Source organism: Siphateles boraxobius, unplaced genomic scaffold, assembly GCF_051911475.1.
Source record: "Siphateles boraxobius isolate OS27281-9 unplaced genomic scaffold, OSU_SipBor_1 26, whole genome shotgun sequence".
In the NCBI taxonomy this organism is placed as follows: domain Eukaryota; kingdom Metazoa; phylum Chordata; class Actinopteri; order Cypriniformes; family Leuciscidae; genus Siphateles; species Siphateles boraxobius.
Window position 1 is genome coordinate 21,937,083 of NW_027508876.1, and position 65,259 is coordinate 22,002,341.

Here is a 65,259-nt window from a genome sequence, read left to right on the forward strand (position 1 = left end):
GTGAACAATGTAAGGTGTGAGTTCTAGCTCAGTTTTCAGACACATTCGAGAAAAAAATCCATCAAGTGTCATCTTGCCACATGTCACACTATATTTGTGTATAAAGAGTCAATTAAAATTCCATATTCTTTGCCTGGAGATGTGTTAACCCAACACCATGCATGCATACGTTTCTTGACAAATGACACATTGAAACACTTTATGAAGAGAGACAGTATGTAAAACTGTGGCTGAAGTGAATGTTTCCGCTGTGGAGCTGTGATTGGTCCCCAATGGTTTTGGAGGAGAGTGACACCATTGTAGCTGACATAGCTCTGAAGAACATGATTACTAGTGGAAATGGCATCCTCTTGACCTCTTGAGGTCCTCTTTATCATTATTCCTCCAATCAAATCTCCTTCTGTCTTGGCCTATATCCCAGAGGAACCAGGGAAAGTGGTAGCAGACAACTCCCTATGCTGTGCTGTAGGTTTGAGCCTAAAAGTTATTTCCTGTGTCTTGATGGAAGCGATAAGTATGTTTTTATCTACACTCTGGCATTAAATGTGTGGCCTAGGGAAAGGGAAGTTTCCCTCAAAAAGAATTCGCTGTCACTACAGAAAAGTGTCAAACCCCAAACACAAAGGATGAGTAGATTCATAATTTGTGTGTAGTAGTGCCTGAGAGTTATGATGGCCACTTAGGTCCTGAAGGCTCCAATCCGGATAAAATCTGCCTTGTAATCCTGAAGACATTGATTTGCTTGTTCAGATGTATTTAATTAAGGTTGGAGCCAAACTCTGCAGGACAGTGGCCCTCCAGGACCAAAGTTGCCCATCTCTGGATTACATGTACAGGATTCTTTTGTACCAAAGTATTAGTTGTTTACATGACATTTCTGATAGGTTTCTGTTTACCTTTCAAAATGTAAAATTCAATAACCCTTTTAATTAAGAACGTCTGATGGATTCCACAATGAACCACTGGTTTGTTAAATCTAATGTGTAAGCAATTAGCTCTTTGTAGTTTTAAATTTTCAATACTTTACATTACATTTATTAATGTTTGCGAATGAGTTAAAACACCAACTCTATTTTTTTTTCTAGCACCACCTCAAAAAATCTGTCTGTAGTTGTTTCCTGTCAAGTTGCTCATTTACTTTGTGTGAAAAATTAGAATATGGCAGAAACAAATCGCAAATATGTGTTTCCATTCCATGTCTTCAAGAAAACTAAATTGTAATTTTCAGGAGAACTGGCCCAAAATAAAAAATGATAATGGACGATGCAGCCACTTCATTACTAAATGTAAAGAATGGTTGCAGAAACCCTCATGTGGTGTTCGGGTCAATTTGACCCGGAGAAGATTTTCTTTTTCCCGAAAATACTAGTTAATGTTATCGCTTTGGACTTAGTGGCTTTGTTCCCAAACGGTATAACTAAATCTCTTTTTTTTTGTGAAAATTTTCTTCTTTTTTTTGTGGGGGTTTTGTTACCTTGTTACACTTGTGGTGTTCCCGGTCAAAAATGACCGGCCTATAAAAAATAGCTTATAAGTCACTCATTATACGATATTTTCACCCAATCTTGGATTCAATCTTTTTGTCAACATGTTCTCTTTCAATTAGGACTGGGTTTATATTTTGATTTGCATCTGAATAATCATAGGCCTCATTTATTTGAGAGTAGGCATTTCATTTTTTGAGTAATTTTTAAAAAATGTTGAATAATTTTGGAAATATTAAATAAAATCTGAAAAAAATTGGTATTATTGATCACACTAGTCAACTTGAAATTTTCACCAGGAATTTTGTTTTGAAACTTTTGTTTTGTAAAAAATATGGCATATAGTCACACTTGTGGTGTTCCCGGTCAAAAATGACCGGCCTATAAAAAATAGCTTATAAATCACTCATTATACCATATTTTCACCCAATCTTGGATTCAATCTTTTTGTCAACATGTTCTCTTTCAATTAGGACTGGTTTTATATTTTGATTTGCATTTGAATAATCATAGGCCTCATTTATTTGAGAGTAGGCATTTCATTTTTGAGTAATTTTTTTTAAAATTTTGGAATAATTTTGGAAATATTAAATAAAAGCTGAAAAAAATTGGTATTGTTGATCACACTAGTCAACTTAAAATTTTCACCAGGAATTTTGTTTTGGAACTTTTGTTTTCTAAAAAATATGGCACATAGTCACACTTGTGGTGTTCCCGGTCAAAAATGACCGGCCTATAAAAAATAGCTTATAAATCACTCATTATACCATATTTTCACCCAATCTTGGATTCAATCTTTTTGTCAACTTGTTCTCTTTCAATTAGGTATGGTTTTATATTTCTGTTTGCATCTGATTAATCGTGGGCCTCATTTATCTGAGAGTAGGCATGGTCAAAAATGGTCACAATGGCCGACCATTGAAAGTGAATGGGAGAGACTGAAAATAACAGAACAATTTAGTTTTCAGGAGCATGTTCATTATTTTCATGTACACATATGAGCATGTGTGCTTGCAAACATCGAGCCCTTGGACCTGTGCATGTATCGATACATTTATACACACGCTACCCAGACACACACACGTTAAAACACACAAACTTTTTTGAGTATGAAACACATTCTTTTCCACAGAGAGAAATTTGATCCTACCCTAACCTGCATCTAATATACATTTATTCATCTGACATTACCACACACACACACAAACACACACTACTAGAACTAGACAATATTTACAAATATACATCATGTGATAGCACAGGCATATATAAATGCCTCACAGCACCTTGCTTGTCATTCATTTGTGGCAGCACAATGGCAAAGCAGCTCTCTGCACATGATGTTATTCATCAGATTTTTGACTCAGAAACTAGTGAGGAGGAGGAAATGCAGGATGCATCTTGCAGTGAAGATGTTTCTGAAGAGGAAGGCACCACTGAATCAGCTACGGAGCTTGAAACAACTGATGAGGAGCAGTCTTCCAGTGATGAGGGCCCAGCTGAGGTTACCGTTTCATTCTGGTCAAAAGATGGAACTTTGTCCTGGTCTTCATCCCCACCTATGAGGCAAGGCAGGTTTTCTTCTTAAAATGTCATGAAGATGAAGCCAGGGCTAACAAGATATGCCATTTCCCGAATTGATGACATACAATCATGCTTCAACTTGTTTGTGACGGAGCCAATCGAAAACATAGTCATATACTAATTTAGAGGGGAGAAGAGTCTTCAAAGACATTAGTCATGGATATGACATTTTCCAATCTATCTCAATTTTTCAGGAGGATATACTATTGTACAATTTAGTTCCCGTTCCCGTAAGTAAATTAACTCTTTGTGCGGACGAGCATTGAGCACTCCAGAGCAGTGTTAACCAGCTTCAGTGTGTATGTGGGCTTCGTGTCACCAATATGAGGGGGCTGAGTTCTTGGCCTTCTGCATGTCACGTATGAACCTCATTTGCTTTTTTTCATGGCAATGAATAAGCAAACTTCTGTATGTATCCACTCACATGTTTTCAGTTAAAAGTAATGAGTGTTTGAATGTTTCTTTATTCAGACAGCTTTATTTTCCAATTCAGTCTGTAGATTTTTATTGTAGCAGCAGACTTGTGAATAGAGCTTTTGCATCCACTGAAACACTTGACCTTTCCATTTCTTCATTTGTATGTAGTTTGTTTATGTGTAGGGTGAATACAAAGCAGAGGCGACCTGTGAAGCGGGCGTAATGTGTTGTAGGTGCATGTGTTCGATGGTAATGAGAGAGGGAGGAAGCTAATCAGGACTATATAAAACAAATCCCTCTCTGATCCTGAGCCCTCTTCACCTCACTCATGTCCACATATGATCTAATAAGACATCTTTATTATGACCTTGATCTGCACACTCCACACTGAGGAAACTCAATATACTGCAGGCTCCTAGCTGATAGCCCACTGGAGGCATGGATTTCATATCACGTTAGACGGAACAGTCCCGGCGTGATGAGAAAGTGAGAGGTTTTGGTTGAAATCAGACAGCGTGAGGTGGGAACATGTCCCTCTGTTTTTATTTGTTAGTTTCACTTCTCTTATATGTTTCTTAAGCTTGGGGTCTGTCTCAAATAGCCAAGAGGTCCGTGGAAAATTTCAGAACTGAGAACAAATATATCACTGCAAAACCATGACAAGCAGTGTGACAACAGCGTTTGCTGACTTTTTCAGCGATCTGGCTTCCAGAAGTGCCTTTGCTATTCATTTCCAAATATACGCCATTACTCCATTCTTCAGTGTAGCATGATCCTTCAAAACTCATTCTAATATCGAATCGAATGCAATGATTGAATGAACATTTTTTAGTTCTGAGACTTCAACAGAAGATATATGTAATTTTTTTCATATTTAGACCACTTCTATAATTGCTATCAGGATGTGAGGAGACGTTTTAATAAAAAAAAAAATTGCCTACTGTGTTTCATGTGTAAGTCAACATGAAACACATTCATGACCCATTTTAATTCTGTCTTGTCATGTATTTCTGAGTCAGACAGTATAATCAACAAACAAAATCTAGGGTCGACTATTAATTAGTAATGGAATGGAGAGTTTTTGTCTCTACATGGCTTGTGGTTGGAGGGGAGGGGCAAAGAATGAAAGGACTTGATGTCATCCAGAAATTTGTTTTAGAGGTGATGTTTTCAGAGGTGAGGAAAGTTGATATATATATATAAAAGATGTGCACCAATGAATTATTCACAATAAGACCAAGAACGTACAGTGTATTAAGAATGTAAATCATGTCCTTTCCATTTGTGTGTACAGAACCTTGGTCTGAAAATAGCTTGTAGAGTAAAGCTTCAATGTACTGGAAACCCTAGAGCTTTAGATCATTTATTGACTGTATCAAAGCCTTGTTCATGTGTTTGTTTGCGGAGCTTCTCTGACTTCACTGAACATTATTGCTTTCGGCTGTTGTGCAATCCTGAATAAGTCTCTGGTGTTATCATCGCTAACAGTGATGGCTTTGCTGAATTATTTTTTTGCTTGAAATGTAGTTGAAACCCTAACGTAATGAAATCCCATCTACTCCTGTTTGATTCGTTACAGGTAATCTCTTTTGCTGATTTCCATCTTCCTTTTTTCTCCCTTCTCGCGGCCGTGCTGCAAGGTGGCTTGCTTTCCTGAACAAAGCAGCTTTTTCTCCCCTGTTATTCTGAGCCTGTGCATGCAAAGGGACGTTTTAGTGTACTTTGTAACCATGTCATGATTCACTGTGGGACTATTGAAAGAGACCATCTTGAGACATAAGGCATCGTTGATGGAAATTTGTTGCGACAGTCACTATTCACACATACGATGCACTTAAAAAAGGGAGACGTGGCTTGTTGGTTTGTTGCAAATTCCCATGGGATGATTGGCATACTGGAACACAGTTTAGAAAGATGGTGTTGGCTGTATCACTGACCTCTGGCAGCTAGCCTTCTCAAGGTTGTGGACAAGCTGTACTGGCCAGGATCCACTTCGATAGAACTGAGAATTATTTAAAATGTATTTATATTAAAATTCAGGCTGATCCCACATAATGTCATTTACTTCCATGTTAGCCACTGATTTTAAAAGTCATTTTCAAAAGTCAAATAAATCAACCATTTTAAATGCTACAATTGAATCTGCAACATGAACAATGGATTTGAATATTCATTTGGAGATTACAGATTACATTTTCAGAGTTACATCATTATGTTTTTAAATATTAACTTTAAGTGAATGTTAGATGATGGCAAAAATGAGCATATACAATTAAATATCTAATTGTCAAGTCAAGTCACCTTTATTTATATAGCGCTTTTTACAATACAAATTGTTTCAAAGCAGCTTTACAGAGATAACAGGAAATTAAAGTTGTAATAGTATTGTTAAATTCAAAATTAAATGTTAAATGTCCCCAACTAAGCAAGCCAAAAGCCAATGGCGAATAAAGGTGAAAAAAGGCGACAGTGGCAAGGAGCCAAAACTCCATCAGGTGACAGAATGGAGAAAAAACCTTGGGAGAACCCAGGCTCTTTGTCTAAATATCTAAATCTGTAATATTGGACATTAACCAATATGGTAACACTATGTGAATCAGTGGTGAGACCTTATGGGTCAGTTTCAGCCTGTTTTCCCCTCTCCAAGTTCAGTCTCAGTCCATCCCGGTCTGTAGGTGGTTGGATGTTATTTTATTGTGTCTCATACTTGTATCACTCTCATTATCAGGCTTTCGATTTCTGCAAGAAAGTCTAGGACACCTATGGTGTGATGGTAAATACAATCAAAGTGAATCTATGAAGCTCATGTGGGTGACTGTGTTTGAATGAATGTATGTTCATGTGTGTGGTTAATGTGTGAGAGAAGAAGCTAAGCAAGACTATATGAAACAAATCCCACTCTATCTTGAGGCCTCTTCACCTCCCTCATGTCCACCCATATGAACTAATCAGACTTCATTATTACAACCTTGAGCGGCGCACTGCACACAGAGCAAATTCAATAAACTGCAGCCTCCCAGCTGATAGCACACTTGAGGGATGGATTTCTTTTGCAATGGTGTTTCCTTGCCATCCTAACATAATTAGAAAAAATGTTTTGGCTAGGAGATTTGTTGTTTCTTTTCAGAGATGACAGGTACGGACGAAAAATGAAAAATTATCCTGTAAATCAACGAGTACCCTACTTTTCACCCCTACCGTGTCATCGGTTAATTCAAACTCACTTTGTACAGCTGATATTTCTTTTGAGAGTTATCAAAGGCACATAGGCTGCATGCTGGCATCCGAAATCGCATACTTCCCTATAGGCGAAAAACAGTATGTGGCAAAAGAAGTATGTCCGAATTCACCGTATTCATAAAAGAGGAGGCAAACAGTTCCCGGATGACCTTCTTCTTCCAGCAAAGTTCGGCAGTGTGGATATGAAGGACACTTAACTATCCCATGAGGCCACGGGAGACGATTTGTGAATGGCAGTGAAGTGAAGTAACTGACACTGGTAGGTCACATGATAATGACAGATTACAAACTATACACACAAGCTGCTGCGAAGTAATTACTTATTCAAAACAAGTACCTACTCGAGAGTATACGATTTCGGACAGCTGAATTTTTGACAGCCATTACTCCAGGCTTCGGTGTCACATGATCCATCAAAATTCATTCTAATGCTGATTTGGTTGTGTGTGTGTGTGTGTGTGTGTGTGTGTGTGTGTGTGTGTGTGTGTGTGTGTGTGTGTGTGTGTGTGTGTGTGTGTGTGTGTGTGTGTGTGTGTGTGTGTGTGTGTGTGTGTGTGTGTGTGTGTGTGTGTGTGTGTGTGGTCCTGGTATACCCTACGTTAAGGGGACCAAATGTTCCTACAAAGATAGTAATACCAGTCTTTTTTACTTAGTGGGGAAATATTTTTAGGAAAACCACTTGTATCATACTAAACAATGTATTTTGAAAATGTAAAAATGCTGAAAGTTTTCTGTGATGGATAGGTTTAGGAGTAGGGGATAGAATATACAGATCTCTAGCTCCATTGGTGGAAGATAAAATAAAGTTTAATTAGGGAAAATATTTAGGGCTCATAAATGTCCCATTCGTTGCATAGAGAGGGGTGCTGGCTTTTTCACGGCTTTTCCTTTTTGTAGTATGAGGGAAGGATAGATTGTGGTGCATGACATTTCATAGTGCTGAACAGCAAAAGTGTAATGCCCATGACCCCTCTTATTTTTTACTTCCAACTAATGTGATTTAACTTTTAACCTAACCTGGAATTGTATTGCACAGTTTGCTCGTAAAGTTGCCATGGAACCCTTGCAGTTTATGGGGATCTTACTTTTAAAGACCATCTTCTGATGATTTATATACACACGTTGGGTTTGTATGCTTTATGAGGACTTTTCATTGAATTAATGATCTTTATACTGTACAAACTGCCATTTTATGATGGTTAGAAACCTGACTTTGCTCAAATAAGATTCAATTTTGAGCTTCAAATGGGTTCAAAGATGCATCAAATGGCATTAATTAACACAGAATAAAGAGAATGGATCTCTTTTGTGTTGCACAGTTCACTCTACTTATGTTCTTATACTTTTCTTTAAAAACATCCCTGATAGATTTGGACCTCATAAGTGGTACAAAAACACAATGGAATCCCACATCAATAGAATTGATTGCGGAGCAATTCTCTGATTCCCCTTGTGGAAAAAGATGGATAAATAGGGAGAGAAAATTGCTTTCCCTGACCTCTCACCTGTCAAAAAGAATCCATTTGAAGATGTAGATGCTTAGAAAGGAAATGATTGATCAGGCAACCAAAAAAGTTGCATTGAACACTTCAATGTGTATTTCTGAACTATGTATGTATAAGTCAAATAAGGACAGGTAATTTCTAGAGTAAAAGCCGGGTTATGTTGTATTACCCTCATTGAACGCATCTTATTTTGATCTAATTTTTAAAATATCTTTTCCCCCACAGGTGTCAGTGTTCAGCAAAGACAAAATTGGAATATTGGAAATAAAATTTCTTGCCTGTATGTTTAAAAAAATACAACATAAATTGAGTATATATATATATATATATATATATATATACATCATGTATCTTTTTTCAGGAGACAGCTGATGTAGCCTTGCTGCTTCTAAGAAAAACTTGTTACAATCTTAATAAAATAATTGATACAAGTGTTTGCACAAAGATTTTATTAATTTTATTTTATTAATATTATTGTTATTTAATAAATAATAAATCAATAAAAACTATTGTAATATTTTAAAAATAAACAACAAATGGGTAAAAAGTACAGGGAAGGTTGTTGTTTTTTTTACCTCTGACCCTTAAAGTATTTTTTATGGTACAATTTAATTGATCCATGCAGATTTTGACCAATTTAATATTTTTAACTTGAATAAAAGCAGTTAATTTATATTTTACCACATAACTACATCATCTATTAGGTCTCACATCACATTTACAATGTATAGGCTACCGCAATGGAGAAATATAGAAAGAAAGGTTAAACAACCATTTAAAATGAAATAAATAAATAAATAAATAAAAATCATAAAAATCATAAAACTGCAGGAATTTACTCATAGATCTGTATTGTGTTTTCACTATGAAATTTGTGAGCATTCAGACTTTGACCTGCCATTATCTGTTTATTAGGTAACTTAAAAAGGATGCGTCTTGTTTTAAGTCATACATATGAACCTGACTTTATTAAATGTTTTTCAGGTATCAAATAAACCTACCTCCTTATTTTCACATTTTTACTTTTTACTGTGTTTATTTCACCCTTAAAGCTATAATTAGCATTTTGCATTTTGGTGAATAAATAAGGAAATGCTTAAGGGTGAAAAATGAAAGAGGAAAGAGTGGCATATTGGCAGATGAAGATCGGTGGCTTGAGACGTAGACGTCAGCTAGGCGGGGGGTAATAAAAACTCCCATTCATACCAAGGAGGGGCAATTGACTTGACCACATCTTGAAACCTATCTGTGGCAATAATGTACTTCTGTTTTTAGTGTTTGGTGAACTCCAGTCCCACTGAAACAATGGGTTAGAAAACCCATCACCGACTTTACCAAGCACAGACTCTTGTTTCAAAACCAAATTGACTAAATCCTTTACATAAGCCATAATTAATGATGCAATGATTGAGTCCAACATGAGTCGGGGTTGCGCGTGGTGCGCTGGAGGAGGTGACGGGACCAACGCGCATTTGGATGAGAATCACTCAGAACACAGTCTGAGCCCGACGGGACACTTGGTGGTCGCGGTGTGCCTTGGATTCATCGGGACTTTCGGGTTTCTCAACAACACGCTCGTTCTCATTCTGTTCTGTCGCTACAAAGTGCTGCGCTCGCCCATGAACTATCTTTTGGTGAGCATCGCAGTCAGTGATCTGCTGGTGTGCGTCCTCGGCACTCCGTTCAGCTTCGCCGCCAGTACGCAGGGACGGTGGCTCATCGGACGTGCGGGATGCGTGTGGTATGGCTTCATAAACTCATGTCTGGGTGAGTCTGTATGTTATAGCGATGTCAATAAACGATTAAAAGGAGGCTAGGATTCGCGTGCAGTTGCCATAGTTTGGTACTTTGGAATCACGCAAGCCACATTAAAACGCTTTTTTTTATCGTGAAAGTATTATGATAACGTTTGTGTAGCTTATAGCCTAGCTACTTCATACGACCGATGTTTTAATATTCTCAATGCGTATTTTCACAACGTTGCAGAAATGTTTTAGCACATTCCCTTTGGGACACTTTGGGAACCTCGCTACGACGTCTAATTTATTACGTCGGCGTCAAAATGTTCATGTCTTTCGAAGTAAAATTCTACCAGTAACAGAACAGTGTGAGAAATAAACAGGGATATGTTTAAGTATATACTTCTTCATGCTAACTTATCGTTCTGAAATCAAGTTATGTCATGACTATAGGCTACAATTTGAATAACCTACAATAGCGTTCTAGTTGTATTTTCTTTTTAAAAGTCCTCCTTGCCTTTAGGTAACCTATTTAAATTATATCTGAAAAGCAATCATGTAATTTGTATGGTTTTAATAAAAATCTTTGACATTATTCATTCGTGAGGTAGGCCTACATACGCGTCTCGCTTCAGAAGCCTCCTGTCAGACTCTCGCTCGCGCTGCTTTTAACGGGGCTTTCTTTCGCCAGGCAGATGCCGCTACGCCAACTGTAGTTAAGTCTTTTCCATTCCAAAAGTTGCAATAACATTAATAATTGTAACTTATTTAAGTGGAATGTTTGCTGTTGCAGTAAACCCGTTGTTGGCACAGATAGATTTCCCATTAATGTTGGAAAGTTTATTGGGTAACACTTTGGAAAACTGTTCTGTCATTAATAAATATCTACAGTATAAAGACCCAAATATAGCTACAACATCCCATCAATGTTATTTGGGCTGTTTTAATTATTATTATTATTAATAAAATACATCATATTGATATCTACTCATTCTTTATGATTTTTTGTGATTCCATCCTTTATTTTAATTTTTTTTACGTGTGGTTTTTTTTCTTTACAGCACAGAATCTAAAAACGATGAATGTAACTGTAACATAGAACTAAACATCATAGCTGCTTCATCCAACATATATATGTTTACACATAATAGGAAAGCAGGATAACTGCCCATAGATGGCAATCAGTAAAAGGTGTTGATAGATTAAACTCCTCGTTTTGGTTATATGCTTTACTTTGTTTTGGTTATATGCTTTAGTTTATGGAACATATGTTGTGCACAAAAAGTGTACTATAGTACCATGTTTCTGGAAATATACTACAGACTGCAATACACTGTAGTGCTATTCCAATGAACATGATCTGATTCCATAACCTGGTGGCACGTAGTAGCCTAAATTTTTGTATAGGGATGTGAACAAGAAAAGACTCGAGTCTACACCAAAAAGAAATGCTCGAAAGTACAATAAAAAAGTTCAACCCACTAAAACAGAAAACTTGCCAAGGTTACAACCCACAGTAATAGGTTCATTGCACTTTTTAACCACTTTTTATTTATTTACTGATGAAGAAAATGAAGTTGGAACTATTAAATGAGTTGAAAACTCATTAACTCACAAAAAATGACAAATTATTGGAAACAAAGATGATGAAAACATTTTACAGTGTACTGTTGAAAAGGCCCATACGTCTCCATAATTGGAATAAACACACCAGGGCAGAGGTGTATTCTTCTTCTAATTGGGGTTTAGCAATCGACCTGAAGGTGTGGAGAACTGTTTTCAGGGAAAAGAGATGTGTGCTGTCCTGTACTTGACCCATAACACAGGCTCTGATGGGGCAGAGATGAGTGTAGTATTTCCAGTCAGTAGAATAGCTGTTTTGTGGTTAATTAACAGGTGTCACTTTTCTCATGCCAGCAGCCCTTAAGATCGAATTGGTCTGTATTATATGACAACAGATTTTTAAATCAGTGCTTATAAACTCTTGAAGTAAAACCTAGCTGGTACTTAAAGAACATTGTTGATTCATTGTAATTGTCAAAACCTAAATGAGTTGTCAGGGACCTTGGCTAAACAAAGCAGAATGAATCGGCATTGGTTCGATAAAACTGTGCTTATGGGAGAACTAAGTGTGCTTTTTATGGAGAAAAACTCTCTAATCAGTTCCACTCCTTGAAAACATGATGACAAATGCCTCTCATTGCTTTGAAAAGGCTCGTTACTCGCTTTCTTGATTAGCTTTCATCAGGAACCACCATGCATATATGATTTAAGTTGCTTCTTTACTCGTTCACAATGTCTAATGCTATAATGATGTTAATTGTAAGCAGTGGACTAGATTTCTTTCACTCTGATTATCTACCTTGAATAAATTACACTAACAATGCTATTACTTGCATTAAGCTATACTTGTAAGAAATATCAGCCTTTATTCTTTGAATCATCAATATAGCAAACTGTCAGGCTAATGAAAACATTGCTTCATCCAGATGTTACACGGTGTAGGTTTTACACACATATTAGGCAGGGAAATATGACTATTAACATTCAAAATGTTCTTGAGATATTTTTTTTCAGGCTTATAGTTTAAATATTCAAGCTAATAGTCTCTTTGAACAATTCTTGAGCTAAGGTCTTTCTAAGAGGCTTTCTTTATGATGAAGATGGCAGGATTTTGAGAGATAATTTTCATTAAATTATCTCCTAAAGAGTTTACGTATATGAGACCGGAATCATAAGCACATTGCAAGTTTTGTCTTTTTCTGCTTAACAAAGTTTGGTGAACAACAACAGCAATATACCTAAACACCACAAATTGACCACTGGCTTAAAAAACATAGTATTGTAGAGTCCTTATTTCTTTTGCTTAATTAAGCCTAATGTGACTACACAAATGAATGATAAATATGGTAGGGTTGCAACTTCTGACACTGTGTTATTTAATAGGGTGAATTGCCCTAATGTGGGACATTTTTTGCACTTCAGACTTCTGTGGCATATTGCGATGTGTAACCAAAACCAAAACATTATATCCACACCCAATACCTTTTTAAAAACCCCAGTATGTGTCCTGATCAAATCAAAAGAGAAAATTCAGATAACCCATTCATAAGAGAAATAAAAGACATATAAGTGCTCTTATTAAAAGTTGTCTGAGAAAATCTGCAGCTTCCTAATGTGGGACAGTTGTGTTCCCAATATGGGACACTGAAAAATCTATGATAAAAGACCAAACATCACATTGATACATGTAGAATAGTATAATCTTATTTTATTTTAGATTTTTAAAAAAATCTTAGTTAGTAATTTTCTTCGTTATGAATGGATGAAACATGTAAAATAACAAAATGTTTAGTTATATTATCCATTTCCAGTAAACCAGTATCACAATCCATAAACAAGACCATTATATTAGTTATAGTGATGAATTTATAAAACACCTAACAAATAAACAGAGAAACTTTGGACCAAAATAATTTGGCATAATTACAACTAAAAAATAAATGTATAATTGTTTCTGTTTCCTCTTTACAAAAATAGCTTAATTGAGAAACCCTTTCTTTAAACTTACTGATAAAATTATTACATGGATAATATCTATTTATTATTTTAAAGGGAGTTTCTTTGACTTATTTATTAGGAATTAGATATTTATATCTGACCACAGAATCTGAAAAAATGTAACGAAAATCCTGTTTCCATTTCATCAATGCCTTAGGTGAAACATTTTTTTCTTTGTCTAATATAAACATTATTAATATTTGTATTAAAATTAAAAAAAAAAAAATAAACCATGCCCCACCACACATTTTGAATCATTGAAGTACCGTCCCACATTAGGCTGATCATGCTGTCCCGGATTTGGAAACCACATTTCCTAATGTGGGACACTAGGAAATTTGATAAAAATATAAAATATATAGTTTATACACATAAAGTTACACTATTTTTTGATGGACAAACATTTCATAAGCCTATTAGGCTAAAAAGTTGCAGGATTGCTTTGTTTAAAATCTATTTAACTCCTTAACATCAAATTTGTTAAAACTCTATGTCATTAACCTTCATACGGTTTTCACACAAGGTGTTTCCTGTTTGATGATTGCTCCACCCTCAAATATGATTGGACATTTGATAGGTCATGTGATTTTGATCACATGACACCACAGCTTTGTCTAACCCATATTTTCACTCTCATTCATGTATTTATGGGGGACCTACAAACACTAGACCTTATGTGTCCCACATTTGGCAGTGTCCCACATTAGGGCAATTCACCCTACATGTAATGTAATACCATATATATATATATATATATATATATGTAATACCAATATATATAATATATGTGTTATTGTTTTCTACAAATTAAAGTCGTTTCTAGAGTTCATAAATCATGCACTGAATTGAGTACTCTGTACTAAAAGCAGTACTGATTTGTTTATTGTTTGTTGCATCAACTTGGTACCGAAGTACCGGCACATTTGACACCTTATACATTTGGCTTGATCGTGAGAATACACACTCCCTTGCGCGCTACCAAGAGACCTTGCAGTTAGTCACATCTCAAATGAGTGTGAACACCTGCTCTACACAGTTAAAATGGTAGTGACATGATAGCTGCCTTCAGTTTCAGGTGAGATATTTTAAGATCCACTGGAGTTTTTTGGTTTGCCAGCACAAATGACAGTACACTATATATATGGCAGAGGAGGAGTGCACAATGCAACAGAAGTGTCCCTTACAAGATGCACCAAAAGCTCTCTGCATGTGTTCAGTGTGGTGCACTGATAAGGATGTTTGCCTTGTTCAGATCTTAAAAGATAACCTATGTAAATTACCAATGTAAATCAGCTTACTCTAACAAAAAAAAAAAGCGTAATTATTACTTTTCCATAAGCTGAGGTAAATACTAATACTGTATATAGAAGGCACACAGTGTAATAACAAGAAATATATTTCAAATGTGAAGTGTAATCGAGAATTCTGGGACTGTCAGTGTAAGGTTTTTCAATGCTGTTTTAAGATGAGCCATTGTTTTTCATTTAACATTTAACAGTATTTTACTATAAAAAATGTCCCATTAGATCTATTACAGTTTTTCACTTGTATAGAGTAAGAGAACTTAACGTAGCTTTTTTTTTTTTTTACTATCTTTACTGTTAAAATGACAACAGATGCAAAACAGGTACACAGAAAAAAAAAAATGATTTACTTTGTGTCACATGTCAGTGCATGTTTGGACTTTCAGTTTGTGTTTTGATTAGTTCCTGTTTTCCTTTGTTCTTTTCCCGCCACTCCTTCGTTTCGATGGTTACTATCATATTGAGTTCATTTGTCCCAGCTGTGTATGATTAATTAACTCGTTTCTGTTTGCTATATTAGATTCAACCTGTCTTTCAGTCTTTGTCTGATCTCTGTTGTGTTTACCCTGCCTGTCAGCGTGTTCCAGAGTACTATTATTAAAGTTTTGAGTTTTTATCTATAATTGGCGTCTTCAGTCTGTTCCTGAGGAAACCACAGTGAGACAATTTGAAACAATTTTAGTCAAATTTCTCAAATGATTACAAAGAAACACAATTAACACATTGAATCAAATTTCGATTTAATAAGACTGACAAAGTTTTTCTTTGTAAAACAATCCAATAATCTGTTTTATTTATTTTTTTACGGTGAATTTTTGAATTTTAAATTCAAATTTTTCCTGTTAATCTAGGTAATCCAACAGCATTGAGCTTGATGTACATTTGCAGTGCATGCGATAAATCTGCAGATTTTGGCCTTTTACTTCATGTAAACAAACCCTCAAAGGAAATCATGATCTGTAAGCAACCCAGGACCGCAGCTATTACTCATTACAGAGTGTTGTGTTGTCTGTATCTCTCTTCTGTTTGTACAGGCGTCGTGTCTCTAATCTCACTGGCGGTGCTCTCTTATGAGCGCTACTGCACCATGATGGGGGCCACGCAGGCCGATTCTACCAATTACAGAAAGGTGGCCATGGGTATTGCCTTCTCCTGGATATATTCCATGGTTTGGACTCTTCCACCACTGTTTGGATGGAGCTGCTACGGTCCGGAGGGTCCCGGCACCACATGCAGTGTCAACTGGGCCGCCAGGACAGCCAACAACGTGTCTTACATTGTCTGTCTGTTTTTCTTCTGCCTTATTCTCCCATTTATCGTGATTGTCTACAGCTATGGAAGACTCCTCCAGGCTATCACACAGGTAGGTGTCAAAGCTATTACCGTTTACTACAGCTGATGAGTTATTGGTTTCAAAGAAGCTTTCTGCCTAAAGTTACAGACTATTATGTTATTTGTATAGAGACTTGGCATTAAATTAAGTATTGAATTAAGTGCTTCTTTCACACGTAACTCTTTGAGTAATGCTGCATCATTGTTTTCACTATATCTCCGCATTTAAATGGTAAATGATAGAGAAAGACAAAAAGGAAACTGCCATGAGACAAAATCTTTAAAAACAAAAGGAAGCAGCGTTAGTACAATGTTAGAAACATTGTTTCTGTAGTGTAAGTGTACACCGTTCAGAAGTTTGGGGTCAGTAGTTTTTAAATGAATACTTTTATTCGGCAAGGACACATAACATTTATCAAATGTGATGTTTACAAAATTATAAAAGGTTTCTATATTTCAAATATATGCTGTTCTTTTGACATTTCCATTTAATAAAGAATCCTAACAAATGTATCAAGGTTAAGCAGCACAAATGTTTTCAACAGTGATGATAAGAAGACATGTTTCTTGGGCAGCAAATCAGCATATTAGAATGATTTCTAAAGGATCATGTGATGGAAGACTGGAGTAATGATGCTGAAAATTCAGCTTTGCCATCACAGGAAGTCTGCTGTATCCTACAGAACTCAGCACTCAGATCCGGGCTGCAAGATAGGGAATTACAACATACAAATTGCATTCAGCATTAATTTTGAGAGCGTTTTTGCACTGTTACATGATTTAGATCATTTCTTTAGTGAATCAGTTGCTTAATGCAAACAGCATGCGCAAACAAACAATTCATGAATTTCCCACAACTACAAGCAAAAAAAGGGTAGATCAAGGCATCTGCTTACATATTTTATCATGAAGTAATACATCATATTGTATTGAAATGTGTTATACAATTGCAGGGAAAAACAAATGTTTCTCCGTGGTCTTGTGTGGAAAACATCTTTACATACTTTGGAGAGAAAATGCAGCAAATGATGTATGCAACCTTAGACTAGAGAAACAGTTACCATGACGAACTTCAACTTCAATTAGCGTAATATTCATAAATTGTTATGAGTTTTCACAATGACCTTTTTGCACCATTAATTGACAAAACCACTCACCAGGCCTCTCGACCTGTGGTTTAAATTAAAAACAGTTTGAATATTTCAGCTCGCGGCACTTTTCTGTGTTCCTCTATCAGTTCCAATTTACCAGAGGAAGCAAGATTAATTCATTCTCAACTGCTTGACGGGAAATGTTCCGCGTTGTCCGATGATCAACACCCTGGCTGTCAGCAACAATTGACAGTTATTCTCATTGTTTAGTGTGAAACTTCTTGAATGCAAATGAAACACCATATTACGTCAGGCACATAGCAAATTGTGTCCTAATTTGCATGAAGATGGGAAGAAAATAACATTTCAATTGAGAAGTAGTTTTTATTTGATTACTCCGAGTTGCCCAATTTTCTGAAGTAAACTCAAAACAAGTGCTCTCAAAGCTCCCACAATTCCTTTCCTTCCTCCCGCCCCTCACCGAGTGGGTGAGCTAACAGAGGCCACCAGCTGCTTACATCAAATGCACTGACACAACAAAACGCTTTGATTTGCAACTGAATTACTTTTCAAACGCAACAATGAAAAATCTCCATCTCTGCGTCTTAATGGAGTACAATGTATCAAATAGATGTTTCAGCACTTTTAATATACTGTGATGTTCTGAGAGAGTTTGGAATTTAAAACATTCATGTGTATGTAAATTAGCCCTGTCTAAAATGGGCCATTGATACTTTGAGAACTGGAAGCGTCACCTTTTCGTTTCACTTCATTCAACCAGCAACACAAATCGCTCAGCCTATGTCACTGCATTAACATAAGCGCTTTCATAAATGTTCTTTTGCCGTGTATAAAGTCTGCTGAATCTCATTTTGGTCTGAATGTCTTCTGTAGATTCATGGACAGTGTCATCGCAATGAACTGTAGCCTATGCGAAGCCGCAGTTATATTGTGTTGCATCACAGTACTGTATTTAGGTCAAGACTTATCACTAGACATCAGTGGTGTGATCTAACCTCAGAGGTGAAAAGACTTTGCTTCTCTGACAGATACATGCTTGTGAGAGCAGATAACTTTGAGCCTGGACTTGTGTTGATAGATGCAGGAACAAAGGGAGGTCTCTCCTTAAGCCTGAGCAGAAATCATTTCCAATTAACGAGTTACTATCTCAAAAGGGCAGAGAGGGAAACGAACCTTTAGAAATGGGTACCTCACAGGGCTTATAACCTTGCAGTCTCCTTTTATTTTGCCTGTCATGTACTTTATTCATCAAAGAATCCTAAAAGAAATCAGTCACAATTTCTACAAAAATGTTAAAGAGTTGTCAATATTGATAATAATAAGAAATGTTGCTTAAGCGGCAAATCAGCATATTAGAATGATTTCTGAAGGAGCATTAAAGATGCTGAAAATTCAGCTTTGCCATTAGAGGAACAAAATTACATTTGAAAAATATATTAAAATGGGGGAAAAAATCATTCTAAATTGTAATAGAATCAACAATAAACTCCTAATGAATGCTTATTAATAGTTAGTAAGGTAGTTGTTAAGTTTAGGAATTGGGTAGGATTAAGGATGTATAAAGCAGTAATATGTGCTTTATAAGTACTAATAATTATCCTAGTAGTATGCATGCTAATATGCAACTAGTTTATAAGTGAGAATTGGACCCTAAACTAAAGCATTTCCAAAACATCTTGCTGACCCCAATCGTTTGAATGGTATTGGTCCCTCCCACATCTGACTCTGTCTTAATATATTTTTGTCATTGCCGATATAGATGCATGTACAGATATTGGCTTTGCTCTGCATCTTATCACTAAGTTTTGTCAATTGAGAAAAAAAAAACCGTATATAACATTTTGTGGCACACTTCCTAACTAACCAGGGGCTGGTTCCATAAACTGCTTAGACTAGTCTTACAAGTTTTTTTCTTCTTCAAGACTGTTCATAGCTATTTTAAATCAGTTACATGAAAAGACTGATTAGCCATAACTAATTGTTAATTTGTCAGACGAGTTCTTAAGTGGCCTTAATCTGGCGGCTATGTTTACGGAACTGGCCCAGGGGATCCAATTGTGCCATTAGTCCCTTTTCAGCAACCCAGGGTTAAGTGCTTAAGTGCTCAAGATTTGCAGTTTTGGAGTCACCTCTACATGACATTTAACTTTATACCACCATTCAAGTTATTGAGGGTTATTTACAGTAGGTCTAAAAATAGGGTAGACCATTAGTAACGTCATTGCCAACAGTATATAACAGTTCATATGATTCATGTAGATGCTTAGAGGGCGTGCATTGCACCTCACACGAAATCATTTGCATAATGGTGTCCTGAAGATGATAAAATCATTGAGTTTGATCAAAGGCATTCTTCCTTATCTGCTGCCTTCAATTTATTTAGATGTCATTTAATGCAAGGAAATTATAGGCCAATCGTAGCATGAGATCAGATAACTATAGAGTATCGTCTCCACTGTATAAGAGTGATTGTAGCTCCACACCGATGGTATTGAACCACAGGCGCAGAGACCGAATGCTGATAAGCTCAGAGTCTTTTAGACAATTAGCACCCTGTGTATTTATTCGAGATGCGACTCTGACTGTTCGATGTGGTGGAGTCCTAGGGGGACAGGTGTCAAATATATTCACACTCCACTCTGATAAATCTCAAAGGGGGTGATAAAAAATGCCACGACATATTATTACACATAAAATCGGCTCTTCGATTAAGTTAAAAGCTCTTTTTAATTGCATGCATCACAAGCAATCAATTGGATATTGATTCAAGTACATTTATGATCAATAACGTCACAAACCACCTTTCAGGCTTTCATTACAACATGCTAGACTCTTAAAATCACCATGAAATCAAAATTGAATATTCATATTTTTCTATATGGAATGTTGCCGTATTTATTATATCCCTGCACAGTTTTTTTTAAATTCATGTGCTATCATAATCTTTTATGAGAAAAGCCCTTATAGCGACATCTCTTCTCTTTTCTATTAACCTTTTTACATGGCGCAAGGGTGGAACAGCCTGTCTTTAATTACAAACTACAAAGATCCAATCAATTCCTGAGGGACAAAATCAAGTCCGGCCCTACATTTTTACTTGTTCAAAAAGTCGTTTCACTTGGATATATGTCACAACAAGGAAGAAAAGGCTATCGTAACTTCCATGCTATGGCGACTTTATTGGCGTATATGGTTCTATGAAGAACCTGTAACATTGACGGAATCTTTCAAAACGTTATTTTATAGTAGAAAAAGGTTCTTTAGATTTTTAAATATTTTTCAAACTAAGAAAAAAATGGTTCTTTTAAGAAGTGTTCTCTAAAAGGTTCCTAAAAATTGTTTTCTATGACATTGCTGCCCCTTTTTGGAAACTTTATTTTTAAGAGTGTAGGGTGGATACTGTGACAGTCTGAATGTCACCTACAGTAAGTACACCTACAGGCTTTGTCCCTTCGTCCCCCAGAAAGTGTCATATTGTTATATAAGTTTGAATGAAGATGTGACAGTTGCGTATTCACAGTGCATAGAGCACATAGAGTAACCCTCCCAGCTCCTGTCGCTCCACTCAGCCGTTGACTAACCCATCCAAAATGTCACCCGGTAGGGGGCCGACCGCCTTCCCAAAGAACAGCCTCATTTGCTCGGACACGGCCTGTCTCTTTCTGTAAACTCACACTGCGGGTGAAAAGGAGCATGCTGGGGAAACATAGGGAGAAAAACCCAGCGGATTTGCCACGCTCATTTTCTCCATCCTTCGAGACAAAACTGTCCATTCGCACAGAGACAGGCTGGGTAGACAGAACGAGAGACAAAGAGTTCCAAACCAAGTTCAAATCTGCTGCAGGTCACGTTGCCATCACCGAAAAGTGTTGACCCTAAATGAGGTTTCAAGAATCAAATTTTGCTGATGATTCATTTTGATTTAATTCAATTGGTTTGTCATGGCATGAGGGTGAGTAAATGATGAGCTGTATATAAGTATCACCCATTTTGTATTATTTGTTTTGAAGTTGATCCTGACGACTTGCAACTTAATTAGTCTGCTATTTGCAGTCCCTGTTAATTAGGAGCTTTCAAATGACATCGGCAATGAAGTTAAAGTCTTTTGGAGAATTGGTAGATTAAGTGGCCATTTGTTGTAAAAGCTAAAGTTATTCTGTAATGAACTTCAAGGACCAATGATATTAACCAGCGGTGTCCAGTCCCGCTACTGGAAGGGAACTATCCTGCAGAGTTTAGCTCCATTCCTAATTAAACACACCTGAACAAGGTTAAAAAGAAATGTTTTATTTCTCTTAGCATTTAAACTCATTTTGTTTCAGTTAGTTGCCAAGGAAATATTTCTCATTTTCATTTACTTTAACTTGATGTACTAAAATAACTCAAACTAAATGTATAAAAACTATAATGTTCCATTTGTTTACATTAGTTAACTTAACTAACTTAAAAATACTTCTGGAAAACATTACTCTTAGTTAATGTTCATTTCGCCATTTACTAATGCATTATTAAAATCAAAAGTTGTATATTTTAATATTATTTAATGAACCTGAGCTAATATGAACTAACAATGAACTGTTGTACTTTAAACTAACGTTAACAAAATTAATACAAATTTTAACAAATGTAGTTCATTGTTTGTTAATGTTAGTTAATGCATTCACTAATTTAACATTGTAACGTTTTATTAATAAAAATAACAAAATCACCAAAATCAAAAATCTTCAAACTATTATTAAAATCTATAATTATATCTCATTGACACAAAAATAACAACTAATCAAAGTCTTCAGGAATACTGGAAACTTCCATGCAAGTTTGTTGAGAAAGGTTGAAGCTAAACTCTGCATGCAGGACAAATGTCCCCCCTCGGGGACTTAGCTTAGCTAGCCATCTCTCTCCCAGTCTTTCCTCATCTCCTGTTTCATTTCAGACAGCACAGACAGCCCTCAGGATATCAGAAAATTCACCAAATCTCTGTTGTCACATGTCTTTATTATATCCACTGCTGAAATGCTACTCTGCAGTCCTGAAAGAGAAAATTATGAGGCAATTCTGAAAATGTGCTGCACTATCATATTCTGTCTTGTACTATTTAGACTAGTGTTTGTTTGTGTTGTGGTTGGGCGGATGTTGCAGCAGTTCTAATGTGGATAGGGTCCTTCAGGAATTGGTATGTTAGAGGGGACGGGCTTCTGCAAACCTAATCCAGAAATCAGGTGATGTGCTGTGTTCTGGGTAAGTTTACTCAGAGTAAGCGGATAACCTGTGGTAACTTTCATTGTATGTATAAGTAGCCATAGCAACTTATTCTCTAAACATAACTCCGGAGCAGTTTAGTTTACTTCAGAGGTATTCAGCATATATTCTCATTTTAAACAATATTTTTCTATAAAAAATGCATATGTGATACATCTCACCTTACAAGAAATGTGGAAGCAAAATGGCTAAACGAACTTATACTGCCATATTATCGTTGCAAACAGTTACACTATTTTAGTGTAATCATTCATCAAACAAAAAATGTAATTCTTTTCACCGTAATAAAAAAACTGATTAAAGATAAAAGATTAAATAAATAAATGATTGCACAACTGCCCCGTAGGTGGCGATATGCACTAAGAATGTAAATCGGCATTAAAAAAAAGAATCATGGATCCAGATGGTGTGTGTCTCCTTAGAATTAAATATTTCTCCCAACTGGATGTTCATTTTTGCTTCTTTTATTTTACACCTATGGGTATGGCACATAGCCTTGGGACTGAGAAAACATACGGGGGGTGCAGTATTTACCTCTTATGAAAAATATGGACCATTTTAATATTTTGCACAAAGTAATAATCAAGCAATGTACGTAATCTAATTAATCAAAATTATAACTTTCAAAGTCTTCCCTTGCCACCTCTAAATAATTTACCAAATTAGAACATGTTTGAAATGCTCTTAATATGCTGATAAATAATGCTAAATGTATGAAGAAGAAAAAAACGCTGTAACGCTGTTGTGGTCGTTGAAGGCACAAGACGAAGATGAGGGTAACAACAGTCTTTATTGAAACTAACTCCGGCAGGACAGACACAACCACGTTCAACATAAACGAGAACCGAAAAGGGAATGAACAGAACAGGGAGTATAAATACACAGGAGGAAATGAGGAAACTAACTAGACACAGGTGGAGAAAGGTAAACTAATCAGGGCCTAAAGAGAACAGGTGCAGACTAGACAGAACATAATTGTGACAAACATCTAAAGGCGGGCATACACTGTGTGATTTTCGTCCGATTTTGAGCCGAATTCAGACTCGTGCGATTCTTTTTCGGGTCGGGCCAATTTTGTCGGGCAGAAATTTTGGTTGCTCCTCGTGACTTTAAAGCACAGTTGAAGTAGAGCTACGAACCGATTCCCCTAAACTCAGTGCTTTTTCCCTCACTGTGCCTGCCCGAAACCAGAAGTTTAACCATTTCATCTGCAGCAAGAAAGAAAATGAAAAGAGGGAGATCCTAATTTCTGTAGCTATCAATCTAGCAACAAATTACGGTTGCTTACCTCCAGTTCGTGTTGCAAAATGCATAAACATGTAATACCCACGTCTTCACCTGCGACGTACCGTGCCTTTTTTAATAATTTGTTAAACAATGTCAAATGTTAAATAAACTGTTTTTGAAATAAAGCTGTTTTGACTTAATTATTGCAGACTGTTCGGAAATATTAGCCTGTACACTTTTAAAGGGTTAGTTCACCCCAAAAAAATTATGTCATTAATGACTCACCCTCATGTCGTTCCAAGCCCGTAAGACCTCCGTTCATCTTTGGAACACAGTTTAACATATTTTAGATTTAGTCCGAGAGTTTTCTGTCCCTCCATTGAAAATCTATGTACGGTATACTGTCCTTGTCCAGAAAGGCCATAAAGACATCATCAAAGTAGTCCACGTGACCTCAGGTGGTTAGTTAGAATTTTTTGAAGCATCGAAAATACATTTTGTTCCAAAAATAACAAAAACGACGACTTTATTCAGCATTGTATTCTCTTCCGGTTCTGTTGTCAATCCGCGTTCACGAGGCCAGTAACGCTTCGACGTAAGACGCTGCTTACGTGTTATCTGGTAGGTCGTGTATTCGGGTTCAAATAAATATGTCTGGTTAAAAAAAAATGCAAGTCTTCCCCTGTGTCGAAATCCTTAGACATGTTTGCAAAGATTGTTTTGTTTACAGCGTGCGTCTCCCTCAGACTGTAAATGAAGCTCGGGCGCACCAGATACACGTCAGCTCGTCTTACATCAGCGAACTCATGAACGCGGATTGACAACAGAACCGGAAGAGAATACAATGCTGAATAAAGTCGTCGTTTTTGTTATTTATGGAACAAAATGTATTTTCGATGCTTCAAAAAATTCTAACTAACCCACTAACTGTGGTCACATGGACTACTTTGATGATGTCTTTATTGCCTTTCTGGACAAGGACAGTATACCGTACATAGATTTTCAATGGAGGGAGAGAAAACTCTCGGACTGAATCTAAAATATCTTAAACTGTGTTCCGAAGATGAACGGAGGTCTTACGGGCTTGGAACGACATGAGGATGAGTCATTAATTACATAATTTTCATTTTTGGGTGAACTAACCCTTTAATAATTTTAATTAGGCTAAATGTTTTCAGACAATTTTTTATGAGGAGGAGTAAGCTTCTATGTAACCTTTTATCCTCACTGAGTGTTGGTTATGCGGTGATGCGCTATGAAATGATTGCATGGCAAATTAATTATAATAGCCTATCCCTAATAGTTCTGGATGGAACCAAGCCGGGGTCCGGAACCGGACAGCGGTCAGCCTTTTGAATACCACTAATAAAACAGTATGTGATGAGTTGTATGTCCTAATACACAGTACTAAAAGTACCTTATTGACCTACTTCTTTCGACGAGGTTCTTCTTCTTCTTTTAGTTTTATGGAATGACCATGACTTATCAAGTGCACGCCGCCACCTACTGTACTGGAGTACACAGCATGAATTATGATTCAATAAAACCACTTTACAGTTTACATAATAATAATTTGACGAGGTTCGGAAGTGTGCATACGATAGATACTTTAATATTCCATGAAGCCATGGGAAAGGATTTGTCAATGACAGTGAAGCGATGTAACTGACGCTGGTTGTTCACATAATGAGAACATGGCGAATACATCCGGATTACATTCAAACTACACACATTCATACTATATAGAACATACTTTTTAAGGGGGTTCCAGTTATTCAAAATAAGAGACTCATGAGACTAATGCGATTTTTAACTCAGACCCAGTGTGGTCACCAACTCTTAGTTTCATATTCCGGGGTAACTGAACTTACTCCAGACCGGGTTTTTTGTTTTTGTTTTTTAAGTAAACAAGGTTTAGGCTAATCAACCGAGAGTTCAGGGAATATGTGACGTTGAGTTAACCTTGCATTCTGAACAATCCAATTCACTAAAATATCAAAATGATTTGACTTTTTCAGAACTACATTTAAAGGTTCACTGTAAACCCGGATAAGTAGAATCTACTTAAAAAAAATAAGGTAACTCGTTGCCTTAATTTAATTAAGTAATCATAACTTAATTGCATCAAGTTTTTCTTACTTAATCCATTTAAGTTTTGTCAACTTAATTCTCTCTGTGATCTGAGGAAGTGTACTCCCAGAGTGCATTGCGGCATTAATAAATTAATTGCTTTGTTTTACTATTTTTGGCTTTATTTACCATTACAATTGTATTTGCTATCGTTATTGGGGTTATACTGACAAGAGACAGCAAATAAAATTGTAATGATCTAATTAATTTAATTAATTTAAAAAAAACTTGTTACCATTGTTGTGGTTTGCATGCTGAATGTTGAAGTCTGTGTCTGACTCAAGCAAACTTGCAAGATATTGTCACAAATATAGAGGGGTTATATCAACCCAATTAAAAGTTTATGCCATAAGTGTTAGCAATAAAATGTTAAAAGATCATTATTTTACATGAAATATAGTTATGATATATATCATTAATAAATTCATTCAAAACATGGAAATAATTGAAGTATAAATATATATAATATTTATTACTTCACTTCCTTTGAAATCATATAACTGATTTCATGTTGCATCACTGCATCAATTGGAAGAAATTGTTACAATAAATTACAATAATATAAATTAAGTTCCCAGTGCCCAACCAAAGGGAACACTTATCACAATAATGGTGAGAAATTTTAGTAAATCAACATGAATTTATGAAGTCAACTTATGTGACATTCTCCCCAAATTGTTAGTTGTTTTGACAATAACATTCAAGATGACTGGAAAATTAGCAAATGCAACTAAGAAGAATGATGACTGCAGAAGTCAAAGAAAGAAAAAAGTCTATTAAGATTTACCCCGCCTGGGAAATTTTTTTTTTTTTTTTTTCAAAATGGTACTCAAACCAGTCAAGTAATGTTTAATAGGGTTTTCTGGGTAAAGAAGGCATAGCATGCAAACAGTACAGATTACTAAATTGTTTTAAGTAAGTTCAACTAATTATTCAACATTAAGTAAAGTTAACTAAAAAGTGTTAGTTAGAACAACTGTTCGGTTTTACAGTGTTGATACAAGTTAATATGCTGTTCTTTCTGCTTAAACATGCACGTTTACTATGACAGGGGGTTTTGGATGTAGCCACCCAATGATCAAGATTAATTTCTCAGGACTGATTACATACAAGAAGCTGTCCAATTGAAACAGTTGTACAGTTTAAATAAAAAGGATAAAATGTGACTCATTCATTTATAATGCATTTGTGCTTTTCCTATCGACTTATCTCTCTCTTGAAACTCAAGCACTGACTTTATCATTTCCATTTGATTGGGTTTTATAACAGTCTATAATTAGTGGACACTGAATTTAATCAAAATGTTATGACAAATATAGAGGGATATAATTACACTCAGAAAATTTGATTCGTGGTGGGAAAAGCGTTTGCATTGCTGAACACACACTCAACCTCGTCACCAGTTTACATGAGGACAGAGTCCGCCAAAATGAGTTCATCACATTCACGTCTGCACTCTATTCTGTTTACCAAAAGACATTGATTTATGTATGCTGTACTAGCAACGGGCTGCTTAAAAATAGAGGGAGAGCAAGAGTGATAAAGAAAGAGAGGCACAGAGCAACACACTCTCCTGGGAGCTTTTTAAGCAGCTGTACTCACAACTGGTCTGCCCACCTGTCAGACAGAAGATTTAATGATCTAGTCCACTGTATTTGTTTAGTGCGGGCGACGACGGATCGGGTTATACCCCAAATCAATCAGGAGAGGATCGCCAGGACAGGCCCTATTTTACTGAAATGGGTTGGTCTAGAATGTTTTATCTGTCCCTCTCCCTTGTCACTCTACTCCTACTCCTCATACATTTACACTGTAGTACCGTCACCCTTTTCTCTCTCGCTGACTGCCTCTTTCTTTAAGTCTGTTTTTGACTTTGCTTTGTGCTTCTCACTCACTGCTCCATCTGTCACCCCAGCCATCCATCTTTCAACTATCAACTCTCTTTCTCTACGTATTTTTTCTCACTTTTTTAGTTCCTTTTTTGTGTTGAATTGTTTTGGTGTTTTTTAGAAAAATGTCCTTTATTACTCAAGAATAATTATTTTAATTAGAACTAGTGCTTATACAGGGTCTTTCTGAGACCACATTCATCTATCTATCTATCTATCTATCTATCTATCTATCTATCTATCTATCTATCTATCTATCTATCTATCTATCTATCTATCTATCTATCTATCTGTCTATCTGTCTATCTGTCTGTCTATCTGTCTGTCTGTTTATCTATCTATCACACATCTATCTATCTGTCTGTCTGTCTGTCCATCCATCCATCCATCCTTTATTCTTTTTATTGGTGTGAAATGTAGAGCTCGGGGATGCACCAGAACATATGAGTGAGTGATGCTAATGTCATAAATGTCAGAGTTTTATTGACAAATAAAAATGTCCTATTATAGGCTTTAATGGTTAAGAGGCCCAGAGGGAATCTGGGGATTATTTTCTGCGTTGATTTATGGGGAAATCTGCCGAAGGGATTTAAGCATGGGAAAATGTGTTAATCGGAGCTGAGAGTATTGGAAGCTGAAAACACAATTAAATTAGCCCAAATATTTAATCACTGAGCATGAAAGCGTTGGGGGATGTTTAGAACTAGGTGAATAAAGGGTGTTCCAGTTCTGTGGAGATCTTCTGTGGGTGCAGATCGTGTGGGCCCGCTGATTACAACTGTTCTATCGCCAGATTATTGTTCTTTTTATTTAATGTTTACATACAGTTGAGTCATCAAACAGATGTGTCTGTTTTCATAATTGATATATGTTACTGAAAGTTTCAGTTACTGAAATTTCCCTATAATAGCATGCTCAGAGAAATGATTTAATGATAAGAAACTGTCCTCTGTAACTGGTTTTATGAACTTCATGGAAGCATTCAGACTTATTTTAAGATTATCTTGGTTGATTGGTAAAGGCTGGAATTGACACATTCACCAGCTGGAGTGTCAAGGATCTCCACCAGAGGGCACTCCTTCTGTCTCCTGTATCTCATCATGAACTCCATGCCCCATAATCCATTGCGCCGACTCATTAGGATTTGATTTCTCCAACCTGTGGTTCATTAGCTTGTTTGTATTGCCTATTTAAGCTCTGTTCTCCTTTGCTTTCATTGTGTAGTCTTGTTAGTGTTACCACTGCATTTCTGAGTGCCTGTATTATTTTTCCCTGTTCCGGTATTTCATATTCTTTGCTTGTTTCCTTGGATTCTGCCTAGTTTGGGTTGCTGTGTGTAACCATTTGCCCGATTTTGACTACTTTTATGGATTGTCCTAAATAAATGCTGCACTTGGATCACTCATAAAGCCAAGGAGCAGTGAGTCCGTAACAGAAAAAAAAAAACCTTTTAAGGAGTATCACCATGTTGCTTAAGCCTTTAGAATTAAACCCCCCAGATCAGCAAAATATCAGGTTCACTGGAGAACTGAAAGATTTACCCATGTTCCCCAGACTGCTGACAGACATTTATTTTTCTAAGAGAGACTCTTGTTTTATCAGTATCAGAGAAGAACAGAGTGAGATCTCCGGAAACAAAGTTTATTTTGTCGATCTCAGCTGTGATCACAGCTTTCAGAATCTTCTTAGCAACATAATGTTTGACGTCCACCTACCCACATACCCGAGGGATCCTCCCTGACCAAACATACTCTGACAGACGCAGGAAATGCCACATGCATCTCCTTCACAGCTCTCCATCCTGCTGGGTTTGCCATCTTCTGACTGCAGGGCTCACACGCACCCCGAGGGGAGAGCCTCATTACCACAACACCACCACAACATCGGGGTTAGGTGTGTCACACACGCCTGGATTTACATGCACTCGCCCGCTCTAATGATGCAACTGTGTGGATGGTTGCAGTTTGTCTCTCCAGGCACATTTTAGAAGTTTGACAGCTCTGAATGTCATCAGATTTTTGTGTTTTTTAGTTTTTAATCTATTCAATCTCAATTTTTTGTCGTTGAGAGCTAAAAATATGTATATATTTATGCTAATAAGGGTTTGAACATTGATTGAGCCTTTGCTTTCCGCGTGATTATCGTAATGTTCCCAAAGCACATTTTCTGTCCTAGTTAGACTAATTTTCCCTATTTCACAGTTTATTTGTTTAATCCATTTAGCATTTCGGCACTTTTAAATAACTGCTTATAATTGCTATTCTCCAGCAATAATGTTTCATCAGGAGTTGTGCTGTAGGACTAATTACTGGAATTCATCTAAGGAGCAAGGACACACACCTACACAGACACACAACAAACTCGCTGTCTTCTATTGTGATTCACATCTGATGTTGTCCGTCTTAAGCCTGCTTTGCTTGGCATCCTGTGTTTAAAGGGATAGTTCACCAAAAAATGAAAATTACCCCATGATTTATACACCCTCAAGCCATCCTAGGTGCATATGACATTCTTCTTTCAGACGAATACAATCAGAGTAATATAAAAAAATGTCCTGGCTCTTCCAAGCTTTAAAATGGCAGTGAATGGGCGGTTTCTGTTTTGAAGTCCATAAACGTGCATCCATCCATAATAAAAGTAATCCACACGGCTCTGTGTGTTAATAAAGGTTTTCTGAAGCAAAGCAATGCGTTCGTGTTTTAATATAACTCCAATTGTATTCGTCTGAAAGAAGATCATTTACATGGCTTGATGGTGAATAAATCATGGGCTAATTTTCATTTTTGGGTGAACTATCCCTTTAATGTGACCATGAAATTTCCACCTGCCAATCAAACTTCAATTGGGTTGAAGTTATTGATGACATGCGGGGTACGAACTGCCCTTTTTTTGTCCACCCACCTTAGCAATGCATCTCAAACAGCCATCACGTCTTCACTAGTTCTTAATTGGTAGAGCGGCCGCAGATGTGCCGCTGGCTGTGTCCTCCGGTGATGTTCTGCACCATAACTTCACACCCCCGTAGGCCTTCACACCTCGCTGTGTTATTCACAGTCTGAACCCCTGTGTGGTGCCCTTCTGTGCATATAGGACTTTTTAATGTAACCACAAAAAAAAAAAAACTGTGGCCCAACTCCATGGGGAGCCTATTAGCAACTTGACATTGATCTGACATTCCGCTTAGTAATAATTTGTCAAGTTGCGGCTTCTGCTCAAGTTGGACGGTGGAGTCGAGTGTGCCTAGGAGGACCGCCTGTGAAGAAAAGGCTGCACTCGTTCCACTCCATTGCTCTTAATTAGCTCTTAGTCAAAGCCCAATTATGTTACTCGGGGCACTGGCCATTACATTACATTCAGGAGTACAGGCCAATCAGGAAGAAATGTGTTCATGTTGTAATGTAAAGTATTGCATATAATTCAAAGTGCTGTATGACTCTGATCAGTAAGTTATGTGTGAGGAAATGTGGCTTAATGTAGAGGTGAATTCTTTTATGTTATCAGGGCTATCAATAAATGCTTTCTCTCTTTTTCCAGACAGATTTATTAATTGTACTTGTATAGTCAGGAAGAATGTGAGTTTTTGAGTATTTTTCCAGTAAAAGAAAATTCTTGTAAACATCCTAAATCAAAAGCGCAATTGTGTAAGGTATTAAGACTTGTTTTTCAGAGAACATAAAGCACGGTTTAAAGCATAAATCTAAAATATATATATATATATATATATATATATATATATATATATATAGAGAGAGAGAGAGAGAGAGAGAGAGAGAGAGAGAGAGAGAGAGAGAGAGAGAGAGAGAGAGAGAGAGAGAGAGAGTCATATTTAACCTTAAAACAAGAAAACAACATAGCTTGGTCATTTCACATGTGGAACCACACTGTAAATATGTTATATCATGTATAGAAAAAATACCCTGCTTTCATTTAAAATAATATATGTTGATTTAAATATGCAATAAATCTGTATTTAGGAAAAACCTAAGATTTGGGTTGCACGATTTGCTATTGTAACCAGTTCTGAGTTGCATTTGTTGTTTGAAGATCCTATGACCAAAGTTGATCACATAAATTATTCTTAATAAAGTATCTTATATTTAAGAAAACTGCATTTATTTAATAAAAAATACAGTAAAAACAGTAATATTGTGAAATATTACTATAATCTAAAATAACTGTTTTATATTATAATATATTTTAAAATCTATTTTATTCCTCTGATGGCAAAGTTGAATTTTCAGTAGCTATTACTCCAGTCACATGATCCTTCAGAAATCATAATAATATGGTGATTTTAAGAAAAATTACTATCACTGATGAAAACAGTTGTGCTGCTTAATATTTTTGTGGATACTTTTCTCCAGGATCCTTTATTGAAATAGAAAAAATTCAAAAGAACTGAAATAGTATAAATGTCTTTGTTTTTACTTTTGATAAATGTAATGCTTCCTTGCTGAATAGAAGTGTTAATAAGTAAATGTATCAGGTGGACAGTTATATATTTTACTGGAATAAGACAAAAGCACTGATAAAGAAAAGGACTTTACTCCACATCCACATTGCGTTCTGAGAGAATGGCACTTCAGAGCGCCACTGCACCAAACTTCAGGGACTAAAGTTCAACCAAAGTAGCAACTCTCAGCTCTTGGGCACCTTCACCAAAAGAGCACTTAGCAGCTGTCAGACAAAGTGCTACAACACTGCAAAAATGACGCGTAATGCTCAGTAGGCAATTCTACACCGTGTAATGGTCCTTCTGTTCGCCCATTGTTGTGTTTAAGGGTCTATTACAGACCAGAGCGATCGATTCACGGCTGTATCCATTTCTGCCAAGCTGTCCTGAAGCTTATGCTAAACGTTCATCTAATCTGTAAATGTCTGCATATACAGTTTTATCATTTTGCCTTAGAAGCAATGAGACCACTGTCAGTGTAATGTCATGTTCCTCACATCTCTTTTATTTTTCTTTGTCATCTTTTCTCCTTTGCTCTGCAAAGGTGAGCCGGATCAATACGGCGGTGAGTCGTAAACGGGAGCAGCGTGTGCTCTTCATGGTGGTCACCATGGTGGTGTGTTACCTGTTGTGTTGGCTGCCCTACGGGATTATGGCCCTGCTAGCCACGTTTGGGCGGCCCGGCCTGGTCACACCAGCGGCCAGCATTGTTCCTTCTCTGTTAGCCAAAACCAGCACCGTCATTAACCCCATCATCTACATCTTCATGAACAAACAGGTGGGTAATCAAAAAGCTACTAATCAGTAATCTGCTATTTTTGCTAGATCTTCATTGGACGGCTATGATATGAATATGAAAATTACATGATATTATATTCGCATTAGTTTATTTGCATCCACGTTCAGCACATACTATAAGAATTTGAACGCTGAGTCACTTAAAAATTGATGAATGTCATCGCAAAGAAAGAAAACGATACTCGGTTACTAACGTAACCTCGGTTCTCTCTAGAGAGGGAACGAGTATTGCGTAAGTTTAGCTTACGCTACGGGAAAGATTCATCTTCTCGAGATACTGAAGCCAAAAAATTATCCTTAATTTTGTATTCCTTGTCAACGCAGTGCAGCAGCTAGCAGACCTAGAGCAGGCCATCTCGCGTGCTCATTGGCTGCCCTGCGGGCAACTGCTGCAGCCTACCAGTGAGCCCGGCGTGACGTCACGCCCAAAGAAGGGCGCCCGCGCCTTCATAGCGTCACAGCCCGCCAGAATGGGCGTGGCTTAGCGTATAACACTAGGGGCTGTAGGCTGAATTCCCTGGTTTTCGTCGACTGAAGCGAAGTCGCTCGTGGCGCGAGCACGGCCGGTTACGCAATACTCGTTCCCTCTCTAGAGAGAACCGAGGTTACGTTAGTAACCGAGTATCGTTCTCTTACGAGAGGTTCTCTCGTATTGCGTAAGTTTAGCTTACGCTACGGGAACACTTTGTCAACGCCGTGCGCGCCAAGCATCCACATGAGACCCCGAGCTTTCAGGGGAACCCCATAAGTGGAAAAAATAAGGTGGCCAGCCACGCGGGCCATCACTTGTACATAAGCACACATAGGGAATACAGAGCAGCGCGCCGGTCTGTATAGGCACATGGCACATACCCTACTTAGTGCAGCTCAACCAGGAGAGCTGAGTCATGTGAGAGTGATCTGAGCAGGAGATCTGGGCAGAATACACCTCTCCTTCAGACTGACAACAGTTTAGCCTGCAAGGCAGGAACTTCTAGGTTATAAAACCTGACAAAGGTAGACGGGGAGCTCCAGCCCGCCGCTACACATATGTCATGGATAGAAATTCCACTGGACCATGCCCACGAAGAGGCCACGCCTCTCGTGGAATGAGCCCTGATGCCCAGAGGGCATTGCAGACCTTTTGACGCGTAAGCGGCCGCTATAGCGTCTACTATCCATCTGGACAGGCTCTGTTTCGAGGAGGCGAGACCCTTGGTGCGCCCACCAACGAAACAAAAAGCTGTTCCGAACGCCTGAAGGAGGCGGAGCGCGTAATGTAAAACCTCAGCGCTCTGACAGGGCAGAGGAGATTCACATCACCTTCGCTGTCAGATGCTGGGAGAGCTGACAACGAAATAACTTGCGCTCTGAATGGAGTGCCCATCACTTTAGGGACATGGCCATGTCTAGGTCTGAGGATGACTTTAGAGTCATTCGGTCCGAACTCAAGACACGACGCGCTGACAGACAGCACATGCAGGTCCCCTACACGTTTTACTGACGACAGTGCAGTCAGAAAGACGGTTTTCAGTGATAGATATTTCAACCCCACGGTGTCTAGTGGTTCAAATGGAAAAGCTTTCAGGGCCTCGAGGACCAATGCAAGATCCCACATGGGAACCGACGGGGGGCGCGGCGGATTCATCCTTCTAGCTCCTCTAAGGAAGCGGATGGCCAACTCGTGTCTTACCAATGACTGGCCGTGCGTCGATTCTGCGAACGCTGCCACGGCCGCCACGTATACATTGAGCGTGGATGGGGAACTTCCCTTATCCAACAGCTCTTGTAGGAAGGTGAGCAGATGCGCCACCCCGCATGTCCGCGGTTCCAGATCTCTGTCGGTGCACCATCCAGAGAACACCGACCATTTAGACGCGTAGAGCCTTCTCGTGGAAGGGGCTCTAGACTGCGTGATCGTGTTCATCACTCCTTCTGGCAGGGCAACGAGTACCCGTTGATCAACCATAAATGCAGAGACCAGCGCTATGGATTGGGATGCCAGATCGTGCCGCGAGCCTGAGAGAGGAGATCTGCCCTCACCGGATTCGGCCACGGAGCTGTATGTGACAGCCCTGCTAGTTCCGGGAACCCAATCTGATTCTCCCAACGCGGGGCTATGAGGAGCACCGAGTGGCGCGTTTCCCTGATTCTCTTGATCACCTGTGGCAACAGATAGACCGGAGGGAAAGCATATAGCGGGAGGCTGGGCCAAACCTGGGCCAGCGCATCCTCATCCTTCGAACAGACCGTCGGGCATTGAGCGTTGTCTTTTGACACAAATAGGTCGACTTCCGCTCTGCCGAATAGGCGCCACAGTTTCTGGACCGTTTGGGGTGCAGGGATCATTCCCCTGGGGGAACGTTGTCCCTGGACAGTTTGTCTGGGCCGTCGTTCAAATGGCCAGGCACATGCGCTGCCCTCAGCGAGCGCAGGTGCATCGGAGACCAAATAAGGAGGCGTTCCGTCAGATTGCAGAGATTTCTGGATCTGACACCGCCCTGACGGTTTACATAGGATACCACAGACATGTTGTCCGAGCAGACAAGAACATGCTGGTCCTGTATGAACGGGAGGAAGCACTTCAGCGCGTTCTCGACCGCTATCATTTCCAGACAGTTTATGTGAAAACCCTTCTCCTGGTCTGACCACTGGCCAAAGGCCGGTCTGCCCTCGAACAGTGCGCCCCAACCCGAGTTGGACGCGTCTGACGAGATGACTTTACGATAAGAGATGGTTCCCATCATTACTCCCTGCTGGTACCAGTCAGCCACTAACCAGGGCTGCAGAGCTGCTATGCAGGCCTGAGTCACTCTGATTTTCTGGCCGCCAGACACCCGGCGGGACACGCGAGCATTCAACCAGCGTTGGAGCGGGCGCATGCGCAGTAGGCCCAGCTGGAGCACCGCTGCAGCTGATGCCATACAGCCCAACATCCTTTGAAATGTTTTCAAAGGGAGAAAGCTGCCCTTATGGAAAGATGCGGCTAGGTGGCGAACACGGCGCGCGCGCTGTGTCGATAAACGAGCCGTCATGGTCACCGAGTCCAGTGCTATTCCTAAAAGGAAATTGACTGGCTGGGCAGTAATGAGCTCTTGGTCCAGTTGATCGTGAGACCCAAGCTTTCCAGATGACTGAGAAGCACTGTTCTGTGAGATAGCAGTTCTGTCTCTGACTGTGCCAATAGCAGCCAATCGTCCAGATAGTTCATTATTCGCAGCCCCTGACTTCTCAGGGGGGCGACCGCCGCGTCCATGCACTTCGTAAATGTACAGGGTGCCAGGGACAGGCCGAACGGCAGGACGGTGTAATGATATACCTGACCGTCGAAGGCGAATCTCAAAAATTGCCTGTGACGGGGTACTATCTGAATCTGAAAATAGGCATCCTTCAGATTTAGAGAAATAACCAGTCCCTCGGGCGAACGTGCGTGAGGATTTTCCTGGTCGTAAGCATTTTGAACGGTCTTTTCGCAAGCACTTAGTTCAAATATCTCAGATCTAGGATAGGTCTGAAGGCTCCGTCCTTCTTGGGTACGAGAAAAATATCGGCTGTAAAAGCCTGACTCGCTCAGAGAAGGCGGTACCTTTTCTATAGCCCCTTTGCACAGCAGCTTTGCTATTTCTGCGTGAAGTAGGTGTGCTACTTACGCATTCACAATCGTCGCGGTCCGGGCTTGAAAGCGCGGGGGACGGCGAATGAATTGAAGTGTATAGCCCTGCTTTATTGTGCTCAACACCCATTCTGAAATCCCTGGGATAGTTTCCCACGCAGCTATGTGAGCCGCTAGGGGGGAAATCGCCATTTGCGGGCTTGTGAAACTGAACCGGCGCTGAAAGCGCGGTGCGCGCGCTCTCGGTTCTGGGCAATGGCTGCGCGCTGAAAAGCCAAACCGGCTGATTTATGTGAGATGTCCCAATCATAAGGGATGGGGAACAGTCTTTTGTCATTTTTTGACGCGCGAGCAGCGCTCCGTGCGGGAAAGCTTCCTGTAAGCGTGAGCGCGTGTGCGCGGGCACGAGACTTACAAGTGTATTTGATGCCCCGATCATAATGGATGGGGAGCGTTTTATTAATGCCCTGCGTTTTGTGATAACACTTTAACGCGCAGGCGCAGCCCGGGGGGAGGTTAGTGTTAGCAAGCGTGAACGCACTCAGGCGGGCACGAGACTTACATTCATAACCTGCTTTCTTTTGTGAAACTGACCCGGAGCCGAAAGCGCGGCGCGCACACTCTCGGTTCTGGGCAATGGCTGCTCGCTGAAAGCCGAGACCGTCTGATTTATATGAGATGTCCCAATCATAAGGGATGGGGAACATTCTTTTTTTTTTTTTTTTTTTTTTTTTTCACTTTTTGACGCGCGAGCAGCGCTCCGGGCTGTAAAGCTTCCTGTAAGCGTGAGCGCGTGTGCGCGGGCACGAGACTTACAAGTGTATTTGACGCCCCGATCATAATGGATGGGGAGCGTTTTATTAATGCCCTGCGTTTTGTGATAACACTTAAAACGCGCGGGCGGAGCCCGGGGGGAGGTTTGTGTTAGCAAGCGTGAACGCACTCTGGCGGGCACGAGACTTACATCCATAACCTGCTTTCTTTTGTGAAACTGACCCCTTAGCCGAAAGCGCGGCGCGCGCGCTCTCGGTCCTGGGCAATGGCTGCTCGCTGAAAGCCGAGACCGGCTGATTTATGTGAGATGTCCCAATCATAAGGGATGGGGAACATTGTTTTTTCACTCTTTGACGCGCGAGCAGCGCTCCGGGTGGAAAAGCTTCCTGTAAGCGTGAGCGCGGGCACTAGACTTACAAGTGTATTTGACGCCCCGATCATAATGGATGGGGAACGTTTTATTAATGCCTTGCGTTTTGTGATAACGCTTAAACGCGCGGGCGGAGCCCGGGGGGAGGTTTGTGTTAGCAAGCGTGAACGCACTCTGGCGGGCACGAGACTTACATTCATAACCTGCTTTCTTGATCGTGTAACAGAGCGGGCAGATAGTGGGCACAGACTTGTGGACACATTTCTTACATTCAACACTCGAGCGGCTTTTCTGCGCTTCATGAGAGTGTGCTCTGCGAGGTTCGGAGTGCTTATGTGTAGTGGTGAACACTGGGGCGTGGGCACTTTCATTACACTTACAACACCGACGGCATGAGCCAGACCAGACATTTTACTCATTTTGAGATTTTTCTGGGTCGCCGTGAAAACGGCGTTTGTGTGCAGGCGAGAGGGTCAACAGACCGGCTCGTTGGCTGCTAATTGAACCACTGCAGTAGCCTGTTTGAAGGGGACTGACAGGGAATAAACTCAAACACGCACGCCTTTTCGGAGGCGATGTGTCTGTTAGTAAGCGTGAGCGCTCGTGAGCGGGCACGTAACTTACATTCTTAATCTGACATTATACTCACTTGAGATTTCTCTGGGTCGCCGCAAGAACGGCGGATGTGTGCAGGCGAGCGGGTTGCATTACCGGCTCGTTGGCTGCCAAATACACCACTGCAGTAGCCTTATCTAAGGGGACTGACATGGCGAGACATTTCGACGGCGGCGCGCAAGCCCGTCCAGGTCATGCAGAGAGCTCGAGAGGGCTCTGCATGACGCGCGAACGGGGACGCGAGGGCGGGGTAGCTCTCTTGTAACGTAAAGAGAGCTAGCCGCGTGCTCGGTGGTCGAGCAGAACTGGAACAGTGTTTGTACGAGGGCGCGCGCACGAGTAGTGGGCACGGGACCTACATGTAACACAGATGATGCCCGTCTGGGTCATGCAGAGAGCTCGAGAGGGCTCTGCATGACGCGCGAACGGGGACACGAGGGCGGGGTAGCTCTCTTGTAACGTAAAGAGAGCTAGCCGCGTGCTCGTACGTGTCCCTCGGCCTCATTCTCAGATGCGACGGCAGTGAGGCTCGTGAGCGGCAGCTGCGCGTCGGTGAGGAGAGGCGGGGGGTGTTGAAGGCTTCGAGTCGAGCCCGCAGGGTCGACAGCGGAAGCGCTTCACAGCCGGAAGTGCGAGGCGTCTTAAAAAAGACACTCGCTGCTCTTTTAGAATAGGTTTTAGAATAGGTTTTAGCAAGGTAAAGGATACGTCGCCGGATATCGTAGCTCGCACGGATGGCTGAAAGGTGGCGAAGACGGCCGGCTTCCTCAGCGCTCTCCTAAGCTGGCTGTCCGCTGTTCGACGGCGGCGGTGGCTTCTCTCAGATCCAGCGATGCGAAGAGCTCGCTGAAGAGGCGAAAATCAGGGAATTCAGCCTACAGCCCCTAGTGTTATACGCTAAGCCACGCCCATTCTGGCGGGCTGTGACGCTATGAAGGCGCGGGCGCCCTTCATTGGGCGTGACGTCACGCCGGGCTCACTGGTAGGCTGCAGCAGTTGCCCGCAGGGCAGCCAATGAGCACGCGAGATGGCCTGCTCTAGGTCTGCTAGCTGCTGCACTGCGTTGACAAGGAATACAAAATTAAGGATAATTTTTTGGCTTCAGTATCTCGAGAAGATGAATCTTTCCCGTAGCGTAAGCTAAACTTACGCAATACGAGAGAAGCTCTCGTAAGAGAACACTTTAATGCTAAACATTTCACAAATCATGTTGAGCTAAAAATGCCTTTGAATGCGTTTCAAACCAACCAACAAACGATAATGCCCTGTTCATTCTATGTGTGCCCAATGTTTATATCGTTCATCAGCTGGACTCTGCTATTATTTTGTGTTTAGAATGATTTTTAGATATATTTATCATTATTTGTTATAGTTATCGTCCTTGGTGTGAAGGGCCTTACAGTAATAGCAGTTTTGAGAAGTTTTAACACCATTTGTTTGCATCATTCATTTGGCTGCTATTTTGTAAGCCAATCCATTGTAATTAATGCGAAGAATGACTTAACTCACTATATGCCTTGATGATACTGTGTTTTGTAATAAGCACATGCTATTCTTTGCCATATTTAGTCTTTAACAGTTTTTCTTTAAAATAACACACTGACAGCAGGATCACTTGAGTTGAGGGTTTTCAGTTTGACTGTCATTCCCAAAAAATACCAAATTTTAGTATGAATTTAACAGCACAGATCACACAAACTTAGTTAAAAAGTCATTCTTTTTCCAAGTCCAAACCGCCTTTGAACGTGAAATATAGGATCTGTTTTTTGCCTGAGAACTTATTTTTGTCCAAAACTTTTGAAAAAAATGAGAAGGCAAAATTGTTTGATTGTCTGGGTTGCTTAAGTTAAACTATAGCTCCATATAAATTAAAAGTCCACATAGTTCCTCTAGACAAGTCATTATAGATTAAATTAAAACCTTTTATGGGTTGTGTATTGAAAAACATTGAGGCTGTCATACAAAGACCATATGATTTAAACTGTACCATTTGAAAATTTCATTAAGCTGTAATATTAATATCAGGTTCTCAGGTTCAGTTTGTCATTGGGGACAAAAAGTGGACAAGGAAACTGAACAAGGTTTTTTTTCTTTACTGGTTTTGAATTGTATTCTGCTAATAACCTCTAATCTCTCTTTCTGCTCATCTTTTTCCACTCCTACTCTGCACTGTAAAAATTAGCTGTATTTTAGATCAAAAACTGAAGGCAACAGTTTGCAGTTTTTTATTCATTGAAATGATCTACTTATTTTATGAAAATGTACTAAATTAACTTAAAAACTCATGTTTCCACAAACTGAAATTAAATACTGAGATTTATAAGGATAGTTCACCCAAAAATGAGAAATGCCAGTGTTTTTGTCCATAAAATGGAAGTCTGTTTGATTACCAACATTCTTTCAAATATATTATTTTTAGTAGCACAGAAGAAAGAAAGTCAAACAGGTTTAGAACTGCACGAGGGTGAGTAAATGATGGCATAATCACCATTTTTGGGTGAATCAGCTTGCAAAGAGTTCTATCCAGACTTTTCCCTTTATTTATATGGATTTAAATTGTTCAGAATTGACCATTCGCTAAGCCACGCCTGAAAACCGCCACTGGCCAATCCTGTCTTAGCAACCGTAACTAGTCGCGGGAGGTCTGGCAAGCTTTCGAGCGAGGGAAACATGCCGAAGCGTTGCACGTATGGATTGTGCAAATTTGATACCCAGTATCCTAAAAGTTTGGACGGGGGAGTGGAATTTTTTTCCTTCCCGAAAATCTAAAAGCCAAGGGGAGAAATGATGTGCGTGGATCCAGCAGTGTGGGAGACCCCATTCACAACTAAGTGTCGACAGGATTAACAAAAACACCTATTCCTTAGAAGTTGGAAATAATTATGGTTATTTGTTCTTAATGCACGTTTTAACGTAAAAGAAGACGTTTAAAGACAAGAAGGAGGCTCACTGACATACTTTAAAATATATTTCATCATTTTGTTAATCGACGGCCAACTGTTGGCCCTGACTGAGTAACTTTAAACCAATACGATTGCGTCTCTCCCGGTGTTAGTGTTATTCCAGAAGATTTATGGATAAACTGTTTGATTTATAATTATTAGATTATTTTCACATTTCACTTACCCTGCTGTGCACAAACATAGCTGTTCCTCAATTTGTGTGTTTCCCATTTGAATGGTCAGCGTATGAGGCGGCGGCTGCTGCGACTATAGGCTTTAGCTTCAATTTTTATGAAATTATTCTCTAATCGGTTGCATATGTCGTGGATATATCCCTCCAATGCATACTGCAGTCCCCTTTGTCTTGCTCTCTCAGATATTGTACATGTTTGCCAAAAATTACTAATTATCTCATTGGGAATGTCTGACACCGTGCATACACACTGTAATAGACGTGCAAGATGCGAAAGCTTGACAGGGGATTGCAACAGTAACTAAGGAGGGCGGGGCTTAGCGAAGGGTCAATTATGTTCTTATGTACTGTTAATTTCTTTGTAATGTACATGTTATGGAGAGCAAAGAGCTTGGCTTAAATTATTGAAAAATCATATGAATGCTCATGAACATGCATGAAATACCTTAAACCTTATCATTTCAAGTTACTACACATGATAAAGCCAACAACAATTAGGTAAATTAAACTGGCAAAAGGACAAACAATGCAACCATATTGATTATCCCTGCTCCAGTGAATGCTGGAAAGAGGGAGAATGAGACTGAATCATAACACCCATTTTCTTTCTTTTTTTAATCAACATATTTGAGCTAAAAATGCATTAATTAAACTAATCTGTCAAGTTTCTCAGAAAATCTGAATATATTGTAATAGAAAAGCTGCATTTTGTTTTTCAGTGTTATTTATCTTTGGATTATATTTTACAGTGTGCATTCTCCTGTAAAGCTGTTCGAATCCATCCCATGCAGCTTTGATGGCTGGTTTGTGAATTTTCATTCTAGTTTATGGCTGGACAGAAAATTAAACAGCAAATAGTTATGCTAGTCTTTGGAAAATGTACAAACCATTTGAGTAAATATAATCTTTCAATGCTCTAGTTTGTGATCAAGGATTGTATCCGAGTATGTTCAGCAAAAGTAGTAGAAACTTTTCAAAGAAACTTTTCATTCCAAGAAGCACTTCTTATACAATCAAACTGATACAAGATGCACATTTTATTGTTATTTCTGAACTTGTGTACATATGAACAGGTTTTGTTTTATCTCTTCTGGATGGGGTTAAGCTTCTGCTCCAAACAATTGCTTGTGATAAGACCGGAGATGAAGACTTGGAGAAACTAGTTTAAACTGTCGGAGGAGACACCAGTCACCTGTATGTCATTTTCAGTCTTCAATTCCTCCCAGCCCGTAACCATGGAAACTGTGAGTTGAGGCGAGTTGAAGACTTAAAGTGCTGTACAGATTCAAGTATCTACTCAGCATGTGTCGATATGACCACCGGAGATTGAAAGACAGCAGAAAATGGAAGAGTATGGAAAAAGAGTGAGTTTTGGAGTGCGAGAGAGCTGCAAAGTCCCTGAGCCCGTGAGTAAATAACTGTACTGTTAAACCACCCTGGTTCAGGAGCTGTCATGCTGTGTGGTAATTGCATTTACTGCTTCCTCTTTCCTGGGACACAAAGAATTTTCTAGCACATTTCACATTTTATCCCTTATTAAGAGCACAATGTGTGCTTAGGGGAAGCATCAGTGCGCTGAAAACTCCCTTGTTCATTAATTGGCTATAAGAATCACAAGATATTGCACTGCAAAAAAAGTAATTTTGGCTTGGCTTCCATCGAAAACTTCCTTAAAGGGATAGTTCACCCAAAAATGAAAATGATCCCAAGATTTACCCACCCTCAAGCCATCCTAGGTGTATATGAAATTCTTCTTTCAGACGAACACAATCTGAGATATTTTTTAAAATATCCTGGCTCTTCCACGCTTTATAATGGCAGTGAATGGGGGTGAGATTTCGAAGCCCAATAAAATTCACCCATCCATCATGAAAGTAATCCATACGTCTCCGGGGGTTAACAAAGGTCTTCTGAAGCAGAGCTATGCGTTTATTTAAAACTTTATTAGCTATAATAATTAGCTTCCTGCAGATGACTTTATATATAAAAAAATATATATATATATATATATATATATATATATTTAAAAATATGTCATTAATTTTTCGCTGTAAAAATGACTGCAAATAGACCTATTATTGCACACTACTGTATGTAGGAGACAATGAGACTGAAACTGCCCACTTCCGAAGTAAGAGCTTTCCAGAGAGACAGGCAGTTAATCCAAGCACTGGGATCAATTATTCCGGACTACCTGTGATCAGGTGTAGCATAATTGGCGAGGAAGTTTTTGTCCTTCTCTCCCAAGTTTCTCAGCACCCCGCAGAGAGCCAATCATCTCCTTCCCGTTCCATCATCTGCTCAAAAGTCTGCTACCCATTACTCCTCTTTGATCCGGATTGTACCCGGCTACCCCGGCCAAAAGAACATGCACTTATCCAGCATGAGTATACACAGAAATGATTGTTCATTATCTGCCAGGTGAGAAAGAACTGCTTAAGTCAAGTTCAGACTTTTAGGGAAATTGCAAAGACATTTTTTTTTTTTTCCTCACGCTTCAGTTTAAATTTTCACGCTTGGAATTATCAGATTATCAGATCATGGGGAACATAAAGTACAGGTAAAGGTGTTATTTCAAGCTCTGCTGATGTCAAAATTTGAAGGCCGGTCATTCACAATGTTCTACATGTCCTCCATCACTTGCTAGTTTATTTATCATATATTTAGGCTAATTTTATGAAAGCTTTTAGCTCACAATAAGATAGCTCCAATGATACTGACAAACTAACAAAGTTCTGAAATCTTTTGACTTACATCCTTAAAGGAGTTTTCTGTCTTTTGCCTACAATAGCATTTGTTACATAATGTCTGTTTGAAAATATTTGACTTAATTTGACGCATTTGGTTTAAAATTGCACACAAAAACACTGCCGTCAATCCAAAAGTTGCAACTTGTCTGTGCATTTACATTAACTCATCCAAAATGTTTAATATTTGAGCTGTAAATAATGTCTATTATAATGCCCCTCACTATAAGTTATAAGTTATTCACTAACGTAATATCTGTGGGTGGCAAGTTACTAGGATTAGCAGCTTTTAGTGTCATGAAAATTAACCTGTAATATTGAATTCTATATGCTGACGTTTATAGTCGTTAAGTTTTGTGGCTATACTATACTCATGGAGGCTTCTCAATTAACGTGTGTGTGTGTGTGTGTGTTTCTTTGAGAGCAACCATACATCTGTGTTGTTTTATTTTCTTAGTTTTTTTATTATTTAATTTTATAGTCATTAGTCATTTATGTAGTTGCCATTTAACGTTACAGGCCTATGTTGCGAAGCAGTAATTTTCCACTGTTTTTGCTGTGATATAATAACACTTGTTGAATTTGTACTAGTCAGATGAAGTCTGAGCATTGAAACATTATGGGCATTAACATTATTCAATAAACTGCTCTTTTATTATCATCACTTTTTCTCCATATTCTGCTCTTCCCTGGCTTTCTCAATCTTCTGGCAGGGATTCGTTATCCTGGGTCGGAACAAATGACGCAAATCACTATTCTGACGCTGAGATCCATCCGATCTAACAGCCCCATTGTATATGCCTTAACTATGGGAAGAGTCACAATTATTTTCTCTGGTAATCAACATTTTGCCACAAATGCTGGCAATGGATTTTAATTTGTTTTAAACCAGGAACATTACTTATGAACGAAAATTGCACACACTAATCAACTAAATTAATGTCATTAATCTTGGCCATGTAAAATCAATGTGCCATATGCCCTAAATCTGATTCCGGTTGAAACACCCAGCCAGATAGTTGTGTTAAGGGTCTTACAGCATGTCCAGATGCAAAGCCACCTTCGTCATCTCTGCGGGGTTCACCAGACCTCCTGCCAGCTCCTGTAATGAGTGTGTGGATCTGAATCCATTTATAGACTCGTTCCTCCCAACTTAGACTCATCTCATTCCTCACCCAGTCGCCCCACAAAAAAAAAACTGCATACCTGCAACGGCTGACAGCAACATGACCAATTTTTAGATTTATTACATTATAGGTCATCCATGCCTGTAGAAAACATTGAGGACATGTATGTCTGGACTAGCTGTGGATTTCTGGTGGAGGCATGAAGAGTGTTTTAGGAGGACTATCAGTGAGTGTCGGGGTCATGCATGATTGCTTTCCATCAGCACTAACTGAACACTGAATGGCCATTAACAGGCTCACTAAAGTCAGATGTCTTGGGAAAAGTGTGTATCTGCAGTCTGCTATTAACCGTGACCCCTTGACCCAAATCTAACCCCCTGTAGAGTTCTGTCTCTTTTTGTTGTCATTCGGTTTCAAAGGCACTGATTTTTGAGGATCAAAAAAGCATTTATGTTTTAATACAGAAATGTTTCAAGTATATAACATACAAAGAGACCAAACTGACAAAACATGATGGTTCTGCATCTTCTGAGGAAATGTAGTAGACTATAAGTATACAGTGAACATGGACGTATACTAAGTACACTACGTTTTCTCAAGGGGTGAAATCTCGCTCTGTGTTTTGTGGATTATGTTACTTTAAACTATGCAGAAAAAGGTTTATTAAGATGTAATTGAGTATTTCTAGGTCAAAAAGTATTAACAATACTATATATTGTTCAATTATATATGTATATATATATATATATATATATATATATATATATATATATATATATGGTAATACTTGACAATTAAATTTTTCTTGTTCATTTTATGTCATAATGTTTTCTGTGTTTGTCAAACGTCTTAAACTTTGTTTATTTCCAGGTTGAAAATCGATTTTTGAATCCCAGTTTTAATGTTTTTCAAAAGCCACTGTTCCAGAAACAAGGGGGATTTTTAAGAGCGGATTAGTTCCACTCTCTATCTGAGGGAACAATTCATGACTAGCCATTCATCTTCTCAACACTTGCATGAAATCTTTTTGCAATCTGAAGGTGGTATAGAGCCATGGCCACACAAACATTTCCTCATTTTATTCTGCTGTAAATGGGTGTTCTTGGAGCAAAATATTTTGCTTTGTCATGGGTTTAAGGTTAAAATAAGTGTTTCTATTACAGAAATGGAATTGCTGAACCTTTGTGACCAATGCTTGCACCTCTGCATTTTAGTATTCATAAACTCTCTTCAAAGTTTTGGCTGAATTTGTCAATTTAATGGTGAAGGTTGTTTTGAGAGGATGTGGTAAATCTCTCACACACATCGACAGAACACCTTCTCTTGGAAAATGTGTTTTTCTCCTCTGAGACCTTTGCAGACAGTTATGATTAATTACAATAAACCTTTATCTATAATGAAAAGTGCAGCGTAAGAACACAGAGCTAGCTTTGCTTCCATTTGTGGTGACCTGATGGTCAAAGCCTGCAGGCTGTTTCTTCTGAGTGTGTGATCTGCGTGCGGAGGAATGTAGAGGTATATACACAGATGCTCAGCGAGAGATTGGCACCTTAAATCAGGCATTTCTATGATTCATAGATAATCACTGCCTACTCCTACCGATCCTGCCTCTGTTAACGGATTTTGTGCACAGAGAGCTTTTAATTTGCAAACAACCCTGTCCACATTAGAGGAGATATAGCATCAGCTGTTGTTACAGGGCTGATGATTCCCACGTTGCTATTTTATTATTCCTTCTGTCTGTACAGTTGCAAATCCAGCAGAGAACGGGAGAAATGAGCTGAGCTGTGACATTCAGGCAGTGTTGTGTTTGTCTTTTGACTGATAATTTGCATTTTCTTCTCTTAAAGAGGAAACTCATGTTGATTTTTCCCATACAATAAACGTCACTAGGGTCCAAAACAACATGGACTCCACTGACTTTCACTGAATGGACAAAAAACAAAACAACTAAAGGCCAGTTCACTCAAAGGACAACAACTATAATGAGAATATTAGTGCAAATATATATATATATATATATATATATATATATATATATATATATATATATATATATATATATATATAATACTATAATTAGTATTAAGATCACAAAAGAAGATATTTTAAAGAGAGTTTCAGTGGTTTTTGCTCGAATGAAAGTCATTGGGGTCCAAAACAACATTGAACTTTCATTGTATGGACAAAAAACACTAAATGCCTGTTCTCACCAAGGACAATAACTATAATGACAACTATAATTAGTTTTAATAACAGAATGTTATTGTCCTTTTGTGTGGATGCTAAAATAGTTATCATTCTTAGTGTGAACAGGCATTTTACAAAATATCTTCTTTTGTGTTTCCACAGAAGAAAGAAAATCCAGGTTTGGAATGACATGAGGGGGAGTAAAAAAATTACAAAATGTTCTTTTTTATGTGAGCTATCCCTTTAAGGATTAGAAAAGTAATCCTTGCTCTCTCAATCTTTGTGTGTCAGTTTTGCAGATGTTTCCATGCACTCGTCATGTGCACCACCCCAGAGAGAGGCTCCAGCTTTAAAAACTCCTCCAAAGTCACCAAAACTCTCAGGACAGTACGACGCGCCAATGGCCAGAATGTGACCTTCGCGGTGGCCTCGGCTGGCCATCCTACTATCTGTGCCCCAAACAGCGGGGGGCAGAAAAGTTCCTCCGAGGGTGAGAGACTCTCTCCTGCTGCGGGCCAGCGCACCAACAGACCTGTTGTCTCTCTTGTGGTCTATTACAATGGTTGAGCTCATACGGTCAGGCCAAACCAACAGTAATACAGTGGAATTACAGGTGACAGATGTCACGGATTGCGTAAAAAACAAAAAGAGAGAATTGATATGTGGCCGTGTCTTGGAATATGAAACTAGGACATGCCTCTCACTGACAATCATGTCATGGTGCATGTACGAACTTTCTGGGGGAACAAAACTAAGAATTTAGTGAACAGCTGGAGAAGGGGATGACTTCTCTAAGTAGGAAACATGTATATGGACATGCACATGGATCTAATTGTTCATTAAGTTGATGTTTCTTCAGTCCATGATGTAAATGTGCTCTCAGATTTTGGTGAGGTAAAACTGATGAGCCTGTTTGTTTCTCATATATTACTTTAACATGGACGCTTTCACTACCAGTTCCTTCCCGTGGTTGGACAACCAGACTAGCACAGATTGTTTAAAGAGTTAGCCTACTTTTCTTACTCTTGTAATTCTGCTCATCATGAAATGTAATAGTATAGTAAGCACATGATGCTCTGTTTGTTAAGGGAAATATGTTGCTAAAATTTAAAGGGGTCATATCATTTTCCTAGATCTTTTGAAATACAGTAATAGAGTCTCATAACTTCCTCCTAAATCCAAAAAGAGCATCTGTTAAGTCTTGAACATTCTGAAGTCATTCTACTATTAAAATTCCAAACACATGTCCACATTTACACATCAATAATTCATTTTTATTGTTGCGTGTTTAAAGACACCATGAAATGGAAGTTGCGAAAGGCTTTTTCTTCCCTATTTTGAGGTATATATCCAAGTGAAACTGTGACAGGTTATCCCATCCTCACGCCCGTAACCAGAGAAGAGAAAAGATGTTGAGTTATTTTAATTAGATTACAAGAGATTGATACAAGAGATAGATTACAAAAAAGATTACAAGAGCACATGAATTCAAAACAAAATAATAATAATGATGTGCACAGATAAATCATTTGTAAGAAATACTGCAATATTCCATTACCAAAAAAAGCTCAATTGTCAATAGTCTTTAAGTCTAATGAAACTTAACCCTGATTGCATCAGTCAGTTCACGCAGTTTATTTAAAGGGATAGTTTTTTTTAAATAATTTACTCAACCTCATGTCGTTCCAAACCTCTAAGACTTTTGTTCACCTTCGGAAGACAAATGAACGATTTGGGTGATTTTTCATTTTTGGGTGAACTTTCCCTTTAAGCTGGATTTGCTTTATGATAATCCTCAAAATGTTAGAAAACACTGAAGTATAAGAAACATTGACTATCATTAAAAATGGACCTCAGGGAAAAGTGTTAAAAATGTATCATATATGACCCCTTTAAAATTAAAATGCAATAGTCTACATGAAATCCACTTTTACAAATAAACATTTTTATGTAAGCTCAGAAGTTCTATTTTAGCACTGTCTACTGTAACAGTTATTGTGTAACGTAAAACTCCTTAGCAATTGAAAACAGTTCGAGAATAGTTCTCCGTAGCCTTGCCAGTATATTTCCAGGCTTAAATGAGCAATTCATTCATTTTAAATTCGCAATTTCCTTGGCATGTTATGTGAATTTGTGTGCAAGCAAACATCCCATGAAATCTCTTCATCGTTCTGTTTACCAATACACAAGAATAATAATTAAATGCCAAAAAGCTTTCATAAATGTATTTTAAAGCGATGCCTTGAAGCTAAAACATGCAACAGAAACTGTTAACAATGTATTTACAGTTTAATAATTTAGAGCATTTCATATGTTCCCTTTCGAAGGGAACTCAACAATACGTCAACGACGCTATGGGGAACGCCTCAGGCGTGACAGGTGTCTGAAATCACTATCAAATCACGTCAATCATATTGACCGGCGACAGCCCGTGAATCATTAGCGTGAATGATTAACGTGCGACCTGGAAGTATAAAGGGGCGCCTTGCAAACATGACAAATTACCTCATCGTCTTCAGGGACTGTCTGTTTGAAAACGCTACTCAATGAAACGGTAAGAAAATGAAATGTACAGCACACGAGTGTGTTTTTTCCTGCCTGGGGGAAGAGCGCGCACGAGAGGTTCTCGAGGGAATCCTCTGTGTGAACTGTGAGCGTTTTTCTCTTAAAACGCTCCGCTCTCGTCTGGCCCTCTTCTCGAGTGAAGGGGGTTCAACGTCTGGTCCGCGTGGTCCCGCTCGTGCCGAGGCAGAGCGGCGACTTGCATCATGGGCTTCCAGATAGAGCTCATCGATCATCTTGAGAGTCCTGTAAACCTCTCAAATGATTCGACGGCTGACGAGGGCGAACTGCGGGCACCAATGGTTTCCTGCAGTTGCTGCTCTTCAGGACGAGCAGGAGATGGCTGAGGAGGTTTATAATCAGGTAGATCCTGAACCCTCTCAGCCACCCTGCCCCGTGTATGCAGACCTGGTGGATGTTGTGGAGCGCGCCGCCAACAGGCTGTAGCTGCCATGGCGACGCGCTAGAGGAGAGACCGCTCGCGGTAGGCTTGGCGATCGGTTTCTCCCCTGCCATACACACCAGCTCAGGTGAGCCTTCCATTCCTTCCTGATCTTCACATGGAGATCGAGAGGGCATGGAAGAGCCCATGCTCTGCCCGTATTCACCGACATCAGCGGGTTAATTTCGCTGATGTTGAGGGGATCGCAGAGCATGGGTATGTGTCGATGCCGCCCATTTGACGAGTCGTTTGCGAACTATCTCGTGTCTGGGCAGGCGTCGACACTGAGAGCTCCAACCCTGCCATCCAAACCGCTAAAGTCAACAGCACGTTTGAATGGCAGAGCATACACGACAGCGGTTCAGGCTGGTGCTTCCCTGCACACTATGGCGGTGCTGCAGGCATATCAGGCCGACCTGCTGCAGGATCCTGCATACCGCTGAGATCCGGTTCCACACCCAGGCAGGCGGGAGGGCCTGGCCCTTCACGGTCCGAGGACCGTAGACAGGGCCAGAGAGCCAGTGTCGCCTCTCGTGCGCCCCCTCCGTGGAGGAACAGGGCGCAGAAGAGGCGTGACTCCCGCAAGAAGAGGGATCTGAGGGAGGTTATCCAGCACAAGCGCACACAGTGTCGCTGATGGATAATCTCCCCGGAGGGCCTCATTAAAAAGAAATCCAGCCCTCTCCTCTCTTCTGACTCCCCAGACGTTCATTACATCAGGCCTGGGGCTGGGCCTATGATAAGAACGATGTTCCAATGGCCCGCCTAGGCTTGGCTAGTAGAAACGCCTCTTTCAGGCATGTAAAGTGGTGGACCCCAGGGTCATAAAGAACTATCTGGCGAGTCTTCACTTCGCACGCCGCAGGTGAGCTGACTGGTCTTTTAAGAGTAATTTTTTGTGAATTAAAATTCCGAGATGTATCTCTCTACAGACCTCGTTCCCTGTATAGAGCTATGGGGTCATGTCAAGGTAATAAGGTAAGAGAAGTTTCCTGGATCATTAGGGCCCTGAAGTTCCCCGTTAGGTGGCCAGAACGATAACTATGTTAGCCTTCGGGCTGTTAGCCACCTCAGGGTAGAGTAGTTTGTCTCTCTCTTAGAATTTTTTACTTAGAGTGTTGACTGACGCTAGAGCTTCAGATAGATCTTATGTCCGGCCCACGGGTCCGTTGACTTCTTCCTGAGTATTTCGCCCCTTGAGCTCTGTTTGGGTTTCATTAGGCTGAGCGATTCTGCAGCCCTTTGTATGGAATAATACAGACTATATTCTTTAGTAAGGCTGTGGCTCCTCCGAGCCCTCAGATTGATCTATGCTTGCAGGCTGGCCCTCACCAGGGCCGCCTCTGTAGCTGGCCTAGGCTGTGCCAGGGATAATAGAGGCGCTCTGCTAAAAATTTTAGCATTTCTTCCTCTGACCCTTCACTGTGTGAATGTTGGTTTCTAGCATCCCTGTATAAACAGCCTCCTCCCGTGGGAGTCGTTAGGCCAAGGCCCGCCCCCTTCTCTGCATTCTGGGGTGCCTAGAGTAATGCAGCGTGGTGCTGAGGATGGTTTGTAAGGACATGGTAGGCCTCAAACAGGCCTCCGTGGTCGTTATGTCTTTATTGAGCAGGGTTAGGCCGTCTTTCGCTTCACGAAGAAGACTGGGTTTCCTGCCCGACTCTGCCATGCAGAACTGGCCTACGGATTTAGGCCGCCAGTTTAGGCTTCACTCACCTCGCTGAGCTACTGCTCGAGCGCTAGGTTGTAGGTGGTTGGCTTTCATTCAAGCCCCACTCCCCTAGGTTGGGCACAGATACATTTCTGTCACCCCTAGAGCCGCTGGCAGGCCCGCACCCTGGTAACCTCAGGGTGAGGTGTGAGTATTCCCCTGTGATACAGGGTAGGTCTGAGCACTTCACTCCCAGTTCTGTTTTATCCCACCTCGCACCACTATGGCTCGGGTCGAGTATGAAGTAAGCTTCACTTCTTCTTTGGTCGAAGTACGCTCCCCTGAAGCCAGAGCATTGCCCTGAGCTGACGCCCATGCATAGATGGTAGGCCCCTGACTAACTGGGGCCTCCGTTGAGGCAGAGTGGCGTATGTTGTACCCTTGTTTTAAGGGTGCTAGCTTTCTTGCGGAGTACACTGCCATGGGCAATGTGATTAGGCACCAGGATGCTGTAGGCGCTGTGTAAACAGTTTTTCTGCCAACGAAGGCTGCGCCATTAGGTAGTAAGCCTCAGCAGGCCTCCTTGATTGGACAGCCCCCCAGAGGGCACTGTAGGCCAGCTCACTTTACGTGGTTGGCCTTGGTGGTTCGGGCAGTTGACTCACTGATGGGTAGTAGGCCTTAAACAGGCCTCCTCGGAGGTGAGTCCCAACATTGTGGGACATACCTTATAGCGCTACTGGAAGCCCATTAGTGAATTATGCTGTGTAGTATGGTTTCCAACAGTGTACTTTATGGCAGAATATGACTTGCTATTAGCTAGTAGGCCCGACCAGGCCTCCCTGATAGGCGAGTCCCCAGCTGGCTGGCCTTAGCAGGCCACCTTATACTTTCACCCGGACTCAGGGCTCAAAGCTACCAGTGGTTATCAGGTAGTAGGCCACTCAGGCCTCCCTGAAGGTGAATTCCCACTTAAGATGGTTATCAGGTAGTAGGCCTCACCCGGCCGCCCTGAAGGCGAATTCCCACTTACGTTGGCTCTCAGGTAGTAGGCCTCTCTGGGCCTCCCTGGATGTGAGCTCCCAAATATTGTGGCTGTCAGGTAGTAGGCCGCTCTGGGCCTCCCTGGATGTGGGCTCCCAAATATTTTGGCTGTCAGGTAGTAGGCCTCACCAGGCCTCCCTGAAGGTGAGTTCCCACATGCTGTGATTATCAGGTAGTAGGCTCCTCCAGGCCTCCTTGAATGAGAACGGTCAGGTAGTAGGCCTCACCAGGCCTCCCTGATGGTGAGTTCCCACGTACTGTGGTTATCAGGTAATAGGCCTCACGTGCCTCCCTAAAGGATCAGGTAGTAGGCCTCTCCGGGCCTCCCTGTAACGCTCCCTAGTGGTGCTGGGTTTATGAAGCTAGTGGTCTCTTGCTATCAGTTTCAGCTAGCCTTAATAGGCAGCTGCTGAAGGCGAGCTTGCGCCCTGGCTCGCTAAAGTGTTCATTCTCTGCTAAAGGTTCCCTCCCGGAACCTTTTCTGCCTACAGCCTGGTTTGCCTACCAGGCAGACCTTGTGCTCCCCTCACGAGGGTCTCTTTGAGCATGCGGCTTCCTGAGTCTGGTCAGACGGTCGTAGGCCTCTCGTGAGGCCTCCCAGTTAGATCAGCCCTTAGGCCTTCACAGGCCTCCTCAGTGTTTTGAAACACAGACACTGGGTTGATCCGTGGATCGAGTAGAGAAACTCCCCTCGCTAGCAAGGGTCGGAAAGCACTATGCTGAGTCATACTCTCCGGGATATCCCGTCTCTGAGATCCGGGCCGAGTGGTTCACTGCCAGCTTCGCAGTCCCTCGGGTTGGATGCCTTACTTAAGGCATTTGTCCAGAGGCTCTGTCTTCAGACAGACAGGATTTGGCCAGACTAAGTGTCTATGTACTGGCGCCAGGTCAGGCCGTCCTGGTGGCATTTCGGGGTGAGTACGTTCCCCTGAATAGTGACTGGCTGGGGTTCCCTTGGGTTCCCTAGCCACATTCCCTAGAAGGGACCCCTTCTAATTGGAAGCTGAGGTTCCAGGCCCGGAGCCGGCCCAGGTAGACCTTTGATTTAACCATGTTTATGAAGGTTTTTCTGTGAGGCTGTAGCTTGGGCTATGACCGTAGGGAATGCTGTCACTGACAGCCCAGTGTGACCTGAGGGTGAGTGGTTCTAGCGTTTCATTTGAAGTTGCTGGTTCTGACAGTTGTCACTGCCACTTGGCATGCACTCCCCTTAGCATGGCGGCGTTGGTATATCGTTCCCCATAGCGTCGTTGACGTATTGTTGAGTTCCCTTCGAAAGGGAACGTCTCAGGTTACGACTGTAACCTATGTTCCCTGAGAACAGGGAACGAGACAATACGTCTCCCTGCCATGCCTCGGGGCTTGCCTACCGTACAGTCCCTTCAGACGATAAGGTGATTTGTCATGTTTGCAAGGCGCCCCTTTATACTTCCAGGTCGCACGTTAATCATTCACGCTAATGATTCACGGGCTGTCGCCGGTCAATATGATTGACGTGATTTGATAGTGATTTCAGACACCTGTCACGCCTGAGGCGTTCCCCATAGCGTCGTTGACGTATTGTCTCGTTCTCTGTTCTCAGGGAACATAGGTTACAGTCGTAACCTGAGACGTTTTCATTAGCATTCATATGTTTTGATTCTGGTAGCTAGGTTTTGTAATCTATATTTAAATTTGTTTAAATATAAGCATTAAAGGGACAGGCTTCTCAGCGATGAGTGGGCTGTTGACTCCTCAAGACTTGAATAATGTGTGATTGGCCCAGGGGTCCCAAGCGGGGATGTGACTGTTCTGATCAGCTAATCTGCATTTACAAAAGCAGCAACATTCACAATCAGACAAGATAAATATTGTAAGAGAAATAAATCAAATGTAGCTAAGATTTTCAACTCTGAAGCAGATTTGAAAGATGTAGATATTTTTTTACGACTTCTTCAAAGCATTTCTTACTGTAACTGTTTTGCGTTTCGGTATCAAATTTTTACTGATCAGTTTCATTTGTACTTATATTCAGTATTGTTAAGGTCACACTAAATACTGTAATGTAAAAAAGAATCAGTGTCTAATTTTACACTACTGTTCAAAAGTTTGAGGCCAGTAATTTATACTTTAATTTCACAAGGATGCATACTTTAATTTCTCTAGGATGCATTAAATAGATCAAAAGTAACAGTTAAGACATTTATATAGCAGCATATTAGAATGATTTCACTGAATACTGGAGTAATGATGCTGAAAATACAGCTTTGCATAGTCACAGATTTGCTGTAGTTATTTGTATGAAACAAACTTTAGTGAGTATTTTTGAGGATAATTTCTATATGAGCCATTTTTATGAGTTGCCATTCTGGTACAGCATTGCAAAGCTGAATATGTGCAAAACTTTCTGTGAAATCTGTACATTAAGCAAGAATGTTGTAAGCTGTCAATGCTGTACTGTATATGTTGTGTCAGGATACATATGGAAATGCAAGATAACAGCACTTTGAAATGCATAAAAATGCAAATGAATACAGTGAATGCAATTTTTGGACATTAATCAAAAACTACATTTGCTACATTTCTTTCTAGCTCGCTTAATGCAATCCAAATAAGACTGAAATTGCTGAAATTTTTTTTTCCTTTCATTTTTTTTTACATGCCCCAAAATTAAGTTAATACATCAGTGATCACCAAATCAATATTTTGTTTTGTTGTTGTGCTGTGATTGCACGTTAAAAGCATTGAAATGTTTGACAGATGATCACTATTTCGTTTGTACAAGTGTGTCCATGTGTGCTAACATCCGTCTGTATTATGTATTACCAAAGCAGATTTATTTTTCCTCTTACAAATGTTAATACTAATAATAAAAATATCTGTCTGCTCTGGATATACAATATGTAGGCTATGTGGCTTTTATAGAAATTACTATTTTTGTTTTATTTGTAACATGCTAGTTTGTACAACAGAGAGAAGCATATTTCAGAGTTGATGTTTCCAGATTGCTTTGCTATTGTGTATAAGAAATCTACGGTGATCTGAGCTGTCAAATATTTTGTCATATATCCTCTCTTGTGCGAAATGAGTAATGTTTCCTATTACTTCATACCAAAATGCAAAGGGTAAAGCATCTGCATCATATGTCTTTGTGACAGATGTCTGCTTTCTTAGTTTCTGTCATAACAGTGTGATGTTCTGGGATCTCATTTGAGACTTGAAAATGGGAAAGTCACACCATAGTATGATAAATCCCACTCTGAGAAGGATGAATCAATAGTCAAGGTGGTGGAGAGCCGTTGAGGGAGAGAGAAATGCTGAAAGACAGAAAGAGTTCTCACACCTTGAAAAAAGTAGTTGTTGATGGGCCATCAGATGCAGCTGGTGCATTAGAAAGAAGAAATATGCTGAATTAATATCAGGGTAAAAAAAATGTGAGTATACTGTCATTTCCAGGTATGCAAATTGCATATATTTCCAGATAAGTATGCCAAACAACAAGAGCTTTCGCTTTTAGTTTCACATTATGCATTCATAAATGTATAGTGTATGCATGGAGTTTTTAGAAAATGTGTGTATGTGTATATGTGTGGTGTTGATGGGTGAATGTCAGAAGGAAGTAAGTCAGAGTCTGTACAACTTTGTCTAGTTGGGTCTCCAGGCTTCACACTGTAAGACTGAGTTGGTGACAGTTCTATCACTTATTTTGAACTTCACACTTGCATCAGTATGGGCTTCATAGCGGTCACACAATTTTACGCACACCTTGGTCACTGTGTGTGGAAGTATGTGCCCATATGAGTGTGGTGATTTATAAATAACAAGGACATGAAGGGGTTTATCAACACTATTTTTATTTTTAATAATAATTGAAAAATATTTCTAGATACTGTAACCGGTTAGCACATGTTCTATATTATATAATATATAGCTTGATTACATAAATATATATATATATACACACTCACCTAAAGGATTATTAGGAACAGCACTAATACTGTGTTTGACCCCCTTTCACCCTCAGAACTGCCTTAATTCTACGTGGCATTGATTCAACAAGGTGCTGAAAGCATTCTTTAGAAATGTTGGCCCATATTGATAGGATAGCATCTTGCAGTTGTTGCAGATTTGTGGGCTGCACATCCAGGGCACAAAGCTCCCGTTCCCCCACATCCCAAAGATGCTCTATTGGGTTGAGATCTGGTGACTGTGGGGGCCATTTTAGTACAGTGAACTCATTGTCATGTTCAAGAAACCAATTTGAAATGATTCGAGCTTTGTGACATGGTGCATTATCCTGCTGGAAGTAGCCATCACAGGATGGGTACATGGTGGCCATAAAGGGATGGACATGGTCAGAAACAATGCTCAGGTAGGCCGTGGCATTTAAACTATGCCCTATTGGCACTAAGGGGCCTAAAGTGTGCCAAGAAATCATCCCCCACACCATTACACCACCACCACCAGCCTGCACAGTGGTAACAAGGCATGAGGATCCATGTTCTCATTCTGTTCACGCCAAATTCTGACTCTACCATCTGAATGTCTCAACAGAAATCGAGACTCATCAGACCAGGCAACATTTTTCCAGTCTTCAACTGTCCGATTTTGGTGAGCTCTTGCAAATTGTAGCCTCTTTTTCCTATTTGTAGTGGAGATGAGTGGTACCCGGTGGGGTCTTCTGCTGTTGCAGCCCATCCGCCTCAAGGTTGTGCGTGTTGTGGCTTCACAAATGCTTCGCTGCATACCTCGGTTGTAACGAGTGGTTATTTCAGTCAAAGTTGCTCTTCTATCAGCTTGAATCAGTCGGCCCATTCTCCTCTGACCTCTAGCATCAACAAGGCATTTCTGCCCACAAGACTGCCGCATACTGGATGTTTTTCCCTTTCACACCATTCTTTTTAAACCAGTAACTGAGCAGATTGTGAAATACTCAGACCGGCCCGTCTGGCACTAACAAACATTCAACGCTCAATAGGTAAATGGACTGCATTTATATAGCGCTTTAACAGACCCAATGGCTACTAAAGTGCTTTACATATTGCCTCACATTCACTCACTCATTCACACACCAACGGCGGTGTCAGCCATGCAGTTTGTCGGGAGCAGCTGGGGTTAGGTGTCTTGCTCATGGACACCTCGACACTTGGTCAAGTGAACCGGGGATTGAACCACCAACCTTTCGGTTTATAGACAACCTACATGAACCACTGAGCCACTGCCGCCCACAGGAGATTGTCTTGACCAGGACCACACCCCTAAATGCATTGAAGAAACTGCATTGATATATACATACACATTATACTGTATAGTAAACATGTAAAAAAAAATGGGTCAAATATGGACAAACTCAAACATTGGGTTAAAAATGTAATAAAAAAAATGTAACCCAATGACTGGGTTTGTCCATATTTGACCCATTTTTTTTACATGTTTACTATGTTTAATTTGGGTTAAAACAACCCAGCATTTTTTAGAGTGTATATGTATGCACACACACACACACACACACACACACACATATATATATATATATATATATATATATATATATACAGTACACACACACACACATTATATAACCATAAACTTATGTTTATCAATTTTTTTATGTTTACTTTACAGTATAATGTATATATATATATATATACATACTCACACATTATATAACAAACGTATGTTTATCAATTTTTTACATTTACTATACAGTATAATGTATATACAGTATATATGTATATATATATATATATATATATATATATATATATATATATATATATATATATATATATATATATATACATGCACATATATATATATTATAAACATGTAAAAGAAATAGATACACGCACACATTTACTCACTCTGACCCATATGACTTTGTTTCTTCCAGGACCACAGGGATGCTTTTAACCAAGATGCATTACACCAGGTTCAGATAATATTGGTTTTGTTTAAGATAAAGTACACAGCAGAACACATGCTGTGACATGCTGTGTGAATTGTCCTTGTGTATGTGGTTGTATGCATGAACAGAGGACACGATGGTATAAGATATAGAACATAACAGAGCAACATGTATCCGCTAAATCAAATATAAACTTCTCACCTTGTAAGGCATCATAATAAATCTCCCACAGCCAGGGATGAATGTTCAGCAATACACACTTATCCTTCTGTGCAGAAAAAGACTCACTGTGAACTATCGCCAAAGCCCTCAGGCCTGACCGTAATCATTTCACTGTCGTTTTGGCAGAGCGTCAATGTCATTGACTGCTGTGATGGATCTGCTTGTTTATTATAGGAAAAAGCATGTGATTTATTCCAATTTTAAATAGATATGAGGAACATTTTTATATAAAGAATTCCTTTATTGCAGGGGAGTGTCTCCTAAAATTTGATTGGCCGTTCAAGGTGCCGGCCCAAAATTAGTTAGAGTTTAACCTGTATTTTTGGTAACAACTAATTAAATTGAATAAAACATAAATACTTAAAATATAGCGCACTGAAAGTACATCTATATAAAATTTTATTTTAAACTAAATGTACTGCACATTATTTGGTGTCTTCCACATGTGTCATGGTATTAATAATTAATTGATTAAATTAAGTGACGATCAACTGTAGAAATTCATGATGTTTAAAAAAACTTTGTTCATGCTAACTATTATAAATGAATTATGTTTAATTTGTTTAATATTGAATTAACATTGAAAATATTGAAATGAATGAGCATGGATTTTTAAAAAAAAGCATGCATTTCTCTCACTTCAGAAAAATAGTCCTTTCAGCTTGCTTTGTATGCGGGTATACACAGATGTAATCACCCTATTTTGTCTTTTTTGTATTTGTGACGAAGATGTCCGCCCACCCAATCTCTCTCCCCCTTCGTTTTTGCTTCTACTCTCTCTGTTACTGCCAGTTCATAGAGAGAGCCATCTGCTGATGTGCTTCTCCGAGGCAGGAGCCAGATGCCCTCAGTGACAGATTAGACGCCAGTGACCCGCAGTGACTGGCTCCAGTAAGGCGTACGCGAGGGAGCAGCACTGGCATGCTGGGCCGTCCGCTGTGGCGCATTGGCATCCTACCACGCCGCAGCTCAGTAAGCCCATCACAGCCCAACGCTTATCTCAACCGTGCCACAGCATACAAAGACACACGCTCACCCAATAGAACGTTTAACCAAGTACAGGTAAGTACAAATGCCACACTGAAAGCAAGAAACTCCATAGCAGGGAAACATTTCATGCTGCTTGTGTGCACTAATCACATCCATTCGAGGCTGTACACACTGCTGTCTTTATCCAAAATACAATTTCAGAAATGCAGCTCAGAAATGTAGATCCCTTGTACAATCCAGAGCTGTATGAATTCAACATGAAGTCAAAGTTACTTTCTTAAATTTTATTCCTACTCTTATCATGAATGATTAATCAGTATACTTTATTTGAAGGGAATAATGTTATTCTTCATAATCAAAATTTGTTCTGACATGCCTATTCAGGTGATCAACAAGCTCTCATTTTTCAAGCCCTCCTCACAACCGCCTGTCATACAGAGTACACTTTTCAGATATGCTCAAATCAAGACACTTTTATTTATATATCGCATTATCAGAGGTGGACAGAGTACACAGCTTCATTACTTGAGTAAAAGTACAGATACCTCTTGCTAAATTTTACTCAAGTACAAGTAAAAGTACAACAGTCAGATGTCTACTTAAGTAAAAGTACTGAAGTACTTGTTTTTAAAAGTACTTGAGTATCGAGAGTACAACATTTTCTAAATATTGCATTCCTACTGCCACAGTGCTTACATTTATGTACAGAAACGTCCTACATGGAGTTATGAAAAATGTTAATGTTAATACCTTGGAGAATGTAAAAGGAATTGAAAGTAAATCAAGTCATTTTGATCTTTTTACCATGTTGCTTTATTTAACATTTCAGAAAATTTCAGAAAATTCAGATAATTGAAATAGTCTGGTGAGGTGGGGCCACGGGTTGGCACTTTCCCGGGATGGACCTACTGCGTCTTCATCCATTGTTTCGTCCATGGTTTCGTCTCTTATCTAAATCTGACCATAGAGTTGACTTTGGCGGAAAGCTGAAGGTGATTGCTGATAGGCTGTCCCAATTAGTGGCACCTGCACAATCCAATCACGTTTGAGAGGGAAACAACAAATTGATGGTTTCCGAGATTTTTCTTTCTTCCTTTCTTTTTTTTCTTTTTTAGAAGTAGTAACAGGTACTCACGGTTATGGATAGAAATGTAATGGAGTAAAGAGTACAACATTTGCCTCTCAAATGTACTTGAGTAAAGTCATGAGTACTCCCCAAAAATGATACTCGAGTAAAGTACAGATTCCTCAAAATTGTACTTAAGTACTGTACTCAAGTAAATGTACTCCGTTACTGTCCGGCACTGCGCATTATATAATACTGATTGTTTAAAAGCATCAGTTTTAAAGTGATAACAGGAAAATTATGCATTCCGGCTGTTGTTCAGCTGAAGTCAATTCAGAGTTGATTCAGCTCCGTTGTAAAGATCATCAATTATTAAATTAGTCATTTTTATCTATAAAGCAGCTCTGCAAAAAAAAATTATCTCATCGCCCAGCTCAGTTCAGTTCACATACAACAGCATCAGTACAATCAGATCAATAATATTGTTGAATATTACAGTAAGTGTCCCCAACTAAGTAAGCCAGAGGCGACAGTGGCAAGAAACCCAAACTGCATCAGCCGAATGGAGAAAAAAACCTTGGGAGAATCCAGGCTCAGTCTCCTCTGGCCAATGAAAGAACATGGTGTCGTTATGATTTAGGCTACATCAGATTTCAAAACGGGGTCGATAGCATTCAAATAATCATCCAGTACCTTTTGTTTGATTTAGTGCTTTGTAAGTAATTAGTAAGATTTTAAAAAGTATGCAATGTTTAATAGGGAGCCAATGCAGTGTTGACAGAACCAGGCTAATATGGTCATATTCCTGGTTCTAGTGAGAACTCTAGCCGAAGCATTTTGGACCAGCTGGAGTTTGTTTACTAAGTGTGCAGGGCAAACACCCTGTAGAGCATTATAATAATCTCGCCTTGAGGTCAACTAACTTTTCTGCATTTGTCATTGTGCGCATATATCGTAATTTAGATATATTTTATACTGTATATTACAATACAGTATGTTAGTACCAATATCAGCACATAACTATGTTCACAGATATTGGTACATACACTATAATGTTGTAATGTTGTACTTGCTTTCAACCATACAGCCAGTTCTCTGGATAAAATAAATTGGTTGCTGTATACGTTTAAATATTTATTCAAAAATAGCTCTCTTGCCAGGATTTGAACATTCACGCTTGTGTCTTCAATGCCCTTTTCCAGGCCATTTGCAAAGCATTCTCCCAGAGCGCAGTGCTCTTGTAAAAGACTTCTGTCATCGAATGCCTTTCCTGTGCATCAGAGCACAACATCTTTAGAGATTTCCCAATGAACAGTCAAAACTGCACCTAAATGGCTCTATTATGTCTGACCTCAGGTTCCTCAGTTGAAAAGGTTTGAATCGTTGCAAGTCAAACTGGGTCAGCATGCCTTTTCTAATTAGCTGCTGTTCTATTATAGTGTGTAAATGTCATGTGTTTGAATGTGTGCTAGGCTCTGGGATATGAAAAAGTTCAATTACATTAATCACACAAACCGGTGATTAAAATACATCTGTGAATTCAAGGGTGGGAAAAGAAAAATGATTAAAAGATCATTGTGATGCTAATTTGTTCCTCACAGGGAATTTTCTGCTTAATCTTATTTGTGAAATATTTGCTAAATTGAAAGCACGATAGTTCAGTCACTGCATTGCTTTTTATTTTTTTATAAATAGCCATGTTAGTTTGAATATTAACATTTTATTTAAGAATGAAGAATTTTTTATACATTATCTAATTTTAGAAAAAATAAATTACTTCAGGCAAATCTTGTAAAAGTCATGACATTTTAAGCATTTTTAATCTTTAAGCCATTTTTTAGTATTCCGAGTAAAGATGTAGGTGTTTTTATTTATGATTTTATTACACTACTTAGCTGTAACTGTGTCTTAAATATGAATACCCTGATTTTGTACATGTAGGAACCTAATTTGTCTTTCAGAGGAGTTTCTTTGGGGGGGGGGGGGGGAGATCAGCAATGGTGAATTATAGATGTGAGAAATTTCCTTTCCTCACAAGTTACAGAGAACTGATATTAAATAAAAGTGAATTGACAATAGTGTTTTCATCAACTGATGCGTGAATTATTATATCACAATGAAAGAAAGATCAGTGTTTCATTTTCCTTCAAAACAAGAGCATAGTCAGTCCCAATTTCCCTCTCTCTTTTCCAAAAGGATTTTGAGAGAGTTATCTGTCCAAATCAACAGAAGATAATGGTAAATATACCAGAGGTACTGCCAGCGTTGCTGAATTTGTGTATCATAAAAACATCACATAAAGGAGATAGGAAGACTTATAGGCTCAAAGGATGTTCATGGTCTATGAATCTTATGTAATGTTAATTAGATTTATAACTTAGATACAGTTAAACTAGAAGTACAACAGTGTTATTTTAATATACTTTTGTGTTAATATTTTGGTAACACTTTACAATAACATGTAACAATGTTACAATAACAACTTTTACAATAACAATGTATTAACTAACAATGAGCAATACATATTCTACAGTATTTATTAATCTTTGTTAATGTTATAATCCAGCTGTTCATTGTTTGTTTGTGTTAGTTCACAGTGCATTAAAGGTACAATATGTAAGAATTTTGTAATAAAATATCCAAAAATCACTTGCAAAGTGTTATATATTTCCGGCAGTTGTGTACTTAAAATATCCCTAAAGTCTGCAAAGATTTTTTATTTCAGAGAAATTCCAAATTTAAATAATTGGCCGTCCCCATAGACAGTAAAAGAAATGGACACAGCGACCCCCTTGATTTCAACAGAGAAAACTGAAGCCCGATTAGTGCACTCACTTCCTGATGGCTGAGCGACTGCGCAGGCTCAAACTGAGCTTGATGACAGTCTGACAGTTGTAAATCTTCTAGTAGCTGTGCCAAGACAAATCTGAATCACCCAATTCCTCAAAAACGTTGTTGAAATATTTTGTCCTGTTGCTTTTATGGACTCTCTATCGATGGGCTTCTCCCTTGACTTTATGCCTCAATGTCCCCCCGATTGCCTCAGTAGAAGATTGCCTGCGAGCTTCTCCTCCTGTCTATATGGTCATTTCTATATTGCGCGACAGAAAGTCGCGTGGTTATGATGCCATCTTTAGCCTATTTTTACAAAAACGGCTTCTACGGGGCCATAACGTAAGATACAAAGTAATGGAGCCTTTTATACATTGTCGTGTTTCTTTAGTAATAAATAATGGACAAATGAAGTTTTTGGACACCTCAGATGTAAAGTTATTCGCTGTCAAAGTGACGCCAAAATGAATGGGAGTCAATGGAATGCTAACAGCAGGTGAAGTTCTGCTACAATGCAGCCCACGCGAGGCTTCAGTTTCCGGCTGATGGATTACCCCCTTGACCGTCCCGGAAAAAAATGTTGCCTGTCAATAACGCAATATCCGCGCTATCCTCGGTTTCCGCTCGTACCATAGCGACAGACGTGGACAACTGCGTAGTGCGTAACGTTTAGCGGCACGCTGTTCTTGTTTCGTTCAAACATAGACCATGGTAAGCAGACTTTGGGACGAAAAAAGGAGAACTAAAATGAGGATCAATATCGGCGTGATGCCGAGAGCTCCACGTCCGCGACTGACTTGGATTTGACAGAGCTTCACGAGTCACGACTTGACAGCTTTATTAGACAGGTGAGCAAATTTACATAAAACAAATCAATGTTATATAGCTCAACATGATGAAATGTTAGAATATGATCAGTATGTTATTCTAATGTTGATCTAGTCCCATTCAGCTTATCATCCGTCATAAACCTACTCCT

General features: G+C 39.5%; 1 protein-coding gene across 1 annotated transcript; it reads left to right on the forward strand.

Annotated features, from left to right (window-relative positions):
* Positions 1–9,618: 9,618 nt before the first annotated feature.
* On the forward strand, positions 9,619–49,538 carry tmtopsb (teleost multiple tissue opsin b). Its single transcript, XM_077244070.1, has 4 exons — positions 9,619–9,997; positions 15,869–16,197; positions 32,781–33,014; positions 47,876–49,538. The coding sequence occupies exons 1-4, from the start codon at positions 9,634–9,636 to the stop codon at positions 48,149–48,151; spliced, it is 1,203 nt and encodes a 400-aa protein (XP_077100185.1). The 5' UTR covers positions 9,619–9,633; the 3' UTR covers positions 48,152–49,538.
* Positions 49,539–65,259: the final 15,721 nt, after the last annotated feature.

Excerpts from the sequence above, each read along its gene's own strand:
- tmtopsb (XM_077244070.1), top strand. The coding sequence starts at position 9,634 with ATGATTGAGTCCAACATGAGTCGGGGTTGCGCGTGGTGCGCTGGAGGA. Across the intron at positions 16,198-32,780 it reads TCCTCCAGGCTATCACACAG|GTGAGCCGGATCAATACGGC; the intron begins GTAGGTGTCAAA and ends TGCTCTGCAAAG. Across the intron at positions 33,015-47,875 it reads ACATCTTCATGAACAAACAG|TTTTGCAGATGTTTCCATGC; the intron begins GTGGGTAATCAA and ends TTTGTGTGTCAG.